The sequence below is a fragment of the Rhinopithecus bieti genome, unplaced genomic scaffold (assembly GCF_001698545.2).
Source record: "Rhinopithecus bieti isolate Rb0 unplaced genomic scaffold, ASM169854v2 scaffold_19482, whole genome shotgun sequence".
NCBI lineage: Eukaryota > Metazoa > Chordata > Mammalia > Primates > Cercopithecidae > Rhinopithecus > Rhinopithecus bieti.
The window spans coordinates 2,760,203-2,832,291 of NW_016809768.1; the positions used below are offsets into that span (position 1 = coordinate 2,760,203).

The window sequence follows — 72,089 nt, forward strand, 5'->3', positions numbered from 1 at the left end:
CAGGCCCTTCATCCAGTGGTGCTGGATCTGGTTTGCATCAGCTCATGAGAGTCAACTGTGAAAATTTCAGGAATATTATGAGCCAGTTGTTAAGTATAGCCAGAATTAAAAATTAAATTATGTAAATTTATAATAAAACAAATTATATTAAAAGCAGAGGTGATAAATGCACAAAATTCATTTTCTAATTATTTCACTACATTTTATTATTATTGACGCCTAGTGATGGATGTTGCCTAGCCCCATGGTAGCAATGTTGTGTGACCATGCTTCTCTTCTCAGCTACACGTTTACTGCTGTCAGGTTGCTACCCTGATACCAGTCATGGTGGGAGCATTTACACCATGGCAATTGTCAAATGCTACAAACCAGGGCTTAATTTACTGTTTTGTTGATTATCTAGACCAGGGGTCCCCAATCCCTGGGCCACAGACTGGTACCCGTCTGTGTGGGTGGGAGAGTCAGCAAAGCTTCATCTGTATTTACAGCAGCTCCCCATTGCTCTCATTACAGCCTGAGCTCCACCTTCTGTCAGATCAGCAGCGGCATTAGATTCTCATAGGAGCAGGAACCCTATTGTGAACTGCATTTTCGAAGGATCTAGGTTATGTGCTCCTTATGATAATCTAATGCCCGATGATCTGAGGTGGAACAGTTTCATCCTGAAACCATTTCCCCATGGCCTGGCTGTGGAAAAATTGTCTTCCATGAAACTGGTCCCTGGTGCCAAAAAGGTTGGGGACTGCTGGTCTAGACTAATAAATTAATGGAGTTAATGCTAATAGTGAAGATTAAATGAGAAAGTGTGGCGTGTCCATAGTCATTATAAGTATCACAAACAATTGAGGAAATATTTTTGCAGTGTTTAAAAGTATTATCTGACTCAGCAGAAAGGGTGCTCAGACTATTGACAAACAAGTTAGGTTTCAGAACACAGCTTCATTGCTTTCTTTTTGTCTGATGCTTTAACAGGAGGGAAAATGTCAACCAACATTTTGCTTTTTTTTTTTTTGAGATAGAGTCTCACTCTGTCACCCAGGCTAGAGTGCAGTGGTGTGATCTTGGCTTACTGCAACCTCTACCTCCTGGGTTCAAGTGAGTCTCATGCCTCGGCCTCCTGAGTAGCTGAGATTACAGGTATGTGCCACCATGCCTGGTTAATTTTTTTGTTGTTGTTTGTATTTTTTTTTAGCAGAGATGAGATCTCACCAGGTTGGCCAGGCTGGTCTTGAACTCCTGGCCTCAAGTGATCCACCTGCCTCGGCCTCCCAAATTGCTGGGATTATAGGTGTGAGCCACCGTGCCCAGCCAACCAACATTTGTCTCAAAACTACACTTGTTTGTGAATTGAACCATAGGTTGGCTATGGATACAAGAGTTCACCAGAAATTGAGACAGCATCTTGTCAATCAATTGACTTTTATTTAATACTCTTTATTATAAATTCTATATTATATATTCTATAATATGTATTCTAAATTTTATATTATATATAGAATTCTAATATAAATTCTAAATTCTATATTATAAATTCTATAATAAAGAGTCTCATATATTTGATGATTTGTAAACTGTGTGACACATTTCTTGTATTAGTAAAGTTTTTAATAACTATATGCATGTGTGTATATATGCATACTGTTTTGGGAGACTGATTGTTAAATGTTTACTGCACCTCAGTGCTCTTGCCCACCCATGGGACAGCCCATGGGCTGAGGAGAGCCCAGCAGGGGCTGTGGGGAGGTAGCAGGGAGTGTGGAAGGTGCTGAGTGGGACCAGCTCTCCTGCAAGGGGGGTTGATGTGCAGAGAAGCCTTGGAACCCTAAGAGAGTGGGACTCATGTTCCCGCCCCTAGGAAGTGTAAAAGAAAAATAAATGCCTGGATCCCCAAATCTCTAAGCCAAAGGGAAAAGTCAAGCTGGGAGCTGCATCAGGCAAACCTGTCTCCCATTCTGTTCCTAAAGAAGGTAGCTACAAAGATCAAGAAGCTACAACCTCCCTCACAATTTGCCCACAAGGAAATTCCTTGTGGAAAAAGGACTGACGGAACTCAAAGTCATCCCTCTCCTCATGGGAGACAAAGACGTATCTAGATTGCTTCCTCGGCCCTGTTGCTTGACTAAGCCAGACTAGAGCATAAGTGACTATTCCTATAAATTGGGTATCCATTTTGGGAAGCTGAGGCAGGTGAATCACGATGTCAGGAGATCGAGCCTGGCCAACATGGTGAAACCCTGTCTCTACTAAAGTACAAAAATTTAGCCGGGCATGGTGGTGTGCACCTATAGTCCCAGCTACTTGAGACTGAGGCAGGAGAATCACTTGAACCCAGGAGGTGGAGGTTGCAGTAAGCCAAGATCGTGCCACTGCACTCCAGCCTGGCGACAGAGCAACTCTCCGTCTCAAAGTAAATAAATAAATAAATAAATAAATAAATAAATAGAAAAAGAAAAAAGAAAAAAATTGGGTATTCAGTGAGAGGCTAATCAGAACCTCAAAAGAATGCAACCATTTGTCCCATTTGTCTCTTATCTACCTATGACCTGGAAGCCCATTCCCCGCTTTGAGTAGTCCTGCCTTTCCAGACCAAACCAGTGTACATCTTACATATATTGACTGATGTCTCATGTCTCCCTAAAACGTATAAAATCAAGCTGTGCTCCGATCGCCTTGGGCACATGTCATCAGGAAGGACTTCTTGAGCTGTGCCCCAGGCACGTCCTTTACCTTGGCAAAATAAACTTTCTAAATTGATTGAGACCTGTCTCAGATAAACGTTTTGGTTTATGGAAGGCACTGACAGTTATGGTGACGGGCAGAGCTGCAGAGACAATCATCCACGGGACGCCAGCCCGGCAGCTGGGTGGAGAGTGCTGCTTCCTCCTCCCCACAGCAGCACTTCTGAGAAAGGAGAGAAGGCCTGTCATCCTCTCCTCCAATCCAAACAGAGCCTGAGCTCAAACATTTGCTCCAGGGAGGAAAGGGAATGTAAATCATCCTGGAAATGAGGCTTTAAACTGGATTGAGTTTTTATACTTAAAGCAACTGGAAAGTTTTGGATTCTATTCAAGATATCATCAAGGAATGAAAAGGAAGATTCAACAATATATAGTTCCAAGTGGTGATTTTTTAAAATTCCGGATTTCCCTCTCATAGAACTAACTACTGAAAAGCATGGTTGGACTGGCCTTGAATAACTGTTAGGTTTTTTTTTTTTTTTTTCGCTCTTTTTGCCTGGGCTGGAGTGCAATGGCGTGATCTCGGCTCATTGCAACCTCTGCCTCCCAGGTTCAAACAATTCTCCTGCCTCAGCTTCCCAAGTAGCTGAGATTATAGGCATCCACCAACATGCCCGGCTAATGTTGTATTTTTAGTAGGTTTCTCCAGGTTGGTCAGGCTGCTCTTGAACTCCTGACCTCAGGTGATCCACTCTCCTCGGCCTCCCAAAGTGCTGGAATTACAGGCATGAGCCACTGAGCCCGGTCACAACTGTTAGATTTTTATTGTAGGTGAAGTGACAGCTTTTCCTCTTTTCTTTGCCCAAACCTCAGAGTCAAATTAGTGACCAACTTCATCAACTCACTATGTGGTATTTTGGGGCAATCTGTATTCTCTTCCTGTACATATTTTACAATCACTCTAACTTCCTCAAGTACTTTTTCTTATCTTTTGTGTCATGAGTAGTTTGTAAATCATGTCATGTCGTTTTTAGGAAGAGGATAATTGGAAATAAATGAAGAATTACACTCACTAAAGTAAGATGTAATTTCTGGGAATCGAGATGACAGAACAAAAGTTCATGACCATGAGACATGGTAGATGTGAAAACTGAGTTATTGACGTTTGAAGGATCTGTTACAGCTAGATGCTCAGACTGTGCAGATAAGGTGAGTCTTTGGTTTATCATTTCATTTCTTTTTAACTTCAGAGAAGGAGCACTGAGTTAATAACACTTCTCTGGTCATGACCCATTTTTGTTAGGGATTCATGAAAAGTGCCTGTTTTACTATACTTTTATCCCCATTTCAAATTCCCCATTCCTCTCCTTTAACAGGTAATGATTTAAATGAATTTAACATTTATTTTATTGTTCATATGCATTTCTGAAAAAATGTCCAGTTTTGTTTCGAGTGCATTTTTAAAGTTGGACATTGCTTCACATTTGGATATTCTTTTATTTTATTGCATTTTCTCTCCTGAAATGTCTGTTTCTTTTTTCTTTTTGCACTTTAGTTGTTGATATTTTTTCAAATTGATTTGTTGGAGTTATTTTAAATGTATATTCTAGATACTACTCCATCGTCTACATGTGGAATGCAAGTATCTTGTTCCAGTCTGTTGCTATAAAAATCTTGAGTGTCGTTTAATAAATTTTTATGGAGTGATAAGCACCAGGTTGAGAAGTAGAACATTACCCACCCCAGCAGCCCCCTCGTGGATCCCCCGAATTGCTCTGTCCTGTTTTGTTCCCAAATGTAACTGCAATCCTGATCTCCAATATCAAAAGATGAATTTGCCTGTTTTGACATTTCATATAACTGAAATAATACAATACGCATTATTTGGTGGCTGGCTTCTTTTGGTCAACAACGTATTTCTGAGAGCCATGCATCTTGATGCTCTTAGGTTAGTTGTCATTGTTGTATACAAACAAAAAACAACCCCTTTAAAAAGCGGGCAAAGGACATGACTGGACACTTCTCAAAAGAAGACATTTATGTGGCCAACAAACATAAGAAAAAAGCTTAGCATCACTGATCATTAGAGAAATGCAAATCAAAACCACAAAAAGATACCATCTCACACCAGTCAGAATGGCAATTACCAAAAAGTCAAGAAACAACAGATGCTGGTGAGGCTGTGGAGAAATAGGAACGCTTTTACACAGTTGGTAGGAATGTAAATTAGTAAATTAGTTCAACCATTGTGGAAGACAGTGTGGCGATTCCTCAAAGATCTAGAACCAGAAATACCATTTGACCCAGCAATCCCATTACTGGATATATACCCAAAGGAATATATATCATTCTATTACAAAGATACATGCTTCCATATGTTCACTGCAGCACTATTCACAATAGCAAAGACATGAAATCAATCCAAATGACTATCAATGATAGACTGGATAAAGAAATATGGTACATATACACCATGGAGTACAACGCAGCCATAGGAAGGAACAGGATCATGTCCTTTGCAGAGACATGGATGGAGCTGGAAGCCATTATCCTCAGCAACTAACACAGGAACAGAAAACCAAACACTGCATGTTCTCACTTATAAATGGGGGCTGAACAGTGAGGCCTTTCAAAGTGCTGGGATTACAGGCGTGAGCCACCATGCCTGGCCTCTGCTAGATTTTTAAATACATTCCTGGAATAAACACGACTGGGCCATGATACGTTATCCTTCTGAAAACTACTAGATTTGATCTGAACACACTTTTTAAAGCATTTGTACATCTATATACTTGAGTGAGATTGATCTGTAATATTCCTTCTTTGTTATGCCCTTGTCCGATTTTGGTATCAAAGTTATGCTGGATTTGTCTATGAATTAAAAAGTGTTTCCCTTTTTCTGTTTTCTGGAAGAATTTGTAGACGAACAGTACTATTTCTTCCTTAAATAATTTGGAAGAATTCACTGGTGAACCCATGTGGGAATACAGTTTTCTTTGTAGATAATTTTAAAATTATGGATTAAATTTTTTAGGTAAATAGAAAGTTTATATTTTTCTACTTTGTATGGATTTGGTTGGTTTTAAGTTTTTTTCCCCTGGAAGTTTTCATTTTTTTTCTAAATTTTAAATGTATTGGCGTAAAGTTATTTTACAATATTCTTTAAAGGTATTTTAAATGTCTGAAGAACCTGTAATGATGTCCTCCACTTTATGACGTGTGCGTGTGTGCACATGTGTGTTTGTGCCCTTTCTCCCTTCCTCTCTCCCCTCTCTCTCTCCTTTCTGAAACAGCATTGGTCAAGGTTTATCAGTTTTATCAGTAAACTAACTTCGGCTTTATCAATTCTCTATTGCCCATTTAACTTTCTATTTGGCTGTTTACACTTTTTAAAATTGCTTCCTTCTTTCTACTTTCTTGGGACTTAGTTTGTTCGCCTTAAAACTTTTCCAGGTGTGTTGTCAGCACTGATTTTAACCCTTACTTTTATTTTTAAAGTTTTTTGAAAATTTAAATAGTTTTGAGGGTACAAGTGGTTTTTGGTTGCATGGATAAGTTCTTTAGTAGTGATTTCTGAGATTTTGGTACACCCATCACCCAAGCAGTGTACACTGTTCCCAATATGTAGTCTTTTATCTCTCACCCTTCTCCTGTCCCTTTCCCCTGGGTCCCCAAAGTCCATTATATCATTCTTCTGCCTTTGTGTCCTCATATGAAACCTTATTTTCCAATACACGCAATTAAGGCTATTAATTTCCTGCTAAGCACATCTTCAGTTGTATCCCATAAGTTTCATCTGTAGTGTTTTCATCACCATTCAATTTAAAATATTTTCCGATTTCAATTTTAATTTCTTTTTTTTTTTTTTTTTTGAGATGGAGTCTTGCTCTGTTGCCCAGGCTGGAGTGCAGTGGCCAGATCTCTGCTCACTGCAAGCTCCGCCTCCTGGGTTTACGCCATTCTCCTGCCTCATCCTCCCGAGTAGCTGGGACTACAGGCATCTGCCACCCCGCCTGGCTAGTTTTTTGTATTTTTTTAGTAGAGACGATGTTTCACCATGTTAGCCAGGATGGTCTCGATCTCCTGACCTCGTGATCCGCCCGTCTTGGCCTCCCAAAGTGCTGAGATTACAGGCTTGAGCCACCAAGCCCAGCCAATTTATTTATTTATTTTTTTAACTGGTGGGTTATTTAGAATTCTATGGCTTATTTAACAAAATTAGAATAACTTAGTTTTGTTTTCATAACTGTTTTCTAGACTAAATTCACTGTGGACAGAAAACTCATTAATTCATGTATTATATGAGTTAATTCATTTAAAAATTTGAACTTGGACCAGCTAATTGTCAATTTTGGAAAATGTTCTACATGAACTCAAAAAGAGTATATATTCTACAGTTGCTGGGAGGAATTAGATACCATTTGTTATGAATACTGTTCAAATCAATATCTATAGATTAAGGAAGGATGTGTCTGATCGTTCTATTAGGTACGAAGCAACGTGTTTTAGTGTTCTAATCTGATTGTGTACATCTCCTTTTAGTCTGTCAATTTTTTCTTTTTAGTCTGTCAATTTGGAATCTATGCTATTTAGTAATGCAAATTTAGAATTCTTACATCTTCCTAATGGACCACACTTTCCTCATTGTGAAACATCCCCACATTTCTCGAGTAATGCTTCTTGTATTATGGTTTATTTTGTCTGGCATTAGGGTAACTATGCCAGCTTGCTTGCTTATTTATTTATTTATTTGTCTATTTATTTATTTATTTATTTATTTATTTATTTATTTATTTTGAGAGACAGAGTCTCACTCTGTGGCCAAGGCTAGAATGCAGTGGCACCTCAGCCTCCTAAGTGGCTGGCATTACAGGTGTGTACCACCACACCCAACTAATGTTTTGAAAATATTTTTTGTAGAGACAGAGTCTCGCTATGTTGCCCAGGCTGATCTCAAACTCCTGGCCTCAAGCACTCCTCCTGCTTTAGCCTCCCAGAGTGTTGGGATTATAGGCATGAGCCACTGCACTTGCCCCAGCTTACTTTTGATTGGTGCTTGGTTGGTGTATCTTTTCCCATCCTTTTAATTTAAATATTTCTCTATTTTTTTTTTTATTAAATGTGTTTCCTGTAAGAAACATGTAGTTTAGATTTGCTATTTTATCCCGTTTGACAGTACTGTCTTTAAAAAAATCAGTAGATTTTATTCTTTGGGGAAGTTTTAGGTTTATGGAAGAATTGAGTGGGAAGAACATAGAGTTCTTCTGTAGCCCCTCAGTGCCCCCATCCTCTCTCGTTAACATCTTGCGTTAGTGTAGTGTATTTGTTATAATCGATGAGCTAATATAAATGCATTATTATTAACTAACATCTATAGGCTACAATAGAGCTCACTCTTTGTGTGGTAAATTCCAAGAGTCTTGACAAACGCATAATGACATGTATCCCCTATTACAGTATCATACAGAATAGTTTCACTGCCTTAAAAATCCTGCATGCTCTGCCTATTCACCCCTCCTTTTCTCTTCAACATCTTTGTACTATTTAATTTTTTAATTGTAGTTTTTAGTTTGACTACAGGCAGTAAATTGCTAATATGTTTTATTTTAACTACCTCTTACTATTGGATTTCTATTTGTTCCACATGTTCCATGATCCTTTTTCTTTCCTTTTTTTGATTATTTAAGTATTTTAAAAATTTTCTTTCTCTCCTCTATTAGTTTGTGACTTACACACTCTTGTACTGCAGTTACCCTAGAGATTTCTACACACATCCTTAACTTTTTAGTGTCTAATATAAATGAATATTTTTAATGCTTCTGAAACAATGTGAGGACCATGGAATACTCCAAGTTTATTTACTACTTTCACCACTACATCCTACTGTTGTCCTATATTTTATTCTATACCTATTTCAAAACCACAAGACATTATTTTTTCTTATGTAGTCAATATTCATTTGTGTTTACCCACCTATTCACCCTTTTTATTGCTCTACATTCCCTCCTGCATTTATGAATTCTGTATGAGAGCATTACTTCTGCCTTAAGAATGAAGGCAGCCAGATATTAAGACAAACTTCCTTCAAATAAGCAAAAATAAGACTGCTAACTTCTCAGCAGAAAACAAGACTGCTTCTAACGGGTCCAAAAAAGCCAAAAGACAATGGAACACCTTGAAAGTCTGAATAACTGCCAACTAGAATTCTGTACACACAGCTGAAGGGCAGATTAGATACTGTGAAGAGAGAATGAGCAGATTGGAAGACAGATCAGAAGAAAATATCCAGACTAAGCTTGTAGATGTTAAAGGGTCAAAAATATGAAAAAAAGTTTAAGAGACAGAAGGGATAGGTATAAAGGTCCCTGTGGAAGTGGAGCCTCTTGAAATAGAATAAATATCTCTTAAAAGTGAAGACAAATAAGATTTGTCTTCCAGATTAACAGAATCTGACAGAAAAGATTATAGGTAGACCTGCACTAAGGGAAAGCCAAATGGTATCCTTAAGCTTTTAATAATGTTATCTCCTAACAAAGAGCTGTATTTATTTATTTGCTTCTGGAAAGCATCATATCACATCAACGGGTCAAGGTGTTCAGATGGCTGAATGCTGGATGGCAGTCCTTTTGTGAGCTAGCCTACTGTCTCTTCACTTTTCTTGCTAGGGAGCAGTCTTCAGGGTCCCATTTGAGAGCCTCGTGTGTTCACAAGGGCCCCTTCCCATGACTGGGCCCAGAACCCAATTTTGGTGCCCCCGCACAGCAGGGACACTGAAGAGGAGGGCCTTCGGTCTTTCCTTTCGGAAAAGGACAAATGCAACACAAATGCTGGGCTCACCTCTCTTGGTTTTATTCATCTTCTAGATCCTTCTTCATACAAATGTTGTCTGTATGGTTTTCAACTTTTAAAGTTTTTCTTAGTGGAAATGTTGGGCCTGAAATGACCTAATCAGAATATGTCGGAAAGTGAATTCTCTGAATCCATTTTTAATACAGTTGTCCCTCAGTATCCTCAGGGGATTGGTTCCAGGACGCCCTGCACATACCAAAATCTGAGGATGCTCAAGTCCTTGATATAAAATGGTGAAGTATTTGCATACAACCTACACACAGCCTTCTATGTACTTTAAATCAAGCTTGTTCAACTCGCAGCTCACAGTCTGAATGCAGGCCAGGACAGCTTTTAATGAGACCCAGCACAAATCTGTAAACTTTCTTAAAACATTATGAGATTTTTGGGCCCAGCGCGGTGGCTCACGCCTGTAATTTCAGCACTTTGGGAGGCCGAGGCGGGCGGATCACAAGGTCAGGAGTTCGAGACCAGCCTGACCAACATGGTGAAACCCTTCTCTACTAAAATACAAAATTAGCTGGGTGTGGTGGCACGTGCCTCTAATCCCAGCTACTCAGGAGGCTGAGGCAGGAGAATCTCTTGAACCTGGGATGTGGTGGTTGCAGTGAGCCAAGATTGCTCCACTGCACTCCAGCCTGGGTGACAGAGCGAGACTCCATCTCAAAAAAAAAAAAAAAAAAAAAAAAAAACAAATTATGAGAATTTTGCGATTTTAATTTGTTTGGCTCATCCACTATCATTAGTATATTTTATGTAAGGCACAAGACAATTCTTCCAGTGTGACCCAGGGAATCCAAAATATTAGACTCCCCTGCTTTAAATCATCTCTAGATTACTTATAATGCCTAACACATGTAAATGGTATGTAAATAGTTGTTATGTTTTGCTGTTTACAGAATAATGACAAGAAAAAAATCTGAATATGTTCAATGCAGTCACCTTTTTTTACTGAATATTTTCAATCTGCAGTTATTTGAATCCACAGATGTGGAATCCATGGATAAGGAGGGCCGACTCTATATGAATGGTATCATGATGCATATTCATATATATCTCATTTGGTTTCTCATTTTTCACTAGCATCCATGTTTATTTGTAAGATTCATTCATATTAGTAAATATTCTTGTCATTCTTTTCTTTTGTCCCCTTCATTGATGCAGGAAATGTCAGGAAACACACACACACACACACACACACACACACGAGTGCTTCCGGCAGCCTGCCCCCAAAAATACTGCCATAATGAATATCTTTGTGCATGCTTCCTTTTACATCTGTGCTGTATCTCTTTGTGGTCTCCACCCAGGAACAGAATTTTTCTCCCTCAGGTGGTGTGCTATTATGTAATTTGTCAGTAATGCCAGATCATTCGAAATGGCTGGTGTACTCTGTCCTCTCTCCAGGACATCAGAGGGCCTGTGACCACGTATTTTCGACTTTTCGTTTATGCTCATCTTCAGTTGTAGAGTGGTTTCTTATAGTTGTTTGAATTTGCATTTTCCTGATGCAAACTGATGAATTTGAATAATCATCATATGTTTTTAGCTTTTTGAGTTTTCTCGTTGTCATGTCCTTGTTGATATTTTGCCATTTTGTTGTTTATTGATACATTTTCCTAGAAGGTCTGTAAGAATCCCTTGTATATTACACAGGTGTGTTCCTTGTCAGTTTTTGACATTGTAATTTTTATCTAATAATTTTGTCCATCGTGCCCTTCCTTGAATACCAATCTTGAATTTCAATGTATTCAAATTGGTCAGTTTTGCCATACAACGTGTGCTCTTAGAGTTTTGTTCCAGAAGCATTTTTCCAACCCAAATCACAAAAATATCATGCTGCATTTTCTCCTATTAACTTTATAATTTTACCTGTCCCATTTGGTTTTTAATCTAAATACAGTCCACTCTCAAATGTGGTTTGGTATAGGCACCCAACGTAACTTTCCTTTAGATAGTGAGCCAGTTTTCCCAAGATCATCTGATGAATTTGTCCATTGTCCATAGATATGTGTCATTCACATGCACTAAATTCTCATAGCATTTCCTCTTCCTGAGCTGCTTATCTGTCTCCCTCATCCAGATGTCCATTCTGCAGCAAATGCCACGTTCCTGTGATCTTGAAGTATGTCTTAATATCTGTTGAGGCAAATCCCCTGTTTCTTCTTTGTAAGATTGACTTAAATGTTGGACTTTTATTTCTCTAGGTAATTTTAAAGTAAGTTAATGAGTTTCTTAAAAAAGATCTGAAATTTTGATTGGAATTGCATTGAATTTATATATAGTTTGGTGATAAAAGATATCTTTATAACATTACATCATCTCAGCCAAAAGTAGAACATCTCTCCATTTATTTATATCCTCTTCTGTTTCCTTCACCATAATTTTGACGTTTCACAACACAAACATTGTATATTATTGGTTAAGCTAATTTTATAATACTTACGAATGCATTGCTCCTGTGAATGGACTACTGCTTTTAAAAAAACATTTTTTCTTCTTGTTGATGAATAACAGATAGAGAAATGCTATTGGTTTTTGAAGGTTAATCAAGTAATCAGAAATCAAATGGCCAATCTTTTTAACTCTAATACTTTGTGGAGCCAAGTTTTCTAAGTAGATAATCATTCAGTGATGACGGTTTTATCTATTCCTCTTTCATTCTCGTACTCTTTGTTTGTTTTCTTTCTTTGTTCTTTTGACCAGAGCCTCTGACAACATCTTCAGCAGAACCAGTAAATAAGAACCAGTAAATAAGACTCTTGTCTTATTATCTTAGCAAAAAATGTTTCCAAAGTTTCTTCATTAGGAATAAGATTGGCTGCAAGTGTTTAGGCATAAAGTATGATCAAATTAAGGGAGTTCAGTTCTTCTCCCAGTTTGTTAAGAATTTTTTCGTTAGTACTGTTGAGCACTACTAAATACTTCTGTATCAATTGAGATAATCACATGCTTTTTTCTTCTGTAATCTATCATTGCTCAGGGTTACTGTCAGAAGTTAATTCCCTGACTATATGGAGTGGCTGAGTATGGGAGAATTTTTCTTCAGGAAAGATTTAGAAAAAGAATTTTGTTAACTATCCCAAACTTTTAATTTTTACCACCAGGTTTGCAACTTTAAACTGGCGCTTAGAAGAGGACTCTTCAACAGGGGTCCCCAGCTTCCGGGCCATGGACTGGTTCTGGTCAATGGCCTGTTAGGAACAACTACACAGCAGGAGGTGAGCAGTGGGAGATCTAGCAAATCTTCATCTGTATTTACAGCCGCTCCCCATTGCTCACATTACTGCCTGAGCTCTGCCTTCATTCTGATCAGCGGCGACATTAGATTCTCATAGGAGCAAGAACCCTATTGTGAACTCCACATGCAAGGGGTCTAGGTTGCATGCTCCTTATGAGAATCTAATGCCTCATGATCTATCTCCCATCACCCCCAGATGGGACCATCCAGCTGCAGGAAAACAAGCTAAGGGCTCCCACTGATTCTACATTATGGTGAATTGTATAATTCTTTCACTATATATTACAATGTAATAATAACAGAAATAAAGTACACAGTAACTGTAATGTACCTGAATCATTCTGGAACCATCTCCCCCTCCTCCGTGCCAGGTCCATGGAAAATTTGTCTTCCATGAAACTGGTCCTTGGTTCTTAAAAGGTTAGGGACCTTACTCTTCAAGATTAGTTTATAGTCCAACCTGAATAAAATGCTCTTGGAGTCCCTTTGTCATTAAAAAAAAAAAAAAGAAAGAAAGAAAGTGCTGCATTGGCCAGCAAGGTGGTTCATGCCTGTGATCCCTGAGCTTCAGGAGGCTAAGGCAGGAGGATCGCTTGAGCACAGGAGTTCAAAGTTACAGTGAACCCATGATTGCACCACTGCACTCCAGCCTGAGCAACAGAGCAAACCCTATCTGGAAAAAAAAAAAAATGCAGTATTCTATCTGAGAGCAGTTCAGCAATTATACTTACTGTTGGTATGAAAAAAGAGGTGCAGAGAAAAACACAATGTGAGATATAATTAGAAGTGCCTGTGCAAAATGTCAGCTCAGCTTCCCCTCCTCCTGCTAGTGCTTCCAAAAATGTGATTCCTGGAATCTTTGAGTTTATTTCTAGTTTATCTGAATGCGTTTTATGAGCCGTTTCCCAAAATATCCATTGGATCTCCTTTGGTCATCGTAATCAGCTCATAAATTGAGCTCATCATTTGTAGGGCTGGAAGACGTTGGTGCTTCTCAGCCACGAGGGCCATCATGTGGGATTCCTCTCTTCCAGCCACTGAAACCACAGCTGAGACGCTGGCTGGGACAACTCAGCTGCAACCAAAACCATCCCAGTAGGAGGCTGAAGTAAGTCTGTGGCTCCTGAGATATTTTCCATCTCTTACAAGGCTGGATTTAATCTAAAGCTTAATAAACAAAACAAAACAAACTCTCCGCTTAGCTTTTAGTAAATAGATGCCATTTCTTGTTGTCACTTGTCTATTGTCACAGCTAAGCGAGTAGTTCTTGGGATGACATCATACTTAACCGTGCTTTCATTTTAAATTACCCTTTGTTGTAAAGCCTCATCAACACTGAGCCGCATTATTACATAAACTGAAGGCTGATGGTCGCCCCATTTGTCTTGTGGAAAATGAGTGTGTTCTGTGACCGTGGGAACAGCCCGTTCTTGGGAGAGGTATCTGTCACTTCTGGTGAGGATTGGTCTCTGTCTTAATTATAAAGGGAAGGGTCTCCCCCTCCACCCTGTTTGGCAGACAGCCTTTTCTCTCACATTTGTTGCTGCTGTGGGTTCTGTGGTTTTAAGAGAGCAGAAAAATTCAGCTCTTCTGGTTTCCTCTTTTTCTGAAAACCCAGCATTAACTTCTCATGGACTGGCATTTTGTAAAATTTGCCTCTGAAAAGCAGTCCGTGTTGTGAAATGCTCATATACACGGCTGGAAATATCCTTCTGTAACGGATGCTGTCAGGCAGCAGGAGAGGCTGCTGTTTGTTCTGTGGACAGCATCATTTCTTTGCTGCCTCCTTCTCCCCAGTGGGTGTGCAGACAGCATATCTGGGGACCTGAGGGAGCTTCTCCCTGAGGCCTGGGCTTTAAAGGCCCAGTGGGCAGGCTTGGGGTCTGCACAGCTCCAACTAGCTGGCAGCTTGGACAAATCGTCTCATTTTTCAGGACCTTGACTTCATCCGTGACAAGAATTTCAGGCTAGGTGATCTCCAAGGTGCCTTTCAGGTCTCAATTTTTTATTTCATTTCCTTCTCATCACCATTGCTTTTATTTATGGAGGGGTACACTGAGCTCCAGAGGAAGTGTGCTCTCTCTAAGTTTCTCTTATCATTTCCAAAGCACAACGTCAATGCTTTAAGAAGTGGAGTTTAAGTCAGAGCAGTGTGTCCTGTCTGAAACCTTCTCTCTGGAGCCTACACTGAGAAGATTCCTGAAAATTCCATATGATCATTGTTTTTTTTTTTTTTTTTTTTTTTTTTGAGACAGGGTCTGGCTCTGTCACCTAGGCTGGAGTGCAGTGGCATGATCACAGCTTACTGCAGCGTCGATCTTCTGGGCTCAAGCAATCCTCCCACCTCAGCCTGTCAAGTAGCTGGGACTACAGGTGTGCACCACCACACCCAGCTAATTTTTGTATTTTTTGTAGAGCTGGGGTTTGCCATGTTGCCCAGGCTGGTCTCGAATAAGACTGCCTGCCTCGGCCTCCCAAAGTGTTGGGATTACAGACATGAGCCACCATGCGCAGCCCATAAAATCATTCTCCAGTGTGGCAGAATAACATTTGAGACTTGAATTGCTGTTTTTCCTCCCCTGTATTTCCTTAATCCTTCTGCCTGTTCAAGCCGAGAGCCACCAGTGTGGAATGTTCAGGCCTTCCAGAAGGTTCAGAGGGGAGTTTCCTAATGCAGGTTTCCAAACACACAACTGGTTATGGAAATTGGATGTAGGTGTTGAAGGGCATGAAATGACACTGTGTGCCTCTGGGGAAAGAAGGAGAGAGAACTGGTCAGACCAAAGGCAATCCCAATAGACTGGGGAGGAGGGAATGAGTTTTACTGGGGAGGAGGGAATGAGTTTTCTGGGCTCTACCAGCCGTGAGGTCTTGACTGGGCTCCTTGTCAGTGACCTCGATGTGGCTGATTTCAGAGGGCATGTGATTAGGAGACCCCAGGGTTGAGGGTGCCCAGCCAGAGTCTGGCAGGGAAGAGACCATGGGCCTGGGACGAGGATGAGCTGCTGACTGCTCCAACCTCACCCTGCCCTGGTACTGCCCTTTCCCTCTTTGCCTGGCTTCAGTGCCATTACTTTTAGGAAATAAAAGTGATTTTTCTTGCAGACCTGAATATGGGGCTTGCAATTTGCTCCCCCCACGGTAGTTTCTAGTAGGGTTTTTCCAGCCTGGAGTGTTAGCACATGTTGTTTTAGCAAAGGCCGTGGAAAATTCTAGGATATCAGTGCAGCGGTAGACACAGGCACCCCGTGGTGAGGTGCAGGGTACAGGAAACAGTGGGAGACACCCAGACAGGGAGGGGTGGAGGGGAGATGCAGTGAGAGGTGACCGTGAGGACAGGCAGCACCTGCAGATGCCCTTGATGGGATGCACAGAGGGAGTTCCTGCAAGCGCCCTCCCTCCCAGCAGCCTGGAAGAAATTCTCACAGCAGGCCGGGGACAGAGGAGGTGGGCATGACGACTAGGGCAGAGAGACAGCAAGGACGCTGTCCTTCACGTGCAGGAGGAGGGATCGCTGGTCTCAGTTGAAGCCACTGCTCTATGGCTCACTCAAGGCTGGGGTAGAACAGGTTGCAGAGGCGGAGTGAGGGGTGTGGACTGGGAAGCCAGATGGCCGGATTCTGATGGCACCTCCACCTTGCAGAGACAAGTGACTTAATGTCCCCTTAACTCAGTCTCCTTGCCTCTGAAAAGAAGGTAACAGCTCTGTCTGGGTCCATGTGAATGGGGTGCAGTGTGAGGGCTACATCAGCTCAGTGGACTTTAAACAACCCCTCAATAGAAATGGCCTAGGTGGTTGCCAGGTGCTGGGGTGGGGGGATGGGGAGCAACTGCCTAATGGGACAGAGTTTCCTTTCAGGGTGATGAAAATGTTTTGGAATTAGACAGAGTGGTTGTACAACACTGCAACTGTGCTAAACGTCATGGAATTGCTCACCTTTCAATGGCTAACTTTGTCATGTGAAACTCACCCTAATTTTAAAAAATGTTAAATATTTTGAAAAAACAAAAAAAATAAAGAACCCTCAAAGCAGTGGCTTAACTTGAAAAAGCCAAAACCCTAGGTAAGGATGGTTTATGTCAGAAAAAAAAAAAAACCAAAAGAACTGTGTTACCACTTGCTACAGGTTGAATCTTGTCCCCCTAAAAGAGTCTGAGGTCCCACTCTCAGAATGTGTGAATGTGAACTTATTTGAAAATAGGCTCTTTGCAGAAGAACAAGTTCAGATGGTCATTAGGTCATTGGGGTGTGCCCTAATCCAATATAACTGTTGGCCTTAAGAACAGGGGAAATTTGGACACAGAGACAGAAATAGAGGGAAGAGGATGTGAAGACATAAAAGACAGAGAAAGGCCCACGGACACCAGATTCTCCCACGCAGCCCTTAGGAAGAACAAACCCTGTCCGATGTTGCCTTCTGACCTCCAGAACTATGAGATGAAAAATTTCTGTTGTTTGAGTCACCTAGCTTGTGAGACTTTGTTAGGGCAGCTCCAGGAAACCAAGACAGTATGAGTGGTCTCTTGATGCCCAGGTTGGCTGCCATGGGTGACCTGATACTCCCTAGTCGACTCCACCTCCAGGAGGATGCGGAGGTGGTATTCATGCCCCTGCCATTTGAGTGTGAACTGAACCTAGTGACTGCTGCTGGCCAATAGGATGTGGTGAAGATGATGGGATTAGATCACCTCACGGGGTAGCACCCTTGACATTGATCTGCTGCCAGACTCTTGTCTCTTCAGCTCACACGCCTTGATGGAGCACACGGCTGTGTTGCAGAGGCTGGATAGGAGCTGATGGTGGCCTTCAGACAGCAGCCATGGGCACATGCTGCAAAACATTCCCAGGCCAAGACTTCAGAGGTAGGCCAGGGAGTGCACAAGCCACAGGCACCACATAGGGACAGGCAGAACACGGGTAACACACCAACAATCACACCAACAACCACACGAACTGGGAAGCAGGCTCTTCCCCAGTCCACTGTGAGCTGTGAAACACCTGGCTGACACCTCGCGAGAGACCATGACGTCGAGGAGCCAGTACAGCTATGCCAAGGTTTCTGATTCACAGAAGCCACAAGATATATGCGTGTTGTTTTCAAACACAAAGTTAGACGGCAATTTGTTATGCAGCAATAGGTAACCAACACATGCTCCTTATGTCCTATTGATGTAAAATGTCAGGTTTCTGGATTCTTGTCCTGATGGCCTGTAGTTGCTAGGTAGAATAATAAGAAGCCTTTGTCAGGGCCAGGGCCAGACTCAGAATGTCTGGGGGTGGGGCTTAGGCAGGGGCAGGAACCCAGAGGAGGACTGGCAGGAGAGACCCTGCCCTGGGGCTGTGCTCACCTGACATAAGAGCAGACTGAGGAATCCTTCACAGTCCGTGTCCATGAATGGGGATTTACCTTGCATCTCCCATTTCCTAGACAGAATTCCCTTATTCAAGAGAATTCAACTCAGAGAATAATGTTCAACCATCCAGAAATGCATCACTACAAGAGAGGGCATTTTTTCCATCCATGATATCTTCTGCTTCATTTGTTTTATGACTTTTACTGAAAGTTCCTAAAGTTTGCCACAAAAATCAACTCACCAACACCCTGTGGATTTTGTTTCCTTTTCTACTGAGATCCTAACGCATCAGATGGCCAGGTTTTTGATAAGAAGTAAAAGAATGGACCCCATGCAGGTGACCTAGCTTCTGCTTCTTCTAGGATGCTAATAGTAGAAATTAAATATTAAATAGGAGTATAAGGGGAAGGTGTTAATTATCCATGTATTTCTGGTCTTGCAGATATTTTCAGTAAAAGCCCGGTTTCATTTGCTTTTGGTTTTTGTCGATCAAGGTAGCTGTGAATTGCTCTTGCGTTGCTGAGAGTTTCGGGATGTGCCAACTTCACCGACCTGTGAAGCCAGTTCACATTACATTATGCTACTGCCAAAATCAGGAGGCCTTCAAGCCCCCACCTGCCTATTCATTCATTTATTTATTCAAAAATATGCATTGGGTAGAGGAGACAGATACAATGGCACACACAATCAGCCAGGTTTGTGGCCTCATGAACCTACGGTTTAGTTGGGAAGACTGACATCAATCACATATCAGACCACACTACAGTGTGACCCAAGCACAGCTCCAGGTGCTGCAGGGAAAGCTACAATAAGGGGACAGATCTGGTACTGAACACCAAAGGTTGAGAGGAATTAAGCCATCAGAATGCAGGGGGAAGAGCATTTCTGGCAGAGAGGGAGGCAAGAAGGAACGACGCAAGCATACGAGGACAGAAGGAAGCTGCTTCTCCAGAGGACAAGGGAAGCGTGTCTGGACAAAGGCTAGGATGAAGGAGGACTTTCATAGGAAATTTTGTACAGATTTCTGGTTAGACTTAACACATCCATTGAGTCATCCTTATTCCTGAAATATCACTAAACAACAAAAAGGTGTTTTGTTTGCTTGTTTTTCTAAAAAGCATAAACGCTCAAGGATATAATGAAAGAAGAGAGAACAGCAATAAAACTGTATAAGCAGGTGAACCTAAACAGGGAAAGCAGAGAAGCAATCGGATACATGCCTCAGCCCCTATAAGCTCCATGACAAGGTTTTATGCAGGTGGTTCAGACACCCAGGCCCCAGGCTTATTCCCCACTTGACTCCCAACACCTCCTGCAGGAAGGAGACTAGGAGAACCTTCTAGACAAGAAGGTTCTGACTCTGGTCAGTCAGAGATGAACACTCAGCATGTTCACCTTAGGGTACAAACACTTAGAGAGCATTAAGAGTACAACATGGGGCCGGGCGTGGTGGCTCATGCCTGTAATCCCAGCACTTTGGGAGGCCAAGGCGGCCAGATCACCTGAGGTCGGGAGTTTGAGACCAGTTTGACCAACATGGAGAAACCACGTTTCTACTAAAAATACAAAAAAATTAGCCGGGCTTGGTGGTGCATGCCTGTAATTCCAGTACTGGGGAGGCTGAGGCAGGAGAATTGCTTGAACCTGGGAGGCGGAGGTTGCAGTGAGCCGAGATCATGGCGTTGTACTCCAACCTGGGCAACAAGAGCGAAACTCTGTCTCAAAAAAAAAAAAAAAGAGTACAACTTGGGAGTGTCCCCAGAGATGCAGCCTGGGCCATCACCTGCAGTGGAGACTAATCCTTCCAGTGGCCACACAGCCAGCAGCCCCCCACGCACAGAGCTTAGAGCTTGCAGTCTGCTTTTCAAGGCCTGGCGCTTAGATGGAAACCGATTGCCAAGGATTATCAGACAGTCAGGGGGAGCAGCTGCCTGGCATCTGGGAGCTCTAAACAAAGGCAGCTCCTGGCACCACCCCAAGCAACTCTGACTTCATAGTCTTGGGATGGGGCCTGGAGAATGTGTTCGTTTCTTTCTTTGTGTGTTTTGTTTTTATTGTTGATGAGTTGCTTTTAAACTCTCCACATGATTCAATGTTCAGGTGGGACTGAGAACAGCTGATATAATCCATTGAAAGAGTTTGGAATTAGAGATCAAAACACCTGTGTTCAAGTCATCCTCCACCAGTTAGCAGCCATTGATAGCTACAGCTTTGCACACACAGATGAGAGCATTAGGATCATCCCAGAGCTTGCAGAAAGGCAGAGCTCCGCCTCCAGCAGATCTGATACAGCAGTGTCAGGGGAGGCCCCAGAATCTGCACCTCTAACAAGTTACCAAATGGTGCTGATGCTGCTGGTGCAGGGGTCACACTGTGAGAACCCCTGCCTCAGTGCTAAGTGTGCTGGGCGTAGATGCAGACCCAGATGCTCAACTCCTGATTTTTCCTTTCACTGGCTGTGCAGTATCAGGAATATTACCTAAATTCCCCCATCTTCACTTCCCACATCTATAAAATCTGCATCCTAATGCACCCACTCAAGGTGCTCTTGTGGGATGAGAGGAGAGGACCCAGGAGAGCTGAGAGCTCCATACTGGACACGGAGCATGGCTTTGTGTTGTTACTGGACATTTCTCTCAACCTCACCTTCAATAGAGCTCAAATTAAATAAGGTGAATACAGCTCTGAAACTTCAGAAGGTGCAAACGGAAGCCCAGCGTACACATGACACTACTTTGAAAACGACAAAGTGCCACACCAGTGTGAACCACCCCGATACTGTTACTATCACCGAGGAACTGGAGTAATCTCAGCGTTCTGCTTCATTCACTTGCTTTTTTTTTCTTTTTTGAGACGGAGTCTCGCTCTGCCACCAGGTTAGAGTGTAGTGGCATGATCTTGACTCACTACAGCCTCCGCCTCCCTTGTTCAAGCGATTCTCCTGCCTCAGCCTCTCGAGTAGCTGGGACTACAGGTGCCCACCACCACGCCCAGCTAATATTTTGTATTTTTAGTAGAGACGGAGTTTCACCGTGTTAGACAGGATGGTCTCGATCTCCTGACCTCGTGATCTGCCCACCTCAGCCTCCCAAAGTGCTGGGATTACAGGTGTGAGCCACTGCACCCAGCCTAGTTACTACTTTTTAAACTGAGTAGCCTGAAACTAACAACACTGCCTACAACAGCGCACCGAGCCTGTTTTCCTTTCCACGCATCCTTCCTGTCCTCATCTTTATGCATACATGTTTTACACGGTTGCAAGCATAACATGAATGCAGGTTGTGTTCTTTTCATTTAACTTTGTATTTTTAGTTTGCTCAAAGTTGGCATGATTTAAATTCAGTGACAGTATAAAAGTTCTACAGTTAATGCAACTTTTCGATTTCAGCATTACTACGTTGTTGGCAGTTTCTACGTTGTTGGCAGTTTTAACCGCTATAAATCTCGGTGCATTCCCATATTTATGGATACACCTTTGTTTTCATCAATCATGGTTGTGTAATAAAATGAACAGGCAAAAACAGACCCTGACCTTGAATCCTAGCTTTGCCACTTCCTGGCTGTGACTGTGGATGAGTCTTTCCACCTTCCTGTGATTCATTTCTCCATCTGTAAAATGGAAACAATGACGCTATCTCCCTTAGAGCATTGTTGTGAGGGTGAAAGGTATGAACATATCAGTGCTTAGAACATTCCCCAGCACATGGGAGAATATATGAAGATTGTCAACCTAAATAACAAACAGAGAGACTGTCTAATAAAAGAGATGTTTTATTTGAGAATAGAGCATTACTATACGCAATGCCATAGTAAACTACGTGTGTGTTCAGGAAGGTAAAGAGGCGAAGGTTTTCACAGGAAAAAAATGCGGAGGATTATGTAATTATTTTGAAATAATTATCCTTGGTGACAAAGATCCATAACAAGGGTGATGCCATTCCAAGGCTGGACAGGCAGTGGCTGGGCAGATACGCTTGCAGAAGTATTTTTTGAGAGAGGTTGTGACAGTCCTTGTGCAACGTGGTGGTTTTTGTTGTTTTTTATGTTATCAGGCACACAAGTATGAGAACCTTCTCTTCACGGCCTTCCCTGTCTCTACTTCTCAGGGTGATCTTAACGTTAGTGACTCCATTTTAATTCTGACAACTTTCACACTATTAAATAAAATATTCTTGTTTATCTTTGCATCTGTTAGTTAATAACGAAGTAGTACTGTATGGGTTAAAATAGTTTCTCTTTTCCACAAATCTGTTGAGTTTAATTTTTTCTAATCAATTTCTGTAAGTTCTTGATGGACTCTGATATTTTCTGGTAGTATTTGTCATAGCCTGTCCTCATTTATATATTTTAAACATTTTTAATTACCAAATATTTTGAATATCCTTTTTTGTGATTTTTTATGACATCAAAGCTCATAAATTAATCTTGTATTTAAATTCTAATCATCAATTCCATTTTTTCAGGCATACTTTATTATTATAATTTTATTTCAATATATAGTGTTTTATTTTCCCAATACTTTACTATTAAATTATTTGATTTGTTTGGTAAGTATTAGTTCAGGGAGCACTTGAAAATGTTGGAGAAGATAAAATTTCTCTACTTTAAATATAAACAACTAGTATTACAATGTATCATATTGAGGTCATAAATATGGACTGGAACATTTCTACTTTAAAATTTATTGAGCATTTCCTTATGACCTTGGAAAAAATATAATCACTTCCCATAAATATTATTTTGCATCTTGCAAAACAGCTAACACTTTTATGCTGCCTCATAGTTTACAAAGCTCTTTTGTATCCCTCATGATCCCCAGACAGCAATTTGAGTGGTTGCTGTTGTCTGAATTTAGACGGCAGTGAGTCACAATCTCATGTAATGATTGTATTTCTGTCTATTTCTCTCATATGTCTAATAAATTCTTCTTTACATATTTTGCTGCCACGATCCTCAGTGCATGGAAAAAGAAAATTATTGGGCAGCTATTTATACCCGTTATTGTGTGAGTGCCTTCACACACAATCCATTTAATTCCACGACCTTGTGGGGTCACTAATGGTATTTCTGCTTTTAGGGATGAAGAAAACGGTCCAGAGAGGTGCTGGTGTCCCCAGACCAGCTGGTAGGTCACTGGTGTTGTTGTTGTTGTTGTTGTTGTTGTTGTTGTTGTTTTGAGATGGAGTCTTGCTCGTGTTGCCCAGGCTGAAGTGCAATGGTGCGATCTGGGCTCACTGAAACCTCTGCCTCCCAGCTTCAAGCGATTCTCCTGCCTCAGCATCCCAAATAGCTGGGACTACAGGCATCCGCCACCATGCCTGGCTAATTTTTGTATTTTTAGTAGAGATGGAGTTTTACCATGTTGGCTAGGCTGGTCTTGAACTTCCGATCTCAGGTGATCTGCCCACCTCGGCCTCCCAAAGTGCTGGGGTTACAGGTGAGCAGGTCGCTGTTAAGAGTTCAAATTCACACCTAATTCTCAACTCCAGGCTCTGTGGACACCATAGTGCCCTAGTACACATCTGAAGGTGACCTTTCCTGATTAATTCTACACAAAATAACAAGGTTTCTCACAGTACTGTACAACTTCTTAATTTCGATTTCGTCTTCTATTAATATTAGATGTCTGCCTCCTTTTTGCTTTCCACTGTTTTATTCCCATCATCTTTAAGCATTGTGTTGTGGGTCTTGTTGGAGTTCTTTGTGTGTGTGTGTGTGGTTTTTTTTTTTTGGCTTTTAATGTAATCTTATCAAAACATTTTGGTTTTAGTAGTGAAATCGAGACTATTTAGATGAATTGCTACACACTTTCTTTTTGTTTTAATATATCAAAGTGTGCATTAGAAAATTTTGTAAATTCTTTACAAAATCTCATTGCAGAGATTTTGGAAAATGCCGTACATTGCAATGACCCCTGTAGCCAGAAAGAATCATTCTTAACGTTTTCGTTTCACAGAAAATTGATGCGCTAAGTTTTATGTCATTTTTTCACTTAACATTGCCTGTTGAGAATGTTTTCATGCCGTTGAAAACATGGATTTTCATACAAGAGATGCATTGTAATTTTTCAATCATCTTCACCCTGTACACTGTCTATGTTGCTTCCAATTTCTGCTTTTATAAATGAAGCTGAAATAAACAGTGTTGAAGTTACAGCTTTGACTGTATCTCAGGTTGAGTCCCATCGATGGATTCCTGGAAGCAGAATTAGGCAAAGATTATGAATAATCTCAAGATCCTTGTGGCATATTACCTCATCACTTTTCATTAAAAATCCCCTGGTTTATAATCTCATTCTCTGGGCATGAGGAAGCCCTCTTTCCCGCAGTAGTCCCACACTCTCTACCCACCCGACACACAAGTCTAGAAAAGTCCTGCTAATCCTCTGCTGCTGTAGATGAAATGGCACAGACTTTCAAGCCAGGGAGACACAGAATCCAGGCTGCACTCCGGCTCTAGGCCTTAAAGTTGGCAAGTCACACAACCTCTAGGCGCCTCAGTGTTTCCCTCGCATGACAGACACGTTTAACAATCGTACAACCAATGCTATCCCCCTCCCTGGGGAAGGCCAGATGGTGGGGAGATTTCAGACATGTCTGGTTGCAGTTACCTACCCAGATCTCATTGACTCCCTGCAGAATGGACTCACCCAGGCTCCACAGACACCTGGAGAACACAACCAGGCTTTTGGGGGATCCATGACTCCCCTGCAAAAGCTTAAAACTGGCCTTTGTAAAACAGAGTTTGTATTATAGGATAAAAATACTGTTTCTCTCCAAATAGCTGTGAGATGGTGTGAGACAATACTGTGCTTAGCAAAACAGATACAGTGACCACAGGAATCACAGGAACATTCTGGGGAGAGGGGCTGAGTCCACCCAGGCACTGGCCGTGCACCAGCCACATGAGAAGTACCCTCCGCAGACCTGCCTCTCCCCCGTCATCCTGCACCAGTTAGTACCACACGGGAGACATAAGGAAAGAGGCCCAGGGAGGTGAGGACCGCTCAGTCAGGATGTGGAGGGTGAGACTAGATCCCAGGCTGGATCCGAGGCGGGTCCAGCAGTGACAGCATTGTTATCTCATGGTGATATCCAGACCAAGTTCCACTGCGGAGGGAACAGGGCATCCTCTCTCTCCTGAATTTGCTGCTGCCAAGGTAGCCACCCTACACTGCCTTGAGTGGCGAGAAGCTGGCTGTAGAAACCTGAAAACCGCCCTCCTGCTCTGAGTCAGGGCAGCTCCACCACCTGCTCTGGCTGATTTGAGCAGAGTTGATGAAAAGAGTTCAGTGTAGAAAAGGGAGGCCAGGCAGCACCAGTGCCACCACCACAGTCAGCACTCGCAGGAGGTGCAGCCCCCAGCCCAGCTGCCCCCACCCTATAGACCCTGCTGAGCTATGCCTCCAGTATCAGCGTGCTCTAAAGTACGTAGGGGGATACAGAGTCTCCCTTTACTCTCAATTCAGAAACGAGAAAGAGAGAGAATTGTGAAAGCAAATTGGGTGCATCTCTGTCTCCTATTGAGCATTCAGTGGTGTCATGCTAATAGTTTTGAAATGGCCATGTCAAGAGCATTTACACCGCAGAAAGTGGCAACCACTGCACTTCCTCTCCCCTACAGCTGGCTTGTTAAACATTTTCCGTGACACTGGGATGGTCCCTCCTCCAGGCCTGCTGAAATCACCCTGGTGGTCAAGTTCAACTAGACCCCCTCAGCTAATTCCTTCCCCTTCCCCAGCATCTCTTTGAGTTTAGCTTGGTCCTGCCCATAAGTCCATAAATGACTTGCTTGTCTCCGCCTTAAGAATATAGATCAGTTAGTATTTGATTTATCATGATACCTATCCAGATCAATTTTTAAAAGACTCTAGTTTTCTAAATATCTTCCAATTTGTCCATATACCACAACTACCACATTAGACACAATGAGCAGCGCTGCAGGGGTTAACAATGATAACAGATAAAACACTTAGTATTTTAGACAGCGTTTTGGAAAACACTTTACAGTGAAAAAGGACAACATAATAGTTTTTACAGTCCTCACAGCCCAGAGAGCAGATCCGTAAGTCACAAAATGTAAAAAATAGGGGGGAATAATACACAGATCTTTGGGATTAAGGACCATTTTACTGCTCATTAGTGCCAGATTGTGGTTTCTAGTCTGAATTACTTAACATTTAGAGCAGAAAGAAAGGAGGAACAGTTCTAAGTGGGACCATCCAAGGGGAATCTTGGCTGAGGCTCCCGCACCCACCCCAGTCCCCTACAAAATGCTTTCTTTTTTTCTCTGTAGGCTTGATTGTCCCATGGGAGCTGATTGCATAAGGAAGAATATTTTCCTATAATTGTCAGCAGAACATTTCATAAAATAGCCTCTAGCTAGGTTTTTAATAGACAGTGGCCGGTTCTTTGGGAGTATTTGAGCATTCTCACGCCTTTGAGAGAGTCCTCACTGTGTTTGTCAATGCGTAAGTACACCGGAAAGATGCAGATAGCCAAGGGAAAACAGAAGTCTTCCATCCTGTGAACAACAACGTCTGTGCATTTCCCAGTGGTAAAAGCCGATTGGCTACTGAATTTCCCCTTGATTACTATTGAACACATAATTGCTATACAATTAAAATGTAATTATACTGTCAAAGGATAATTCTACAGTTACTCTAGCATAGTGATTTACAAAACTGAAAACATTTTTGAAAGAATTCTGAAAGTTCCTTTCCACATCACATTGCTAAATAGTTTACTAATTAGTGCCTTTCTGGGCATCTCTCCAAGAGCTTCTTAGCTGCCACACTTTTAAGGTCAACTGTACAAATATTAGCTTATCATCTACTCAGGGCTTCTGAAAACATGATATTAGTTATCAGGAGTGATCTAATTATTGCTTTGTTTGGAGAATAGCTAATAAATTATTTGTGCTTCTGAAACATCCCACATTCCCGGAGCTCAAAACCTTATCATAATTCCTTCGGATAAAGAATTACCAACTCTTGCTTGAGACTCTGAAGAAGGAAAAAATAAGAAGGAAGGAAAGAAGGGAGAGGAAAAGAAAGAGAAAAAGAGGGAGAGAAGAAAAGAGATGAAATGAAAGCAGGGTTTGCTTTCGAGGTTCCGTGGAGGGTTCCAGGACGTGGGTGTCGTGGGACCCTCTGTTTCTCCCCCTCCATTTATTCCTCTGCTGCTTCCTGGGTTCCCTTTCTCTCACCATAGTCTTTTGTCTCCTCCTCCCATTCTTTCTTTAAGCTTCTTCCTTCCTCTCATCTTTGCCTCCTATGAACCCTCACGGAGAAAGGTTAGTTCTTCCACCAGGCTCAACTTCAGGTCTCTGCTACAAACCTGAAATCAGATAATTTTAGAAAACTGAGTACTATATGTTTGGTTGTGTGTAATTAAAGCTTTGCTTCACTCATAAGATCTGGTTTTGTTTGTTTTCTTGTATATGCCAGAGGCAGTGCCATCTGAGAGCCCAGTTTTCTTTCTTAATGATCATTTACTAAATGTTAGTTATCTGCACTTTTGTGCCACAGGGAAAAGGAAATGATTAGTTTTGTAATTCTTGCTGTGGAAAATTCTTTGCAGCAATGGAATCAGCTAAGCCTGGACTGTTTGTTGTATCCTCAAATGTTCCTCATCTCCAAATGGATATTTGAAGTCTTCATAGGCTGGGCGCAGTGGCTCACGCCTATAATCCCAGCACTTTGGGAAGCCAAGGCAGGTGGATCACTTGAGGTCAAGTAGTTCGAGATCAACCTGGCTAACATGATGAAACCTCTTCTCTACCAAAAAATACAAAAATTAGCTGGGCATGATGGTGGGTGCCTGTAATCCCAGCTACTTGGGTGGCTGAGGCAAGAGAATTGCTTGAACCCGGTAGGCAGAGGTTGGAGTGAGCAGAGATGGCACCAGTGCACTCCAGCCTGGGCAACAGAGTGAGACTCTGTCTCAAAATAATAATAGTAATAAATAAATAAAAATAAAAAATCTTCATTGAATTTGAGGTTTGGGCATGCAAGTCATGTGGAACTCATAGTCTTTGTCAAGATTCTTAAATTATGAGCAACAGAAATGAAGGCTAAGTCGACTAAGGAAAAAGTAGAAGGTTCTTAAGTTATAAGGATTAGAAGTAAATCAAATAGATTAAGGAAAAGGTGGGGTTATACGACATATGGGTTCTGGAGTATCTCCAGGAGCCAAGAATGGGAGTGAGTTGGATACAGGATGAGGAAGGCTTGGAGGACTCGCCATGGCTCTTCTCTGGGCCATCGGCCTCATTTGCTTTCTCTTCGTAGACAGCCTTCCTTTGCTTCCTTGGGCACCTGGATAGGGCACAGACACTCGCCCTCAGCTCTGCAAGGCACATTGCCAGCTGCCTGCTGGTTGCCCACATGGAATTTCACTTCATACTCCCGAGATGGAAACTGGTCTAGGTTGGGTCCAGTGTCCAACCCCAGAGCCACCCAGAGATACTGCCAGGGGATCAAGTCAGGTACAGCAGAGACCACCTTCACCTGCTGTCAACCACAGCATCACACTGACAACACCTTGCTAGAGTGTGGGAGAGCAGAAACCACCTCACCTCAATCCTTCCTTCCCAGCTTCGTGGCCCTGCACACGTCTCTCTCCTCACCTCAGTTTCCTTGAGAGCAAATCTGTGCTGTTAATTTCAGAGACGGATGGAAATTGTATATGTAAATGTAAACACTCTAAAACAAATAGGAAATGGCTTTGTTTTACTAATCTGAAAGCACCGATAAACTTCCTGAAGGAGTACATTGATTGTCACCTGCAGTTGGCTTGTGGGGATGTCATATTAAATGCAAGCCCAGAACCAGTGGGATCTGCTGGTTGTCCCCAATGAGGACTCAGGGCCAGAAATGCCTACGGGGGTCTTCTAGTACAACCTACAAATAAAAATGCTAAAATAAAGTACAGTGCTTTCCATTTCAAATAGGCTACAGTGAGAATGTTCAACACTGGGTGGTAACTGAGATAGTCAAACTGGACTTCTCATGGTGAGAAAAGGGAGTTCCATATTGACCAGCATCACTGTGACTCTTTTAATGAGTCTTCAGAACCTTGCAAAAAATTATCTGCACCGTATAAAAAAGAAGAGGTTGTAAATAGAAACATTTCATATTTTTTAATTTTTATGTATTTATTTATTTTGAGACAGAGCCTCACTCTGTTGCCCAGGCTGGAGTGCAGTGGTACAATCACAGCTCACTGCAGCCTTGACCTTGCTGGGCTGAGGTGATCCTCCCACCTCAGCCTCCTGAATAACTGGGCTACAGGCATGCGCACTCACGCCTGGCTAATTTTTGTATTTTTCTGTGGAGATGAGGTTTCACTATGTTTCCCGAGCTGGTCTCAAACTCCTGGGCTCAAGCAAACCACCCACTTCAGCCTCCGAAAGTGCTGGGATTAAAGGCATGAACCACTGTGCCTGGCCTCATATTTTTTAGAGATGCAAAAATAATAATATCATTTATAATCATCACAATTCTCATTGCTTATGCTATGTGGCAAGCACTATGCTACATGCTTTATGGATGTTATCTTGAAATGAATTCTGTGACATAGGGTTGCAATCTTTATTTTGCAGTGGGGAATCCTGAAGTTCAAGAAAGCTGCATGACTCTGGAAGAGCTCACGTGAGTCCTGGGTAGCCAGGACCAGCAGATGAAACTGTCACTCAGGGACACACTGTGGGACAGAACGTAGCAGCTGCGATTTGTGCATTTTCTTAAGATGACCCTACATGTAAGAGGAAAGAGAGGGCTAAACATCTTAAAACAAGCAAACAAAAAAACCAAAAAAGTTGGACCTTGGAAGGCAGTATTTCAGCTCATATAGTGGGAGCTGAAAATATACTTGATTTACTGAGTTTGCAAGAAGAAAACAGAAAAGGACAGCAGAGGTCAGTGTGGATTTTGGAGGGAGGGCTTTGCCAGTGCTGAAAACAGTGATTTGCACTCAGATGGGACAGAAGGTTCTTCCCAGCATGTTCTTCACAAAAGCAGTGAGAAGCAAGGAGGCTTCACTGAGATCTGTCAGCCAGGAGACAGGAAACTCCAGGGATGAGAAGGTTAGAGTCTTTCCAGCCATGGCTGAAGGACTTGTGAGTTGGGGTAGGAGCCCGAGGGGTTGGGGGCACCATCCACCAGAGCTCCTGAGTACAGAGGCTGCTCAAGCTTAACAGGAGAGGGCTGAAAGCAACTTGAGGATGCCTGGTTTGGCCAATGAGATTGGCCTGAGATTCACTTTGGGAAGAGCTTTAGCTGCCCAAGGACAAGGTGCCCTTGACATGGCCAGCCTGGACAATATGGTGAAACCCTGTCTCTACAACAAATACAAAAATCAGCTGCGCGTGGTGGCGTGTGCCTGTAGTCCCAGCTACTCGGGAGGCTGAGGTGAGAGGATCACCTGAGCCCTGGGAGGTTGAGCCTGCAGTGAGCTGCAGCTGCACCACTGCACTCCAGCCTGGGCCACAGAGGGAGAACCTGTCACTTTGTTCCTGACAGAGTTCCTAAAACCCTTGTCGATGGGGGCACCAGGAGAATCTTTTGTTCTAATGTTTGGCTTTTACCCTGGTTCCTGACACAGAGCTCCTAATCCTTTGGAATTTCCTGAGTGACAGAAGCATCTTTTGTCCTAATGAAGTGTCCTTGATGGGCTCCTGGACAGTGTCAGGATTGGGGGGCTCCCTGTGAGGTGAACCACCATGCAATTAGAGGATTGGAGCTTTCAAACCTGCTCCCTTACCCCTGGCATCTGGGGAGAGGTGAGGGACTGAGGTTGAGTTGATCACCAACGGCTGATGATTTAATCCATCACGCCTGCATAACAAAGTCTACATATAGACCCAAAACTGGGTTCAGAGAGCTTCTGTATAGCTGAACGTGGGAAGGCGCCTGGAGGGGGGTGCCTTGGAAACTCCCTGCCCTCTCTCACACGCTGCCATGCCCACCTCTTCCATCCGACGGTTCATCTGTGCTCTTTGTAATACCCTTTATACTAAATGCGTAAACATAAGGAAGGTGTTTCCCTGAGATCTGTGGAGCACTCTAGCAGATTAACTGAACCTGAGGAGGGTGTCGTGGAAACCCCCAGTTTATACCTTGTCAGTCCAAAGCACAGGTGACAACCTACTACCCGTGGTTGGCATCTGGAGTGGGGGTCAGTCTCGTGAGACTGAGCCCTCCAACTGTGGGACCTGATGCTGTCTCCAGGTAGATCATGTCAGAACCGAATTGGATTAGAGGACACCCAGCTGGTGTCTGCTGGACAATGGGTTGCTGGTGGGGACAAATCCCTACAGTGCCTTTTGGTGACCACAGAGTAAGTATTCTGTGTTGAGTCTAAGAATAGGAAAATGTTTGTGTTTTCATCAGACCTGCCTTGAATTCTTTTCTCACCTCTCCCTCTTCTCCCCTGCTTTTCACCTGGCTAATCCCTTTTGGTCCTTAAAATCTTGGGTTATTTTCTCCAGGAAGCATTTGCAGCCCTCTGGGCCAGCCTCTGCACACCCACTTGCAGGCTTCCTGCTATCACTTGTCGCATTACATTGGCATGTATTTATGGGCTGTTCTCGGCCTTGGAGCATATGCTCCTCAGGGGAATGTGTCTCACTTCTTATTGCATCTCTAGCAACTAGGAGAGTACCTGGTGCAAAGTAGTTGCTCAGTGAGTTTGTTGAACTGTACCAAATAGCCTTGGCAGGAATAGAAGCATTGCTAGGAGTAGCTGTCATGACACACATTGGGAAGAAGACTCTGTGAAAAGGATGCACTCCTGAGCTGTGGAATAATTCAAATCTGCCTGATCCAAGAGTGACCTGGGCAGAGGAATCCATGCACGGCTGTCCACCAGCTCACACAGCACCACCTTGCCACAATGGCAAAGATGTGATTTCAAAGTCCTGCAGCTCACCAGCCTTGAAAGTAGGTGATTATTGACGTTGGGACTTTAAGGTGTTGTATTATTCCAAATATTTGCATATAGTTAAGTTGTATTAATTTAAAAATAGATATAATTTCAAATTTGCATAATTTGAATTCACAAACAGTATTTATCATTGAATCATAAGCAACACACAGAGGTGGTCTGATCACCCCTGAAACTAGAGCTGAAGGGAGCTGGGCCAGCAGAGGAGCAGGAAGGCAGAAGCAGGTAGAGCACCTGACATGGCTGGGCTGACTCAGTAGGCGATGCACCCCAGCGAGGGGGAGGGCACTGAACTGACAGTGATGACAGCAGCTGATTTCTTTGATTTTTCTAGGCACAGTAAGGCCCTGAATGTGTTATTCAGTTTAATCCTCACAGTACCATGCAGTATAGGTTCTGTTACCGATGAAGAAACTGGGATACAGAGGGAAGTGGAGGCGTCTTGCCCAAGATTGCACTGTGAGGATAGTCAGTGTCTCGAGCCAGTGCTCTGACTGTAGATTTGCATGCTTTACTCCTCCATCTCTGCCCTGGTCCCCGTACTCCTCTCTAACTCATGAATTGATGTTGTTACTTCTTAAGAAAACCTTATGCAGAGTCAGCTGAATTCAACAAACCCTTCTCGGGCACCCACTGTGTTAGGGAGCAGTTCCTCCCTGCACTCAAGGCATTCACTGTACAGAAATTTGAGTTGCCCAAAGTTGACCTTGCTGGACTGTGGCCACTTTCGAGAGACTCTAAAGCCCAGAGTGAAACAAATAAAAAGTAAACAAGAACTTCAGTGGTCTAGAAATTGCTCGCGGTGAACAGTCCAAACCCACCTACAGCTGGAGCCTGACAGGGATGGCCACAGACACGGCACTGGAACAAAGACCGTCCGTGGCCTAGGCATGCTGCTGTGTTAGACGATTCCGCCACCCTGTAATTATACTAGCTTACTGGCAGTGGCTTTTATGACCGGGCTAGGCAGTTTGCCCCCTGTCCACAAATGTCTACTCACTGAAGAGTAGTGGTTCTAAAAGAGAGATGTTGGTTTTATGCTGTGGCAGGGAAACAAGACACTACAGTGTTTCAGCTTTTCCTGGTTCCTCTCTGAAACAGTTCACCAGGCTGGCATCAGCTAGAGACTGTTAATAACATGATATGCGATTCTGGTCAACCTCATTCTCTGGAGGGAAATTTGCAGTGAAATTTCTGTGATTATGATCAGAGCTCCCCAGTGTTCATGGCAAATACCAAAAGGAAGGCAGACTTGCCACAGGACCGTCTCGTCTCCATCCACAGAACTCAGTGTTCTCTGGTTTCTCGAATGCAAACCAAACCAAAACAAAATAATAGATTTTCCTTTAAGATTGAACATAGATGGGTATACTTGAAAACTGACACTCCATGAATTTAAGGAGGCAGGACCTTAAACTAAGTTGGTCCTAGATTAGGATAAGGGTTGTTATGGGTTTGGGGGACAGTAGATTTCTCTGAAATGAAATGAAAGTTGGTTGAACTTTCATTTATGAAATGAAATTTTCATTTCGTATGTTAGAACTGTATGGACCATACTAGCAGCAACCACAGGTATCCTGAAAACGTGTGCAGCAAGCCCTTGGGGGACTGACGATGACAAATGAATGGAACTTCAGAATATAATACTGGTTTTTAAGTCCATTTGCATCCACTTAACTTCGAGTTCTGTTCTTATCAAGTGTAAATGAGAAGAACAATACCAACCTACTTTGCAGTGTCTTTATACTGAGATGATTGGGAAGAAACTCAGCCAAGATCATACATGCACAAGGATGGAATATAGAATGTTTTAAAAATATCATCAATATGACAAAAGATTAATATTTCTACACACAGCTCTTAAAGATAAATAAGAAAGAAAACCCAAGAGAAAAATGGGCAGTGAGTATGAACAAGCAATTAATGGAGGAAATACAAATGGCTATTAAATTTAGGAAAATGTTTAAACTTACTATCAATGAAAGAAATGCAATTAAAGTGGGGAAATATTTTTTCTGCCAAATTGGAAACATGAAATTGAGGTTGTCTGGTGTAGTGAGGGTAGGGGGAGATAGATACGGTTGCACACTAAATGTGTAGACTGAGATAAGTGTTTCAAATATCCTTTTAAATTTTTTTTTTTCTTTGAGACGGAGTCTCGCTCTATTGTCCAGGCTGGAGCGCAGTGGCATGATCTGAGCTCACTGCAAGCTCCACCTCCCGGGTTCACGCCATCCTTCTGCCTCAGCCTCCTGAGTAGCTGGGACTACAGGCACCCGCCACTACACCCGGCTAATTTTTTGTATTTTTTAGTACAGACAGGGTTTCACCGTGTTAGCCAGGATGATCTCGATCTCCCGACCTCATGATCTGCCTGCCTCGGCCTCCTAAAGTGCTGGGATTACAGGCGTGAGCCACTGTACCCAGCCCTTTTAAAATTATACATCAACATTTTAAGTTTATCATCCTTTCATAGGAGAATTCCACTTCCAGGAGTTTGTGGCTATGGAATCGTAGCTCAAGTGCGTGAAAGTGTATGTATAAAGATACTTTAAAAAAGGTTTTGCTGGAAAAGTGATATCAAAAGGGAAAAAAATCCCTTTAATTACCTCTCCAAATTGAAACGTGTTTAAATTTCTTTCCTACTGTGCTGGACAAAACTTTGTGTGGCATGGCAAAATGTTTATTTTGCAATTTGACTTGACCTCTTTAGAAACTATCCCAACTGCGGTTGAGTTTTTAATCTTTACAGTAAACTTTTTTGGAAGAAAAAGGGCAAATCTTGCCAAGAGTAGAAACTCATGTCTGGGTACAAATTAGACCATGCTTATGTTGTTATGGTGACCCTGTCATTTAAAAAAATGTAAACTAATCTCTTGAGCTCCATGAAAGGACTGGATTACATTCAGGAAAAGACATTGGCTGAGTTTCTGAGTCATCAGTGAAATTACTGAGCAAATTGATATCTGGGCACCATGTGTAGTTTGGTCAAATTTGATGGTTAAAGAGATTACACAAGAGTCAGAGGTTGTGCCCTGGCCTGTTCTAGAAATAAGAAAAAGCAAATGCAGCTCTTTAGCCCTTATTTTTACACTCCATAGAAATGCTATGCTGTAAGTTAAGTCATAAACCTTTTGATGCACAAACAACATAGCATTGAAATATGTATAACTGCAAATTGTTAGAATTGCTAGGAGAAATTATCAAGACACAGTAACAATGCAAGACATTAATGCACCGATTCAGAATTTGACAGAAACAAGAAAGAAAGAAAAAAGGATATGAACGCTGCAATTAACATGTTTATTTTAATAGATACAAGGAATTTTGTACCCTACTAATAGATACTAATAGAGGTTTATCCCCCTCAGATAACCAGGGAATATTTATAAAATTTGGCTATATGTAGGCTAAAGGAAAACTTGATTACTTACCTCAAAGTAGAAATTACACATCTCATTATTTAATCATTTGTATTAAATCTAAAAATAGGCTGCAAACAAATAATGAGACATAAATTGTAAGTATCCTGCGCCATTTTGAAAGCACTCTTTCAAAACAGTTTTGAGTCAAAAAGTAAATCAATTTATTGTTAAAGTAAATTTACAAATGGGTTGGAAATTAATAATAATGAGAAAAATACAAATCAAACATACAAATCAAAACTATAAATAGTGTTGTCAATTCAAATCCAAAACTTTAAAAGCCTTTACTATTAGAGAAGAAATATTTTTAAGGATTAACGAGAAATATTCAATTCAAGAAGTACCTAAAACAAAATAAGCAAAAGCAGGTATTAATCATGATAGAAGAATACAATAAATTAGAAATAAAATACATGGAAATAATAGATAGAAGATCCAGTTTTTTGAAAAGGTTAACAAAATAGAGTTGTTTTGGGGAAATGTCACCAAGGGAAAAAAAGAAACAAATTAAAACATATAACATTTGGAATTAGAAAGACGGTATCACCACAGATAGACGGCAAACTAAAACTTTTCAAATAAACAATTTTTTTTTCTTTTTATGAGACAAGGTCTCACTCCCATCACCCAGGCAGGAGTGCAGTGATATGATCACAGCTCACTGCAGCTTCAACTTCCTAGGCTGAGGTGATTCTCCTACCTCAATCTCCTGAGTAGCTGGGACTACAGGCAAGAGCCACTGAGTCCAGCTAATTTTTGTATTTTTTGTAGATATGGGGTTTTGCCATGTTGCCCAGGGTGGTCTCAAACTCCTGGGCTCAAGAGATAAGTGATCCTCCCGCCCTGGCCTCCCGAAGTGCTGGGATTACAGGCGTGAGCCACTATGCTTGGCCAAGAATAAGTTTTTTATAGTGGTAGTATTCTCTTTTTTTTTTTGTAGCTCATACTTTATTTTTATTTTTAAATTATACTTTAAGTTGTAGGGTACATGTGCACAACGTGCAGGTTTGTTACGTAGGTGTACATGTGCCGTGTTGGTGTGCTGCACAATAGTGGTAGTATACTTAATAGCAAAAAAACAAAAAAAAACCCAAGTACATATTCATCAATAGATAAGTCAAATGTATGACATCCAATCTGTGGAATAGATGGTGCTGCTTAAAAGTATGAGATAGGCCTTTATGTACTAACATGGAAAAATTAGAATTACATATGTAGAACGCTTTAACTTGTGGGCAAAAGGATGGCTATGTTTTTCATCTTTGCTTCCATGTACATTTAAAAGCTCTAGAAGAAAACATCAAAAATGTTTGATAACACTGGATAGATGCTTGGGTATAGTGCACAGTAGGAACTAATTAGATGGAATCAGAGAAAAGGGAGATTTTTTTTTTTTTCTGTATATATACCTGTATACTTTTGCCCTTAGAAAATTGTGAATGTATGACCTATTCAGTAAGTTAAATAAGTAAAATAGAAATGTTGTGAATAGAATTTAAGCAGATTATGGCCAAGCATGGTGGCTCACACCTGTAATCCCAGCACTTTGGGAGGCTGAGGCGGGTGGATCACCCGAGGTCAGGAGTTTGAGACCAGCCTGGTCAACATGGTGAGACCCCCGTCTCTACTACAAATACAAATATTAGCCAGGCGTGGTGGTGGGCGCTTGTGATCCCAGGTACTTGGGAGACAGAGGCAGAAGAATCTCTTGAACCTGGAAGGCGGAGGTTGCAGTGAACTGAGATCACACCACTGCACTCCAGCCTGTGCGACAGAGTGAGACTGTCTCAAAACAAAACAAACAAACAAATAAACAATTCAAGAAAATGAGGAATCTGGATGTGGTGATGTCTTTTCATACAGGCTGCTGAAATGGGTGAAAGGAGCGGTGTCAAAGCTTAGCATGCCTGTCATCTCAGCATCCTCCAGTTACATCTTTCTAACCCAATGCATCTGTGTGGGGACAACACCATGCAAGTTTGCCCTTGGAAGCTTTTTCAAAACCATCCTTTCTTCTTTAGCTGACCCTGCCCCTGCTCTGGGCTGGGCTGTCACAGCCCTCTGACCAAGTCTCCTGCCTCAGTGGCTTGGCCCTGGTCTGCCTCTCCTGGCACCTGCATCCTCTTAAGACCACCAGCTCTGCATGTGGAGGGCTGGGGTTGCTACTGCTCCTGCTGCATGCCAGCCTCTTGGTTCTGAGTTCACCTTACCTTCCTGAGCCATGTCCCTCACCTGGAAAACGGGAATCATCCTAATAGCACTTCCCTTACTGCTCCCCTGAGGGTTGAATGAAATAATGAAGGAAACATGCTCAGCAGCAGACATACCCTGCCCTTGATAAGCCTTCACTCCTGTCACTGCTGGATCTCACTGTGGCTGGCACAGAGGTGTCACTCAGCGCTGCCTTCAACCAGAGGTGGTCGCCTGGAGCCTCCACCTGTCAGCTCCTTCAGAGTCCACTCTCGGCTTTCGAATCCAGGTCCTACTCTTTTCAGGGAGGTCCCAGACTGTGTAGGCTGGGACTGGGGTGGGGAGTTGCGGTAAAAGGGCCTAGCCCTGTCTACCAGTGTGGGCCTCCCTCAATGGGAAGCCCTTTGTGGGGGCAGGGGAGCTCTGTGCCATCTCTTTTTCCTTCTCAGATGTCATCACTGACATGTTCCTGGGTCTAAGTCTGTTCCCTGAAGAACCCAGCAGGCCAGCTTGTCAGTTCACTTTACCAGACCCCGTCTGCCTGAGGGCTAAAAGCCTTGACCTCCGTGTTACGGCCATGGTCTTAAAGGCCATCCTCTCATTTCTTCACCCTGTAAGTTTTGCTCATCCTTCAAGAAAAACCTGTTTGCTTGCTAGTTTTCCCCAAGACCCTGAAGTGATGTGCCCCTCCAAGCCCCAGGTCACTCTGTGCATTCCCAGGGTTGCCTGGGCGACAGGCAAAGCTGGCACCATCATAGGCAATGGGGCACCCAACCCACTCCTCAAATCTGTGGTGTAAAATCTGTGGCAATAATTTGCCTTAATTTTCCCTATGCACTCTACATTCTCACTAAATATTACGGAATTGTTGAACTTAAATTAGAAGTTTCGTGAGAAAGATTTTCCTCCCCTTCTTTTAATAGAATTATCCATTTAAGAGAATCATACATTTAACAGATGCAATACGTTCTCCCCATGTGATCCTAATAAGTGGAACCACCCAGGCCCTTTAAACGTTCAATTATGTTGGGGGTTGAAGGGGCATGTGTTTTCTTTTTACACAGTATTTTGACTTTTAAAAAAAAAATCTGAAATGAATCCGAATTCCTCCACACAAATACTGGTAAATGTATTCACAGGGCCATCATTCACAGCTCCAGCGGGAAGCTTGGGAATTATAACCTTACATCAGTGTCCAGGCTGTCATTTCCAGGCTAATTAACAGCCGGCTGCTGAGAGGACACTCAGACGACCGCTTGGTGAACACAGGGCAAAGGAGATCCAGTGGGAGAAGCTGATCAATGGGCTCTGAGCTCAGGGACCCATCTGGACTCTGGGGCGTGGCCTCAGCTTGATGAGGTATACAGCGTGCCTCTGATTGAATCTCCTTGCACTTACTCTGAACTCAGGAGGATCAGAAAGGTGTGAGTCGGTAGGACCAACACTCAGCTCCCCCCCAGCCTGGCTCTGAGACCCTCTGTGAACCCCAGTGTCCTTGCCTGGGACAGATAGATTCGCTGATCTCCACTTTATTGGGCCCTTCCGAAAAGTAAATGAGACAATGGCAAGGAGTATTTAGTGGAGGCTGAATTGGAAGCACAGGACTGGGGGATTGGATGCATTTTAAATGAGATCTAGTCGGATCTCCTGAGACTGTAAGTGAGGGAGCTGGAGCACAGATAGGGGAAGAGATTTCCTTGCTGGTTCCTGGAAGAGTGAGTCTCAGGACCCAAGTCTCCAAGCAATCCATCCTGAGCATCCCGTCAGCTCTGCCTCGCTGATGAAACGTCTAGCGATGATATTAAAACCCAACATGTGTTGGCTTTATCCCGTGCCAAGTCCTTTTCACTCATTATCCTCAATCCACAAACAACCCTGTGAAGCTGGTGGTATTACTTCCCTTTTATGGATGAGGACACCTCGGTTCAGAGTTGGGCAACTTGCTCAAGATTATGCAGCTAATTGCTGGCGGTAGAGGATTGGAACACCATTGGCATCCACAATGATGCTGGCGTCTGTTACCCAATCAGGCCTCCCCCTGGAAGAATCCACACTGCCTGCCAATCCTCAGTAGTAATGGGAGTTTTACTTCACTCTCCAAACAGGTATCACTTGTTGTAATAGAGTTCATGCATATAGAGGAAAACAAATGTATTATGTGTTTAAACCATGCATTTAAAAATGAATGTTATTAAATGTTTCTTTTTCAAAGACATTTTTGTTTTATGTTGATAGTTTTCCCAGCTTTGTGACCCATGACAGAAAAGAGAAGAAGATGGGTGCGCGTGCACGCGCACGCGCACGTGTGCGCACACACACACAATTTCTCCTCGTTCCTCTCCCCTTTAAAAAAAACTAACTGGTTCCTTCCCCAAAATATTTATACTTTAATTAAAGTGGCCTAAGGCAAAACTAATTTTCATGAGAGATTACTCTTCACTGATCTCCAATTATAGGCAGTTGCTATAGTTACACCTGAATTAAGGAAGATACATGATATAATAACTTCACAATGTAGAACTTCTCCTGGAAATGTGTTGCATACTTCCACCATCTATTGGGTAAGCTGAAAGGCTTTTCAAGGCTCCCTCTTCCATATTAGCTTCAAGAAAGGCTTAATGGAAGGGAAAGGAAGGAAAGGGTCAAAGGGAAGATCAAGAGGTTTTTACAGTGGTGGTGTGCCTCTGTGCCGTCACTGTGTGTTTTGTGAAGACATTGAGTAAAGCAGTGACTCTTTAACAAAATCTATGAATTAGGCCCCTTAGTTAGTGTCAACCTAAACTTCTGCCAGGGCTGAAGTGGTGGGGGATGGTTCCTACTAGGTAGAACTTGAAAGCTCTGTGAGAGACATGTGTATAGTATATATTTACTTAATAGTTTCAAGTGCGGACAAGACCACGAATAATGTTTATTTTCATAAAGAAAACTGTTAAAAGGATGACAACGACAAAATTGCATGTGGCAATGACTTGTATTTTTTTTTTTTTTTTAGTTCCCAAATGGCCTTGTTTAGTATGGAGAATGTTGAAAACCACACATCAACTATTGGCAGGTAAACACCAAAAAAGTTTTCTTGGGTATTGAAAAATGTTGACTACAAGACAGAATCAAAGACATGGCTAATTTTCTTCTTTTTAACTTAGTTCATAATTGTATTATTAAATAAATAGCCAACAATAGACACATTTGGAGCATATATGTTTTTAATTCCAATTCTATATGTGTCTTGGGAAATTCTTTGGGGGTTTTTGCTAAAATCATATAGACCATGAGTCTGGAACTTGTACTAACCCCTCCCCCATAAGTTCTTCCTTCACACACAGAAAATGCAGGCAGAGGCAGGAGAAGAAGGACCTAGCGTGGGATGAGCCCTGCTGTGGCTCAGCTTCCTGTTGGGTCATCTTCAGAAGACCCTGCAAGGCAGGCTTCACGGGACTTTCTTAGGGATTAGGAAGTCAGGCCTCATAGAGGCAAGCAATTTGCCCGGAGCCTCAGTGTCAGGATTCAACCCGAGACAATGCCCAGCCTCTCCATCGAGCCTCCGACTCCCCAGTGGATGCCTTTCCCCTTACTGAGCAGAGAGTGAAGATGACTTTGAGTTCATTCACCTCAAGGTGGCACATTCTTATTCTATTGTCACAGTGATGCAAACAACACAAGTATTTCGGGAGAAAAAAGAATAGTCTAGGAACCTGGCCACAGGGTTAGGCTGATCAACCAGGCTTTTAAATTTTAGTTTCCTTTATTTTTGCAGCATTTTTCCCATGTGTGGACCCAACTTCTTCATTGTTACGTGATACTCAGATTTTATCTTTCCTTTGCAGGATTAAAATATTAGTATCATTATTATTACTAGCTACAGATCATTTTGAGATATATTTGAACTCTTCTGTCCCTTCCTCACTAAAGTGTTATTTTAGAGAAAGCCCTGGTTACACCTGCCTCCCACCCCACGGTGAGAGTTCTGTCAATATTAATTGGTAATCGATGGTGAGGAGTCTGGACTCCCCCCTTCCACCCTGGAGCATGTGTTTTTGATCTTCATGACCTGTTGCCCAGGTGAACAATGACTAATCTTACTAACAAAGCATAAATCTCATTTTCCGATTTGCCGCATCTCTCCAACCAAACTCAATCCTTTGGGGAGAAAAGATGCACCTGTGTCCTTGAACTATCAACCCAATTACAGGATTATGCTTCCCAGAGTCCCTAAAGCCCTTGCCCGGTCAGCTGCCTTGCAGGTGAACTCAACAGGATGAAGCCTTCCCCGTGGTCCTTGACCTCCCTGCTACCCCAGGGTGAGCTTGGCTGGGCTGAGAAAGAATATTATCCTCATGCTTCGTGGGTCCTATTTCATGGCTGGGGACCAAGCAGGACCAAGCACCAATTTAGAGACAAGTTCCTGTTGGGCAATTTTTACATTTGCAAACCAAAGAAGTGGAGCTCTAAAGCAAGCTTGGGGTGGCTTTCATTTCGTCTGCTCTTCCATTGGCAGCCAATGGCATTTCCAACAAAAGTATGTCACCTTGCCCTGCTCATCTGCCTGTCTCTTTTCTTGGCTCTTTGTCCTCTCAGGCTCCCTGATACCCAGCCTCTTCAGTCTGCCTTCTCACGCCCTGAATAATCTGTTCCTCTTCTGCCCACTTACCTCCAAGCACAGACCCAATGAAAACTCCCTTAATGTGGATTTATGCAGGAAGTAATGGATGCACCTCACAATAGCAGCTGGGGGAAACAGCAGCACTCCTTCCAGTCTCCATGGGGGATGTGCATCCTCCCCTGGACAGCCTCTCCTCTGATAGCTCCATGATGAAAGTATTGAGCAAGGAACATAGCCTTTCCTGTGTCCCAGGTGAAGTTTCAGGGGCTTCAGCTCTGCTGTGTAACAGACTCCTGACAGCTCCTGCTATACTCGAGAGTGTACGAGGTTTATGTAGGATAGTCCTGGGCAACCCCAAACACATGCTCACTCTACCTCTAGTCATGATTCCTGCTGAAGTCTTGAGAAAACTGAGCAGAGAGAAGATACATGCATTTTCCAAGGTCACCCACCTAGTGAGGGGAGGAGGTAGCCTTGAACCTGGGTGGTTTGGCATCAGCATGGGCGTTCTATGCTGTAGCACAGGGCTCCTCAAGCCCCAGGCCCCAGACCAGTACCACACAGCAGGAGGTGAGCTGTGGACAAGTGAGTGAAGCTCCATCTGTATTTACAGCCACCCACCCCCATTGCTCGAATGACTGCTTGAGCTCTGCCTCCTATCAGATCAATGGCAGATGGCATTAGATTCTCATAAAAGTGCCAACACTGTGGTCAACTGCGCATGCAAGGGATCTAGGTTGCATGCTCTTTATAAGAATCTAATGCCTGATGATCTGTCACTGTCTCCCACCACCCCTAGATGGGACTGTCTAGTTGCAGGAAAACAAGCTCAGGGCTCCCACTGATTCCACATTATGGTGAATTGTATAATTATTTCCTTATAAATTGCAATGTAATAATTACAGAAATAAAGTGGACAACAAATATAATGGGCTTGAATCACCCCCACACCACAAAACTATCCCCTCTCCTACCTCCCTGGTCTGTGGAAAAATTGTCTTCCATGAAATCAGTCACTGGTATCAAAAAGGCTGGGGACCACTGCTATTAGCACCTTCTACTGCCTACTCCTCTTTCCTGTTTCAGTGCCAGAAAAACAGGATCAGAAGCCTGGTACTTCTGAAAGGGCTGTGTTAAAATCAGGGCTGGGCAAGTGAGCAGGAATTAGAGGGACCCCCCTGGAGCTCCTTGGAGCCAGCTCAACGCAGACCAGAGAAGTGGCCATGTGTCTTGAGGGTCATCCTTGCCTCCTTGCCCCAACCTCCCAGGACCAGCTCCTGACAACCAGACTCTTCTGCTCAAGAGCACCCACCTCCGAAGGCAAAGGCACTCACCAGACAACTGAATGCTCCCTGCAAGGAGGGTCTGTCATTTAACAGCGGCCAGGGAAGGAGTGGCCCATTGCAAGGATGCAATGCATGTTGAAATGTCATGGACTTTGGGAAAGCAATTGTATCTAAGGCCTTGTCTCAAGTCATGAGGTCACTTACAGCCTCAGAGATGAGACAGGAAGGGAAAGGGCTTCGGCAGGTGGCCTCAGGCTTGTGTTACAAGCAGCAGATGGCCCCAGAGGTGGCATAGTGGGGCCTACCCACGCCAAGAGGCATGATAAAGGGAGGGTTGGTGCTGAATTTGGGTCAGAGCATTGTGTAAGGGGCAGCTATCACCTGAACCAAGGCAGGGAACTCCTCAACATGAGAATTTTGGATACTAACCAGCAGGGGAACTGCAAGGGCACAAGAGAGCCAATGTCACCACACAGACCTCCTAAAGCAGCTGTTTAGGGTGGACACACAGTCACCCCTGCCCACGTTTCATGGGTTACAGCAAGTCATGTGGCCAAGCCCAGTTCAGTGGGGAGGGAGGCACACCTTGCCCAAAGGAAGCCATATGGCAGGGGAGGGACAGAAGAGTTGTGAACCAACACTACAATCGGCGCCCGTCTCGAACCTTTGAGGGACATTTGCCTGCTACCCTTAAGCTCAATTTCTGGGTCCAGCCCAGTCTAAAACCTCTGGGAGGAGCAAATTAAGAAGGGACGGTTCTTACCAATGGAGTTGTCTGTCCCATGTGTGCTGGGCAAGGCACAGAAGAGGCTTGGGGACAGAGGTTCTTCAAACTTCCAAGTCAGGTGAGGTGGACGTTGAGATAGGCACTGGTTTTGCAAGGCTGGTAAAGTGGGATCAGGGACATGTACAAAGTCCCCTCCATGATATCAGCCAGGGGGTTCAGCTTCTCCTGCTATAGGCCACAGAGACAATGAACTTCAGAGCACCTGCATGTAAGGAAATTAAATGATTTGTGAGAGTGTTTTTAGAATGAAGAAGAGCTATGAGTACTACAGGTTAAATGAAAGCAAAATAATGAGGAAAGCAGGAATTGTTAATAAGCAGCCAATAATATTTAATTATTCCAAACAATGTGGAAGGTAGGTACTACTATTCCTATTGTTCAGAAAAGGGAGGCAGGACTTGGAGAAAACTTATGACTTGCTCAAAAAAAGCTTATGCTTTGTCCCATTAGGGCAAAGACTCACTTTTGTGGATAAAAAGTATTGCCATGGGTAAATAGTTCCTCTGTTCTGCAGATATGATGGCATCGTACCTGCTAGATGACAATGGAAGCACATGTGGGAAGCAGAATCACCAGGAATGCACTCCTAGAAAGAATCTAAAGGACGTGTTCGAAACCAAAATGGGGGTTGGGGCAGAGCCTAGAATGAGTCTTGAGCTCTCAACCCCTAGTCTGGGAATTGGTCTTCACTGGTGCCTTCACTGTAGTTGGTTTCAGCTGTTAGTTCTCAACTAGGGGCATAGCTCATGCTTCTGAAAAACGGAAAGTCCCAGCTAGTGCTCTCCTCCGTAGCAAGGCTGTTTTGATAGCTGTGATATCTTCAGATGACCTCGGTGGGTTGGAGGTTACAGGAGATAATTCCTTTCTACTTGCACGGACACTGTCAGTCCTTAATCCAGGTATTTTCAGATGTATAGTCACTTTTCTCTGCAGACAGCCTTCTGTGATCACCAGGGGAAAATACAAATCCATTACTCTAATTTGCATAATCTGCCCTTTGATCTGCTGAATTGTTTTCCCCTTAGAAAAATGCTACTCTGCCTGATTTTTTATTCTTAACCTTTTCCACAGTGAAAATGTTTTCCAGGCTTCAGAAATTTCTTAAGTGGATATGACATAAATTTAAAAAGAGCTCCTTTAACATCACCAGCTTAAGTGCCAGACTGGCCATGTGGCTGGGCTTTTCCTGGGGCTTCCTGGCAGCTGTAACAGAAAAGGCTTGATAGACCACTTAGTAAATGAAGCTGGTAAATCAAATATTCACTCTAAGAACTGTCCCGAAGTACTTAGTACCAATTTTACTAGTATTCTGCAATGTACTCAGCACACAGAGAGATGGGACAACTGATTAGCTGGAACTGGGGGGCAGGGACCATCCCTCCATTTAATTTCTTTTCTAGTCCTAGACCAGCACAACACAGAACCCACAATACTCAAATAGGCAGATGATAATACATTTTAAAAGTGGACCTTTCAAACCAACTTCACAAAAGTCACTTTTGAAGCCCTTAGCGACATTTGAAATGGGTATTGGATTATTTCAAAGAATTGTTAATTATGTTAGGTGTTAATAGCATCATAATTATATAAGAAAATCCCCATTTTTTAAAACAGCAAAGCATACTGAAGAAGGTCAGGATGAAATGATCTGGTATCTAGAATTTGCTTTACAATATTTCAGAAATAAGGAAGGACAGGAGGAAGGAAAGAGGGAAGGAAGGAACGGAGAAAGAGGGAGGGAAGGAAGGAAGACAAGAAAACAAATAAATGAATTATGGCAATTTCCTGATAATATTTGGAATCTGGGTGATGGGTGCATGGGGCCATTGCAGACATGCTTTTGTGGTGTTTGGTAATTTTCATAATAAAACAAGCAGGCCTTCAATACGCCTAAGCTACAACAATAAAGCAAAACATCTATGTTTCAAGAATGAGGCAAGCAGAGAACAACAAGGAGCAAGGACCTAGAAGTATGTGAAACATAAAAAGATCATTGTTACAACAACTAAGAAGAAAATCTTCACCTGAAAGGGATGTACTTTACGGAACAAAGGAAAATCTTATAAAGGGATGGTTTTCTATTCTTAAAGAGACAAAAAAAAGTATGTCATTTGTTAAACAGAAATATGATGGTAGAAGGGGAGAATAAAACATTTAATAAACCAAAGAGCATCATTGTTGGAAGAAATTAAAATCAAAAAATGGCCCTTCAGCAAGTTAAGCAAATGATATAAAAAATAAAATAGAGAAAACACTCAAAAAGTTGAAATTTCTTAAGAAATAAGAAGAACGTGAATGAAGATGACATTTTTGCTTATCAGAATTGATACTAGCCAGTGTTGGTCACCAAAGTACAAGAAATAAACGCTTTAGTTTGGGGTCTATAAATTGGCATAGTGTTTTTGAGGATCCATTTAGCATTATCTGCTAACATTTTAAAGATACACGCTCTTTGGCCTTGTAATTCTACCTGTAGCAAAATATCCTATAGAAATGCTTGCACACATGCAGAATGATACATTCACAGAAATATACAACGCAGCTCTGCAAGTGTGAAAAACTAGTAATCACTTAAATGTCCATCTGTTGGGAGGAGGTTGAATATTCTATAATATGTGCATTTGACAATGACTACTACATGTCAAGGAAAATAATCACAAATATGTCAGGCCTGACAGGAGAAGAAAGAATTTCACTTTTACAATTTTCTATTTTTTGACTTTTAATAAAAAGCATGAATAAATATGTTATTTGTGTAATTTTATTAAAGGTAACACAAAAACATTTAAAAAATCAACAGACATGGAAAATAGAGTCTGGAAATACCATCCTTGGTAATGGGATCGGAATTGGTAATCAAAGGTATAATGCAATTGACTATGACTAAATATGAAAACAGCTCACCATATTCAAGGCAAAACAAACAGAAAATTTCTCAAGACATTCTGGTGGAATGTTCGAGCTTTAAGATGAAAAAGAAAACCCATTATTAGACAGAAATCTGGTTACTTTAATTCAATAAGGATTTGAAGCCATTTCCTTTATACAGTGTTCACTGTTCTAAACACTGCAGATGAACAAGATGAAGACTGTTGATAGGAAAAATATGGTAAACAAGGAAACAAATAAACAAAAAAAGTCATATGTTGTAATGCAAAAAACTAAAATATGGCAGTGAAACAGAAAAGAATGGTCTTTACTATAATAATGACTAAACATGTCTTTAAGTCTATAAATGTTGAAGATAAGTACTTGAGAGTGAGAAAGTTGTCATTGAAAAGAATTATGGGTAAACAATGAAAATCAATAAAAAGATATCCTTAGAGATATAAATACACATATTGATGTCTCACAGAAAAGCTGTGAAATATCCCAGGTAAAAACGTTTTGGAAAAAAATTATGTTGAAAAGATAATAGAAAGAATATAATTTTTTAAAAAGCTTCTCAAGTTAGACAAGTAAATAATGAGAAATTGGCCAGCAAAAGACAGATAACCCAATGGGAAAATGATCAAAAGACTTGAACAGGCACTTCACAAAAGAGGAAATCCAAATGTCCAATAAACATACAAAAGGTACTTGACTTCCCTAGTCATTAAAGTGAAAATTAAAGCCACAATGTGGTATAACTGTACCCCTCTGCTCTCCTCTCCAATTTCTCTTCTTCCAGTCTGAGGGGGTAAAAGAAGGTAGGCTAGGGAGGAGGTAGAATCATACTTCCTTAGACCCAGATGTACTCTCTCTTTTTAGATTTTGCTTTTGTTCCTAACTAGTCTTAGAGTGAAGTCATCTCTTACATGGCATTTTCTGGATTTTTAATAGACAGGCTATTTTATTTTATTATTTTATTTTGAGATGGAGTCTTGCTCTGTCACCCAGGCTGGAGTGCAGTGGCCCCATCTTGGCTCACTACAAGCTCCGCCTCCCAGGTTCACGCCATTCTCCTGCCTCAGCCTCCTGACTAGCTGGGACTACAGGTGCCCGCCACCACACCCAGCTAATTATTTGTATTTTTAGTAGAGACGGATTTTCACCGGATTAGCCAGGAAGGTCTTGATCTCCTGACCTCGTGATCCGTCCATCTCAGCCTCCCAAAGTGCTGGGATTACAGGCGTGAGCCACTGCACCCAACCTAGACATAGCCTTTTAACAATACTTCTCAATTTTTGTTTCCTTACTGGTGAACTGGTTTGTCTCTCTTTGTACCCAGCCCAGTATTCTAGCCAGTTGTGTGGTGTGCTGGTGAGGGATTAATAACTAGATGTCTAAAATGTATGCATGTAGACATAAGTTCATTGTAAATTTACCGCTATAAAAATATGCAGCGAATATTTACAAATAATGCCAAATCCTATAATACTCATTATTATAAATTTCTTATACCAATTTATTCTCACAGAATAGTTTATTGATTTTTTTTTTTCTGCCAAACTTTTATGTAATATCTGTAGTCAACCTATGGTTCCGATTCTTGAATGAGAGTAGTTCTGACATAAATGCTGGTTGATATTTTCATTCATATTCACAAGTAAAAAAGAAATGAAACAACAATGAAGCTTCACTAGCTTGTTCATGATGTGAGTGACTTCTTTGCTGAATTGCTGAGTTTTCTGATAATGAAAGAATATATCTTCAAGTTTTTGGGCTATTCACAACATGATAGTTACAGACATAACATGCTTTCATGTTTAACCTGCATTGAGTATTAACATTTCCTCTATCATATCTTTAAGACTAAACAATCAACAAAACAATAAGTCAAGTCCTGGTTCATAGCATTTGCCAGTGTCCACGGTGTAAGTACTCCCTCCATGGCCAATTCCAAGCTACCGATGTGACCTGACAGATCACAGCCCTGGAAAGAGGTTCCCAGTGATCACTGTCAAGCAGTGTTTGTTTCCACCATCAAGAGACAATGAATGTAGACAACAAGAGCACTACTAATAGTAAAAAGTAGCAAGATCATTAGGAAGTGATGAGGTTTAAGTATTTATTGCTGTTGCTTTTAATAAAATGAATCTAATTGTGAATTTTTATGATTTGCTTTTTAATAATGCCTTAACAACCAGTTTGCAAAACCCCTGAAAATCTAACAATTGGCTCTTGGATCTTTCATTGTGCTCTTGATCGCCCCACATAGTGGCAGGAGAAGGAGAAAATAATTAGTCAGATATGTGTCACAATTGAGGCTGGAGTTCAAGAGGTATGGAGGACGTACATTAAGAGAAAGATTGAGGGTAAAGCAAAAACACAGGGGCTTCTGTGTCACTCCCCACTGAGGACTTGGGGAGGAGAATGCCTGGTCCTGCAGAAGATCCAAGACCAATACTCCTAGGATGCCCCTGGCTCCTTCTGGGTGTGGAAGGCAGTAAGAAATTCCTGCCCATGCCTGTGGGGACACTCAGGGGGCATGGAAGTTTGACCAGGAGGTTTCCAGGAGTGGCCAGGGTAGGGAAAAGGACCCCATAGGCAGATACAGGCCAAACACCTAAGCTAAAGCGAATGGGCAGCATTGTCAGACTCAGGAAAAATGCACCAGGGAGGCTGAGATAGCACCGGTTGGTTGGCAGAGGGAGCTACTGGGCCATGACCCAGCTGAGAACAGCCAGAGATGTGGGCAGCAGTGGCAGAGACAGAGCCAGACCAGGGCCACCAGACCATGCACGCCAGGGGCAACTCTAGGCCTGAGGCTGCCCTTTCCCATGGAGCTGCAGTATCATTTTCATCCTTTACTCTCAGAAACCACCCAGACGGGAGCAGGGAGGGAGGGGACATCAAAGACCAAGTGATGGGAAAGAGCCCAAGGTACCCCCGAGACTGCCCAGAGGATGGGTCGAGGCATTTACTAGGTGATACAAAAATGTAATTTCTTCCCTGCTACTCAACTCCTACTGAGTGCAAAATCTGCAAAGGAAATCTGGTCTCCTTATTTTTCTTTTACTCTAGTAAATGTCAGTTTGTAATGCCACAATAGAATCTTCACTGGGGACTTGGAAATCCTATATAAAAACCAAGTATTTATTCCCAGTTGCATCTGGATTTAAAGAGCACCTCATTCTAGAAGGATTTCTGGTGAGGGTTTGAGGCAGTGTTTGTGGTGGGAGCCATGAAGGCCGGGCTGGATGTGTGGCAGGGTGAGCTGTGCCAGGCACTGACAGCTCAGGGGTCCCCTTCCCTGGGGGGCTCTTAGTGCTGGGGATGCAGGTCCCCCCTACAGGGAATTGCACGTGTGATGCAGGGAAGAACGGATGGTCAGCTGGGGCTGACTTGAGAGAGTCAAAGCTCTGTTGGACAGAATACAAACAAACAACCATGGGTGCACGTCTGCAGGCTGACCAAGGATGGCCGCAACACCCACTGAGGTTTGAGGTTTCTCTGCTCCTCCCCACTGTATTTCTCAGCAGTGCCATTAACGAACTCATTGACTGAGTACCCTGGGGACTTCCTTCTCTCTCCTTTCATCGCCACAGTGGCCCTGGGGCCCACAAATCCAGGGCAGAATAGCTTCAATTTTCCACTTTCTTAGAGTTGCCAGGGGCTTCACACTCCCTAACTTGCTTGCTCCACTCTTGCTTCCATCCTGAGAAAACTCACATTTCCCCAGGGCCGCATGTGCAGGCGGTGGGAAGTGCCCGTTTTCCATCCAGAAATTATTGACTTGCTTTGAGAATTCTTCAAAGGAAACTTTCTCACACTTGATAATTTAATGAGTTTGCTTATTTACTCCAGGGCTTTATAGGAGGTGCAAACCCTTCTCATCAAAATCACATGTGGACTTAGAGTATGGCTATATTCGGATTTTCAGTCAGTTTTTTTTTTTTTTTTTTTTAATTCTAAGCATGGTTTTGTAGACAGCTTTATAGGTGGCACCAGCCGCATCACCCACGTTTTTCACTCTGTCCTTGATCAGGCTGGGGTGTTGTACCTCTTGTCTTGTGAGAAATGCTGGGCACCCAAGACTCAGGCAGAGCATGGTGGAGCTTCCTGGGAGAGAAACAAGAGACTCGGAAATTCCCAGGCCAAGATATCACATCTGCTCGGCGTTCCCCTTCAGCTGGAATTCTCGGGAATGGCTGTGGGCTTTGTTAGAATAGCCATGGCTAAGGGTGCTTTGCAGATCTCGTGAGCTGAGATTGATTTTCTGAAACTGTGCCGGGGCAGAGGCTCCAGCGTGTGTTTCCTGGGGTCTCTGGCGACACCCCGGTGAGTGCTCTCCTCCTCCAGCCGTGCCCACCCGGGGGTGGTGTGTTCGTCCACTTCTTACACAATGCTGTGTGTTGCTGTCTTGGTTGCCACCTTCCCAGCCAATGTTCCAGCCAGGTGGACCCTCATGGAAAAGGCACCAGTGGTCTCAGACTGGCATTGCTCCCTGTCCCACCTCAATGTTGCAAATGTTCCCTGCCCAAATGCCTGCTGTGCAGTAGGAAAACCTATGTGACACCCCGCTCATGTGAACAAGAAAGAAATGATTTCCTCCTTTTGTCCCTTTCTTGGAAGTAGAACCAGAATTGGTCCCATTTTGACTTTGCTGTACAAGTGACTTAGGGTCCCATGGGTGAGTTGGACCTCTCGACGAAGATCTCACTGTGAGGAAAAGTGTTTTTTCTTCTTACCCTTGTTCCAGATTGATTCACAGGCTTTCATGATAGAATTAGAGTCATTTTAGTGGAAGCGTCTTTGAAGACACCTGGGTTGATGGCGGATTGATAGGAATTGTGGGTATCTCTGAGTAAAAGTGTATTTCCTTACTGGGGTCCCGCTTAAGAAGTTATACATGTTCAGGGACTATGGGCATTAACTAATGAGGGAGGAGCAATGCCTGTGCGATCCAGCCAGCTGCAAACCAATCTGCAGGGTATTGAGTTACAGTTAGGACTAGAATGCCAAACCATAGCGGATGTGTAGAGAGACCTACGATGGGTCATTCCCAGGGAGTGAGGAGCTAGCTCAAATACAGGATGACAGGGAAGGAATAGAGCACAGAGCAGGAAAAGGCTTTTCAAGATACATACCTGGCATAGAACTCATCTGCAGCAAATATAAAGAACTCTCACACACCAGTAAGAAAAAGGGAAAACCCAGCAGAGAGTGGGTAGAAGATGTGACTGAGTGTTTCACAAAGGGGATATTCAAATGGCCCATGTACGAGAAGATGCTCACCTTGATGCGTTGTCAAGGAAACGCCACAGAAAACCACAGGAGATGCTGCAACACATCCACCAGAATGGCTCAAACAAGGACGACAGGCAAGACTCAGTATTGATGAGGATTTGGAGGTGTTAAACCTCTCACACAGTGCCACTGGGGGTGTAAATGGCACCACCAGTTTGGAAACTGAATGTCCACACACCCCTTTGTATCTTATTCCCCAGCAATTCCACTCTCAGGTAGGTATCCAGCAGAAATGCATATGAATGTTCACCCAAGACATATGCACAGAAATGTTCATAGTGGCCATAGTCATATCAGTAACAAAGTGGAACCAGTCCAAGAGTCCATCAAGAAAAGATAAATACAGTAAAATCTCATACAGTCATAGAAATGGACAAATCAGAACAATTCACCACAACAACACAAATGAAGCTTGCAGATACAATTTTAGACATCAGAAGCCAGACACCAAAGATATACTATATGATTCTACTTATGTTAAGTTCAAAAATAGGCAAAACTGGTCTATGGTGTTCAGAGTCTGAATAATGGGAGAAGGGGGCTAGTTAACAAAAGTGGACATGAGAGGGGTAATTCTGGGTTGCTGGCAAGGTTCTGTTTCTTCTTTTAATTGATCTAAAATATTTTAAAATATTTATGATGTACCTGTATTTGTTCTATGCATAGAATGTGTAATGATCAAGTCAGAGTATCTGGGGCATCCATCACCTTGAGTATTAATCATTTCTATGTGTCGATAACATTTCAAGTTCTCTTTTCCTTTTTTTTTTTTTTTTTTTAAGACAGAGTCTTGCACTGTCACCTGGGCTGGAGTGCAGTGGAACGATCTCAGCTCCTCTGCGTCCCAGGTCCAAGCGATTCTCTTGTCTCAGCCTCCCGAGTAGCTGGGATTACAGATCCCCACCACCACACGTGGCTAATTTTTTGTATTTTTAGTAGAGACAGGGTTTCACTATGCTGGCCAGGCTGGTCTCGAACTCCTGACCTTGTGACCTGCCCGCCTCGGCCTCCCATAGTGCTGGGATTACAGGCGTGAGCCACCGCACCCGGCCTCAAGTTCTCTCTTCTAACTACTTTGAAATACATTATACGGTTGCTATTGTCACTCTATTCTGCTATCAAATATTGGGACTTATTTTTTTCTCTCTAACTGTATGTTTGTACCCACAAATCAACCTCTCTTTATCCCCTCTCCCTCTCACCCTCTTCCCAGCCTCTCATATCTGGCATCGTATTCTCCACACCCCGCTCCTTTTTTCCTGTAATGAGCCAGATAATATAGCATTCTATTCTCAATCTTCATGAAATCACAGTTTTTTTGTTTTGTTTTGCTTTTTTTTTTTTTTTTTTTTTTTTTTTTTTTTTTTTTTTTTTGCTTCTGTATATGAGCGAGAACATGAAGCATCTGTCTTTTTGTGTGTGGCTTATTTCACTTAACAATAACTTCCAGTTTCATCCATGTTGCTGCAAAAGACATGATTTCATTCTTTTTTTATGGCTGAAAAGTATTCCGTTGTGTGTATATACCGCATTTTCTTTATCCCTTTGTCCATCAATGGACACTTAGGTTGAGTCCATGTCTTTGCTACTGTGAATAGCGCTGCAATAAACGTTTGATGCAGCTATGTCCTTGATATACAGATTTCTTTTGCTTTGGATAAATACCCAGCTGCTTCTTCATCTAAGTGACACTCTGTTGATGATCTGTGAGTTGGTTGCATGAGTGTGTTTACTTTATGAGATCCATTTATCTGTTTGCTTATTATTTGTGCATCTTTCTGCATGTGTGTTATACTTTAATGAAACTGTATTTAATGAAATTTTACTTATAAATGGAGAGGGGCTTGTTAGTTCTTAGGGGGTTAATCATTCATAAGTCCTAAATCTCCTATGAATTAAGACCTCCTAAGAAATAAGACACAGGAGCTGTAGAGATTGAGTTTTAAAGCCAACAAGAGATTTTGTTCATCTGTTGTTTGTTGTCTGAGAGGCAAATTTACATTGGAGAGTTCAGTTTGGATTTATGGCTCCAACTGGACTTCTTGTCGGCCTCTATCCCAAGCCAGTCCTTGGGCTGACTCACATGGAGGAGGATTGAGGTCTGCAGAGTAAGAAGAGTCAGACTGTTGGCTGGATCACCACTGGGTGTTCTGCCTGACAGAGGGAGAAGGGCATCCTGACCCACACCTGACCCTAGTGTGCTTGCTGCAGAGTGGGGAGCTGAGGTCAGCCACAGTGGCCTGTTCCCCTCTCGAGTCTCACCAGTCAGAGAAGTCTTTGGGACAAGTGAGTGAATTGGGATGAGGAGTGAATTGGCCAGGAGAGGTTCTTCCAGGTAAAGGCAGAAACACTTCCAAAGGCTGTCCTAGAGACTCATGCATCTGAAGGAAGGTGGACAGAGGGCAGGTCAAAGAAAGCTCTTCTTGATTTCACTCCTGCCAAGCGTTAGTGCCATATGTCCAAAAGCAGATCCTCCAGCCCTACACTGGTTTGGAAAAAATCTCTTAGTGGTATAGTGGTAGCTTAGCTTCAGGGTCCCAGATCTTCACCCTCTTTCTGTAATAGATCATACAGCCAAAACTTGTTCCGTGTGATTCCTTGGTGCCTCCCGGTGGAATACGTGGAGGACAATCTATCTTGGGTTGATTTAGAGGTTTGTCACATGACTTGCTTTCTTGGCCCCTAGAAAGTCAGCAGACAAGAAGCTAACAGTCCTCACTCGCACCCATGTGGTTTAGCTTGGCTTCTTGCCCTTCTGCCATCAAAGTGACATGCCCTGCTAGCTGCTGTCCTGAGAGGAATGAGGGGATTCAGTGAGTGGACCTAAGCCATGCCCACAGACTGGAGCCAAGCCCAGTCAATCCCAGCTGAGCCCAGCAGGGCCACGACCTGCACACGACTCTGTGAATGAAAAAGAAAGCCTGAGGTTCTGGTTCTGTTTGTTACGCAGCATTTTTGCAGCAATAGCTGTCTGATGCAAAGACAAAAAGCCAAACACAGATGTTTCCTGTATCAAAGAGTGACGTCTGAAATATACCCATTATCTTGCAAAACTTAGGAAGTTATAATGATACCCTGGTCACCAGGGCTTAGATTTGGGTTCCTTTTTGCACATTTTGAATATAGAAAGGCTTGTAATTTTCACTTCTCTTTGAGCCTCATGCCCTGGCACCTGGGTGCTGTGCTGAAGGTGGGCTGGTTAGCAATGGCACCTGGGGCCATGCTGCAGCTACCACCACCACTTGCCCCTGCCAGTGAAATCTAACAGCTAGAGGTTATTTTGTCTCTCCTTCTCAGAATCTATTTTGGCCCGAGACTCCCGCTCAGCAGATTCCTGAACAGCAGCTGCTGTTGATGATTGTGAGATGCCCAGTGGCCTGGTGGGACCAAGGTTTCTGCCGTCTGCTCTTCTCCAAACTTGCCTGTGCTCAGCGTGGACTCTGCAGACCTGGAGGTCCAGTGCAGGGGTGGGCTGGGCCTGGAGTTTTCTCTTCTAGTTCCAGCATCATCCTGAAACTTCTCTAGCTGCTGCCCCAGGTCTCCTGGTGCCCATGTCACCCGTGTCCCACATGTAAATCTCAGGTAAGGATAATTTTGGTCTTTAGATTTTCCTGAATGTCATTCAACTTTATTCCTCCATTTCCCTCTCCAAAATGGCTCTTCACATGCTCCATTTGTTCCTTAATACAATCTATGTCCCATGGAGAAAGCTGTGCTCCCATTTTTGATTCCCAAAATCCAGAATCATAACGACACATTTCTGGATTTCAGAGCAAATGGGGGAAGCCACATAATGACTGGATAAGTCCCCCTTAACTTTAGATGAAGGTCAGACAAGATGAAGAGGAAAATACTAAAATATCTCCTAGTATAGATACTGCCCTGGCTATGGAACCAGGGAGAACTCCCAGAAGCATCTGCTTGCCCACCTGCTCTGCCTAGCTGGGCTACAGAGACTCTCTTTCTGGTTTTCTAGTCCCTGCTGTGGCCCAGGTGGAGCTGGGGAAGTCAGGCCAAGGTGAGACCTGGGTAAGAGCCTCACTGGAGTCCTCGCCTGTCACTAAGGAGCCCCAGCACCATCCCTCTGACACCACCAAGGTCAAGGGACTGAGCTTCCTAAAGCAGTAATGCTGAAAGCCACTGCCCTGGCCCAGCCCCAGGCTTCTCTCTCCACCTGTGAATTCTGACCAGCACATGTCAATCCTTTCCAGCCACCTCTCCAATTTAGTTCACTGTCAAATCCCAAACCAGTTGGCGGGCAGACAGAGGATTCAGACATATGGACATAGTAAGTCAGTCTTTCTCCTGCTAAAGCTGGCCGGGAGACCTGAACTTTACCTGGGGCCACGGACTGGCTTCCAAACCCCTTGGCCGTTGTCAGAAGTGCAGGACAATGACGCCAGTGAGGGTTGGGAGTGGCTGAGCAAACTCGCTTACCCAGGGCTTCCAGAAGGCAGGTGGGACCTGAGCCCACCATCCTTAGCACAGGGCAGCAGGGACACAGAAGAAGACCCCCTCCCTTCTTTACAGGCACGACATGAGGACGGAAAGGAGAGCACCCCGGGGGCTGAGTGGCCCACGCAGGCTCCTTCCTCCTCTCGGTCTCACCCTGCAGAGAGGCACACGACAGTGGGGTGGAGAGAAAGGGGCAGGCCTCTCCCCTCTGTGGGAAATTGAGGACTAGGAATGGACCTACGGGGTCAGTTGGTTTACACACATTTCATACCGTATTTCCATACGGCACATACAGGGTTTGAATAGGGCGTTTCCCCCTACGTTCCTGTCCTTCCTGGAACCTCTCAGAATGTGGCTTTCTTTGAAAATAGCATCATGGCTTGATGTATTTGGCTCAGATTAGGTCATTCTGGAGTAGGGTGGGCCCTGATCCAATGGGACTGGTGTCCTTATAAGAGAAGGAGAGATGCCTGGAGGAGCACAGGGCGGACACCATGCCAGGCGGAGGTGGAGGTGGGGGTGCCGCATCTCCTAGTCAAGGAGCTCTGGGGACTCCCTGCAGCTCCAGAAGCCTGGAGAATGGAACACGTTCTTCCCTGGAACCCCCAAAGAGAGCGTGGCACTGCCAGCCTCTCGATTGCAGGCTCCTGGGTGCTCCATCTGTGGGACAATCAGTTTGTTGTTTGAAACCATCCGGTTTCCGGTGTTTTGTTACAGCAGCCCTGGGGAATGAAGACACCTCAACAGCTCAGTGGTTTCGGCCCAGCTCACGGGAGTCGAGTGCACGCCCACTCAGGAAAACACTGGGAAAGAACAAGGAGATAGAGGAGGAGGCAGAGGCGGAGGAAAGAGGTGACTTGCCCAGCCAGTTACTCCTGAGTGCCCTGCTGGTCTCTAAAAGCAGAACATGCTGCTCTGGGAGACAGAATGGAGAGGCTGCAGACACTTGTGCACGTAGAGATGTGAACGGTGTGACAGGAGAGTCACGGCTGTTCTCCGCTGGACACTGCTGACACTTGCTGGCTCGATGAGGTGTGCACGTCACCTCTCCCCTGTGAGCCCCAGACTCCTTGTCTACAGGATGAAGGCAGTAACAGCCCACAGTGTAAGCTGATTGTGGGAATTAAATGAGATGCTCAGGTAACATGCTTCGCAGTGTTCTGCTCACACAAGCATTCAGGTCATGGAAGATGATTGTGGAGCTACCACTGGGTATGAAGTGAGATGCTGGGGAAACAGCAGATACGGCACACAACTTATACCAGAGAAACTTATATATAAGGACATATTATTCGATAAAAGTGGCATTTTGAAGCAATAAACAAGGGAGGAATTGTTCAACCAACTGTTGGGGAAAAATTAGCTGATGATTTGGAATTTTAAAATGATGTATGCCAAACTTTAAACCCGATGTTAAAATACATTCTAGAACTATTCAAAATTAAATATAAAATCCAAACCAAATCAACTTACTTGTTGATATTGCAATGTAGAAAAGGAAGAAAAATAAAGTTCAACTGCATTAAATCTGCATAAAAACAGAAGAAAAAACTATACATTGAGGAAAATATCTTAGAAATGATTTACACACAACTAGTAAACACGTGAAAGTGTCATATAAATCAGTTAAATAAACTAAAATACCTGTAGGTGTGTCGGCACCACACTATCCATGAAGACTTTTGTGGTGACCATGGAAATGGGCCTCTCAGCTCTTCAGCCATGGGGACAATCATTGACCAAGGGCCCTCAGTCAGCACATTATTTGGTCACCAAATCTGTCACCAAGTCTGTCACTGGTTTGCAGTGAGGCCACACTTGTTGCAAGCTGTTCCCAGGTGGAGACGGAGGGCGGCAGGGATGCTAAGTGTCTCCTAAAACAAAATTAAGTCTTTAAGAATTAAAGTTTGTTTTGCTCAGCAGTCTTCCTAAGGGCTGTGGTCGAGGCCCACTTCCCTGGGCGGGCCTCTCAGAGTGGTTCTGTCAGCCGCTGCCGCTGCCAAGGCAGCATTTTGGCTCACAGTTGATGTACAGAGGGTGAAAGTTCAGTCTGTGCAAAATCACATCAAGGTTTGGGTGCAAGAAGACACCTGGTCATAGATTCCAGAGGCAAAATGACAAAGCCTTTAGACGTTACTTGACGTGCAGGAAAAGGCATCATTCAGCTTTTGAGGAAGAGGGTGATCTGGGTGAGAGACCTGGGGGGCTGTGTGCCCTGTCCTGTTTTGTCTTCAAAGCATCTTTCCAGGGAGCTGCACATTGTCCCAGAGTCAGGGGCTTTGTGAAGTGACACTTGCCTTTGTGAAGGCAAGCAGAAATGAGCAAAGGTGGCTTCTTACGTTTACTGCTTTGTCTCACTGGAGGCAGACCATGCCCGGGGGACGTGGGACTCCTCTGATTGACAACATTAACCCCAGGACTTCCCGACAGGCTCGCTGGACTCCACCAGACTGCACTGCAGCTGAGGGTGCTGTTTCTCAAGCCCTCCTCCTTCCCTCCTTCCCTACCTCCTCCGCGTGGGTCACACCTTCATTGCCTTCCGGCAGCCCCCCAGTTTTCCCAGCACCCTCCCAGCATCCTCGTGGGGCAGAGCCTTCATGAATTTCTTGCAGGGCTGAACCCAGCTTGGCGTCTGTCTCTCAAAAGACTGAAACTCACAAATTTTTAACAAACCACTACTGGTTTAACAACAATGAGAAAAATATTTTCAACCCCTATAATATTCAAATATCCCATTCAAGTTGCAATCACTATCATGATGAAAGTTTCACTGGTTTGTTTGTTTTTTAACTAGACTACCCCTGGCTGGACTTTTTCAAGGAGTTAAACATGCTCCTATGTTGCTGGGGGAAACCCAAAGTTGCTCAGATGTTGTGAGAAAAAATTAGCAACTGTACCAAGAACCTTAAAATGATCACATTTTGACTCTGGCGTTTCATGTTGAGAAAACTCTCCTAAGCCATATAAATACTTATAAATAGGCACTAAAAATAGCCAAATTTTTTATTGGTTTTGGAAAAAATAAGCAGTCATTTAACTTAATGTTGGCAACAAAGCGGAAAGGGTTCTGATATGATGGGGTGTGTGGCAGCTCTGGAGGCTGCTACATGAACCTCCTTTCAAGGAAGACCCTGGCGTGGAGGACATAACTTACTCCTCTATCTGAATGTAGGTTTATGCCCATTAACCACCCTGTTGTCGCCCACCCGTCGCCCCTGACCCTGCCCCTGCCCCTGCCCCTGCCCCCAGCCTCTGGAAACCATCAGTCTACTCTCTACCTCCTTGAGATGAACTGTTTTAGCTTCCATATATGAAAGAGAATACATTATATGCATGTAACAAAATAATGCACATATCCCATAAATACACACAAATACTATGTATCAGTTTTTAAAAAGATGCAGTGAGCACTCATTTTTTTAAAAAGAGCCTGCTCAAGGGGTGGTGAGATGGCAACTTCCAGCCTTTAGCAACTTCCGGTCAACGCCAGGTTTTGGACTGAGGCCAGGCTCACCGCGGGTACTGGGCCCTGGGCCCGTCCACCCGGTGTGGATCCCCTCCTTGCCAGTAGTCCTTGCTCGGCCCTGCGTCTTCATCAGATCTGCAGTGTCCATGTGGTCAGGAGTCTGCCCCTAGCCAGTGCTATCTCCTAACCCCATCCTTTGGCAGATGTCAGGTCTCCATGACACCTGAAAGTCTCTTCCTACTCAGCCTTGCTTCCTCCCTCTTTTATGTTCCACAGGACACGTCTATCGGGTAACCAGTTCGAGAACTCCCCCTTGGCTTGGCCAGAACTCTCTTGGAACTGGGCTGCAGTCTGAGACAATTCCCACCTGCTCCTCTTTCCTTCTGTCTTCTTCCCTGGGGGGTCAGACCTGCGCTGGTCTAAGGCACTCCCTCTACCTCTGGCTCCCATTCCTTTATCCCCTAGTCAGTCTCAGGCTGTCTGGGCATCAGCCTCTAGTGGACCCAGGCTAACACACCAAACTTCCAAAGACTGGACCCTGAGGCTGTTGCCTCCCTGGCCTGCAAGTCAGGACTCTTTGGGTCTCAACAGTCTGGTTTTCAAAAGCGTGCTTTGTTGCCAGGGAAACTGCAAGAGTGCCATCGAAGTACCAGCTCCAGCTGCCTGCAGAGCACTGTGGACCCCTTCCACCCAGGGATCAGTGGGTGAAAGAGAACTTACCATCTTGGCGGAGGTCATGGGCTCTGGTCTTTGGAAGGGTCAAGACTGCTTTGAACACAGTAGGGTCAGGAGGGATCCATGAGGAACTCAGGTGATGCACTTGTGTGAACTTCTTAGTGTTTTCTTGATCCATTGGGATGACAAATGGAGGCACGCAGCAGCCCCAGCCTGAGAAGGGATGCGATCCCGAACTCTTCCGCCTGGGATGGGGGCCTGGGTCACACCAACAGGTAAGCCCCCTAGACTTGCCAAGTGGATGGTGCAGGGTGAGGTGAATTTACAACAGATAGTGGAGGAGGGTGAAAAGGAGTACCACTGGCACCCTCCTTCTGCTCACAAAGAGAAGCCCACTGGCGCCCTGCAGGTGCAGCTCCAGCACACGTATGGAGAAGCAGAGGGCCAGGGAGCAAGGGATGGGCTGCAGCGTCCATGAGAAAGCACAGCAGACATCTCCCTGCAAGAGAAAACTTGCCGTTCAGCTGCAAGGGTGCAGTGGGCTTCAGCCAGTAGCACCTCCAGCCCCCTCCACACTCCTTCCAGGCTGCCCCCAGACACTGACTGAGCACAGCTGGGCACTGGAGCCTGGTAGTTTCTACCCAGTGCAGGAACTCCTCCCTGTGTGGTTGGCCAAGACCTTGTCAGAGCTGCATTGCATCTGCAGGCGCTCCCTGTCCAATCCACCTCTCTCTCATCGCTCACAGAGGCCAATTCCCAGCAATCCAGCAATCCTCTGGAGTCCTAACTCCATCTCAGCATCTGCCCCTTGGAAGACCCAACTGGTGCATTAAGCACAATAAATGAGGAAATGAATAAAGAGATTTCTTCAAACACCAAGTGTGAGGATGGCCCGTCTGGAAACACCGACTCCAAGAAATGGAGTTAGGACTCCAGAAATGGAGTCGGTGTTTCCAAGTAGGAAACTTAAGGTTTCACTTAAACAGGCAGTTGTTTTTTTTTTTTTTTTTTTTGAGCAGGATTACATTTTTCATACAAAGTTGGTGTATATTAACAGTTGCAGCAATTTGATTGGTTAGGCAGTGTTTCTTTTGGGGAACAGTACATTTAACATTTTTGACAGAGGAAGTACTAGTCATGGGCTTTCCGTTATCTAGTCTAAGCAAAGCAGGGCAACAAAAGGGGAAGTTAATCTATCACAGGGCTCATTAATTAAGAAGGCAGGAGGTTTTCATCCCTGGAGTCATTCAGCTCTCTCTAGTCATTGTACAGAACAAGAAAAATAAAAAAGCAAGGGAATCTCTGATCTGAAAAACAGATGTGATAACTGTCTGTGACTCAGATCACAGTCGCATCTCTTTCAAGGCTTAAAGTGTTTGAGGGGTTTCAACAGCTTTTAAATTGTATTTATTTTCACACTTATGAAGCAGACTTTATTCTTCCCATTTTACAGACTGGAAAGCTAAGTCTCAGGAAGGTTGAACAATTCATCCAAGGTCACAGAGCTGGAAAGTAGTAGAGATTTGGATTCAGACGTACTTGACTTCTGATCTAACTTTCTTGAGCACCGTGTTGCCCAAATGTCCACCCACACACCACCTCCACCATCCCGGTCACATCTGCCCACATCTGCCTACTGTGAGTCTTTAGTTCAGGGTCAGGTACCTCTTTCTGGAAAGGGCCGTATTGTAAGTATTTGACATCGTGTCCCACATGGTCTCTGTAATACATTTATCTCTTTATTTTTTACTCTTTTAAAAAGAAAAAATATTCTTAGCTATGGGTTATACAGAAACAGGCTTCAGTCAGCCTCGGCCTGAGCCACAGTTTGCCAACCCCTGATTTAGCTTATTTTTTCTATATACAGACTTCGTAAATGAATTATATGTATTTCTTTTCTTTCTTATTTAGCTTTATTCTAAGCAGTAGTATCTGTAAAGTCCCAGGATGGGTATGCCAGTTGTACATGTTTTTAATACACATTTCAATAAATACATGCCAGTTCTTTTTTTTTTTTTTTTTTTTTTTTTTGAGATGGAGTCTCACTCTGTTGCCCAGGCTGGAGTGCAATGGTGCAATCTTGGCTCACTGCAACCTCTGCCTCCTGAGTTCAAGTGATTCTCCTGCCTCAGCTTCCTGAGTAGCTGGGATTACAGGCACAGCCACCATGCCCGGCTAATTTTTGTGTTTTTAGTAGAGACAGGGTTTCACTATGTTGGTCAGGCTGGTCTCAAACTTCTGACTTCGTGATTCACCCACCTCGGCCTCCCAAAGTGCTGGGATTACAGATGTGAGCCACCATGCCTGGCCAATACATGCCAGTTCTTATGGAAATATTGGTTCTATATCCCCATGCTTTGGACAGCAGTACATTTGACTACTATGCTGTCTACCTGATATGAGTGGTCATCCCACAGGGTGGGTAGAGGCTGGGGAAAAAGGTTTTTCTAAAAAAAAAATTTTTTTTATCAGGCAGAGTCTTATGATTGATATGTATCTTGGTTGCAAATGTAAACCTTTCAGAGAGGCTGACAGCTGTCGGCCTAACTCGTGTGTGGTTGTTTGGTACCAGGCAGAGTCAAACTTCTGAATGATGACTGGTGGCTTGACCATCAAAGGACCTGGCACCACAAACTGGTCACCATTGTTCTAGAGCCAAGGCAATCAAAACACAGCATTGAGTCCTTCCTTCAGTCACCAAGCATCCACCAGGGCTCACCATGTCCTAGTCACTTGCTAAGTGCTGGGGATAGGATGATAACAGTTGCAATTGTGACCTTTGCCTGGGGAAGCCAGTGGTCCTTTGGGAGACAAACAGTAATTGCTAAACCATAAGTAATGCACAACAGCAATTACTCCCTACTCAGTGGAACAGGCATGGCACCACATGCAAGCATGAGGTGGGGGTTTGATTTAGAGAAGTAAGGGAACTTTCTTTGGGAGTTGATAGCTGTCCTGAGATTTGGCAGGTGAGCAAGATTCACCTGAGGAAAGAGGGAGAAAAGGGGGTCTGGGCAGGATGAACAGACTATGCAAAGGCCCTGTGGTGAGAGAGCAGTAGGTAGGGGCAGAGAGGGTGCAACAGAATGGTAGGATGCAGCCAGGAAGGCCAATGGGCCAAACTGTGCACGGCCAGAGGCCATGTCTAAAGCATGTGTCTTTAGCCTGCAGGTGGGATGCTGTGCAGTGATTCATGCAGGTAGCTCCTGGGAGGATAGCTGCATTTCCCAAAGATCCCTCCCGTGGCAGGGGGAGACTCCTTTGGGTTAAGCATGAGGGAGTGTAGGTGGATGAGATGGTGAAACACTGCAGTCGTCCAGGCAAGATTTGATGGAAGGCTGGAGAGGGCTGCAGCAGTGGTGGTGCACGGAGGTGAACTTGTTAGACACTGGGAAGGGGGAAAATTGGTAGAACTAGATGAGAGGCAGACAGATGGTTCCAGGGAGAAAGGAAAGGTCACTGATTACCCCTAGGTGCATGCTGGGGCATTCACTGAGAGGGAGAACAATTGGAAAAACATTTAAACACAACTTTAAGCTTTTCTTATAGAAAGAGCCAAGCATCAAACATCTCAGCTTTCCTAATTTGCTTTCCTTGTCTTGCTTCAGCCATGGCTCTAACTTTGACCTCTGATGAGAACCTCATCCAGGTCCAGATCCCAGAGCTACCCTTGAAAGCCATGCTCTTCTAGACCATATGTGTGCTGCCCAGACAAGGTTTTCATAACTTGCCTGCAGATCTCTGCTGAGGTCCAGAGTGCAGTCTGCTCGCTGATGCTCAACTCTGAACCCAAATACACAGCCACAGAACTTTTAGCTACCACTTCAGAGACCTGGATTCACATTCACCAAGCTCCTCAACTAACATTTCAATATGAAGAAGGGTAAATTTTGCACATTGTGGATGTCTTTATGAAAGAAGGCATGCTAAATGTTGTATCCACAGGTATTAATTAAAAGAGCTGCACCTTTAAGAACTGATTTATCTCTTGGCAGAGGTCCTCAATAATCAAACATCAGCAGAGGAATGGTGGGAGCAGGCATATGAGTGTTACAATCAGTAGCAACACTGCACACACCCACACATGCACACACACACATGCACACACATGCATGCTGTTCTGTATAGTAGCCTATGTGATGATCAGACAGAGCATATCCTGTTGTCAAGGATGATTGCCTGAGCCCAGACAACAATGCTTTTGTTCCTGATAACTGGTGTCTGTGTGTGTGGTTCTGTTCCCATGATGAAACAATGGCCCAGAACGATAATGACACAATGCCAGAGTGTTTCTAATATTTTCAAATGATCTAGGGTGCCTTTGCTTTGTACACATGAGATGAAAGACAGGAACGTAGTAACAGAACTTTAATTTCTATGTCGAGGGACTCAATGTTGGGTGTCTGTGTCTTATTGACACCCTGTGTGTCTTACTGGCACCCTTTGAATGTAGGTGCATTGTCTTGTGTGGTTCTCATCCCTCACTGGCCCACTAGAAAAGCATTTTGGCTTCATGGAAAGAGTGTGAGCTATAGAGCCTGTACACTGATCCAAGCTCCCTATCCATGGCCTGGTGGCCTTGGGCAAAATCCTCATGCTCTTTGAGTATGACAGTGTCTCCGTCTGTCACATGGGCTCATGCCACCCATCTTACAGTTGGTTGAATTAGAAATGCAGCTGGGTGCAGTGCCACTTCCAGTGGTCTCATCATGATTGATTGGTTTGGGAATCAGAAACCATCTTGCAAAAGGAAAGGAAATGGGAAGGTAACGTGTGTCTGCACACCTGCACACAGGTATGCGTAAGTGTCTTCATGAGTGTTGTATTGGAGATGTATTATATTAAAGTGTCAAGAATGGAAAGTTCAGCCAGGCACTGTGGCTCACGCCTTTAATCCCAGCACTTTGGGAGGCCAAGGCAGGTGAATCACCTGAGGTCAGAAGTTCGAGACCAGCCTGGCCAACATGGTGAAACCCTGTTTCTACTGATAATACAAAAATTAGCCGGGCATGGTGGCAGACGCCTATAATTCCAGCTACTCAGGAGGCCGAGGCAGGAGAATCGCTTGAACCCGGGAGGTGGAGGTTGCAGTGAGCTGAGATCACACCACTATACTCCAGCCTGGATGACTAAGCAAGACTCCATCTCAAAAAAAAAAAAAAAAAAAAAAAAAAGGGAAGTTTTCCAGAAATGGCTATTTGTTCCCAGAATGAGTGTTTTAGAATAAGTACAAATATATTGGTACAAAGTGGCTCTGCTGGTTTTAGTAACATTTTAGAGGAGCAGCCGAGGATGAGCTGAGTTGTAGATGATTCTCCCCCACTCTCTTTAGAAGGTGCTTTTTCCCTGAAGGACCGTGCTGGACTTGCCTAGCCCATGGGCAGCAGTCAATTGTCCTGCCCTTGGAGCACATTTCTCCTTCCCTTCCATTTTGTGCACATTTCCGCCAGCTCCCTGGAGAACTTGGGAAAGACACAAATGGTGCAAGTCAGAAGTCACCAGTTCGGCATGCCTGGAAACCACGTTATGTAATCCATGCTTCTCTTTCATCATCGCTTGAAATACAGAAGATGCCCAAGTGGTATCTTGAAAGTGAACAAATCTAGAACAAATTGCAATGAAGGAGCAAATCATGAAAGTGAACAAATTCCACCTCCACAGACTGGACTTTTGAGGATGAAAGCGCATTGGAGCAGCTTTGAAATGAAAGAACAAGCAGAATGAACACAGCTGTGTCTAATCCACTGGATTAAAGCTGAAAAGAAATCATGTTTATAAAATAGTCTTGCCGGCATGGGCTGCTTGTGTCTCAGCATGCAGGGTCTGTTGGTTGGTGCCTGCTGCCAGGTTCCTCCCACGACCCAGCTCGCAGGGAGGCTGGGCTGGCCGGCGGAATCCCCCCTGGATAGAGTTGCGGTAAGTCCCGGCCAGAGCGCTGGAGCGGGGTGGGGATGGAGATGTGCCACCCAGACAGCGGAGGGGTTCCAGGAACCCGCCTAGTCTCTATTTTCCATAAGGAAGAACCAAGCATGCAAACATTCTCATGGAGCTGACACGAGCCTCAGGGGGATAAGAATTCTTGCTTTGTTTTTTAAACACCTTTATTGAGACATAAATCACGTGCCTACAATTGACTTGTTTAAAGCATACAATTCAATGGTTTCGATATGCTGCATTATTAATTTTGGAAACTTGTGGTGGTATATACATAGAGTCACACATACATATATGTGTGCGAGGCTGTTTTACACAGGGTGGTCAGGCAGGGGCGACATTTGAGCACAAGAGCAGGAAGGAGGGAATGGGCCTTGCAGTCCTCCCTGAGGGAGAAGACATGGGGGACTGACATGGGAGCTAGCTTGGGACAGAGAGTGGGCTCACGTGGCCAAAGCAAGGAAGCCGTTGTGGGGTGAGGTGGGGAGGAGGCAGAGGCTGGGTCTTGAGGGTTCCCCAGGGTCGAGTGGTGGGGTTTGGTTCTATTCTACATGTGATGGGAAATAGCAGTTGTTGGATTTGTGTAGCAACATGGTGCCCATGGGAACCCACTCTAGGGCTGAGCAGAGAATCGGCTGCTGCCAGCCATGGAGGTTCCTGCATCAACTGGGCTCAATGGGGAGACTGGGAGAGGAGCAGCTGAGAGGGAGGTCAGACTCTCCAAGAGAGGAGAGGAGAGGAGGAGGAGAAAAGGGGCAAAAGGAAAACGAGTAGAAGTTGGGAAGAGGAGAGATGTCAAATTCTCCAGGAAAATGGGAGAAAAAGGAGAAAAAGGCAAAAGGAAAAATGAGTAGAAACTGGGATCCACACCTCCACATCAGTCAAGGGTGTAGCATTCTTATGATGGCCTCTGACTTTATCCTAATAGTATGAGAGGCTTCTAATCAGAAGAAAATACAGATTGAGCATGCTTCCTCTGAAAATCCAAAGTCCAAAATCCAAAACTTTGTGAGCACCAACATAATGCCACAAGAGGAAAATTTCACACCTGGCCTCGTGACAGGTCACAGTCAAAATGAAATCAAATGCACAAAATGATTAAAATATGCCATAAATTTACCTTCAGGGTATGTGTGTAAGGTGTATATAAAACATAAGTGAATTTCATGTTTAGACTCGAGTCCCATCCCTAAGATATCGCATTGTGTATATGCAAATATTCCAAAATCCAAAACAGTTCAAAATCAGAAACACTCTGGTCCCAGGTATTTCAGATAAGGGACACTCAGCCTGTACAGCATTGGGCTGCACTCTGTTTATTCAGAGTTGAGACATTCGGCCTGATTCTCTTCTGCTGTCCTTTATAACTCACTACATAGATCTCAGTCTGTGAAGTGGAGTCTAGGAGAGAACTGTCCCCCACTCCAAACGCACACCTCACCCCCAGCTTCCCCAGGCAGAACTCAAGGCGGGGTTTACACTCCATTCCCACAATTCTCACAGGTGTGAAGGATTCAGCATTAGCCTCCATTTCCCTGCAGTATGCTCAGAGCTCTCCAGAGACCTGGAGATAAAAAATATCCCAAAAAGGAAGAGTTCTTCATGGGACATCACATTATAACTGAAGCCACAACCAACTCTGAGCAGGCAGGTGACCCTCCCACCACCTCTGGTGAGTCACTGGCAGACCCCAGAAGCAAAGCGTGTGATGCCCAGGTGGCAACGTGGCTCCCACTGTCTCCTGTGCTTCTCTTCTTAAGAAAACACCGGTGGTCTAATTTCAGATCTGCGTTAGTTGCTTCTTGCACCGCTGTAAATACCTGAGACAGGGTAATTCATAAAGAAAGGAGGTTATATTGGCTTACAGCTCTGCAGGCTGTACAGAAAGCATAGCAGCTTCTGTTTCTGCTTCTTGGGAGGCCTCAGGAAACTAACAATCATGGTGGAAGGTGAAGGGTAAACAGGAACATCTCACAAGGCTGGAGCGGAAGGAGGAGAGGGGGGCAGGGAAATTGCCACACATTTTTAAAAGACCAGCTCTTACATGAACTCACTCACTATCATGAGAACAGCACCAAGGGAGAAATCTGCCTCTGTGATCCAATCCCCTCCCACCAGGTCCCACCTCCAACATTAGGGATTACAATTTGACATGAGATTTGGGCAGGGACACAGATCCAAACCATATCGAGGTCTTTCTCCTGTTCACTCCATGAACTATGTCATTCTCATGTCAGGTTCCCTAGGGCTGCTTGTCTAGGTTGTCACCTGGACCACCTTGGACACCTGGGCACCTCACGTCAAGTCCCAGGCTCTGTTTCACTTTGTCATGTGTCAATGGACACCTGGCTCTGCATGGCAGGTTTAGCCCAGATGCTCCCCAGTACAGAAATACTGGATTCTGGAGGACACCCCTGCACAAAGACCCGAGTCACTGGGACCAGCTACAAAGATTGCAAAGCTTATGGCAAAATGGAAACACTTTTTAGGATTGGTTTCTGAAATGTTTTAAGGATTTCAAGATGGTGATGCATAACTTTGAACCAAGTGTGAGGCCTCCTACGTGCAGAGCCTTGTGTGTCTGCACGGGTCACATTTCCATGGCACTGGCCCTGAGAGCCACGTAGCATAGTTGGAAAACAACTCTACTCCACTAAGGCAGACCAAGATCAAGGCAGATTGAGTTCCCATCAAGGAATGGAAAAGGCTGGGTCAGCCCCAACTGTGGATACCCAGCTTTGGGAGAAGCACTTGTGTTAAATGGAGATCCTAACCTCTCATTATATTCGCTTCTGGTGTTAATATTTAACTCTGTATCATGTGCACATGTCCTTTTTTCGAAAGAGAGAGAGAAAAAAGGATGAACTAATTGCTTGCGATGTTGACACCTTATTTTTGTCTTCATTTCCAGGTCTGATTATCTACAGTGACTTAGACGGCCAATTAGTTGATGAAATGAATTTGCATCCAGAGTTCAGTGCTCCATCTCTGTAGTCTTAGCAGCCAAGAATGGTAAGGAGAGAAATTTGTTGTAAAATATTCATGCTAATCCAGAACTTGGGATTTTGTTAAGGCTAAATCAGAACTTTTTACTCTGAAAATGCTCAGCCACACCTTGCTGCTTCTCAGTGACAATTTTGACCATCACTGCCTCCCCAAGGCAAAGTCATTCTCCCAAAGGGGGTTTAGATTTTGATCAGAAGGAGTTGGAGGCTGCAAGCCATCCAAATCTCCAAGCCTGCTTCTCCCAAGTGGCCAGCTCCCAGTGCTGTGGTCCCTGCATCCTGGCAGCTACCAGTTGGGCATCCCCACACCTTCCTGGTGGCAGGTGCCTGCTAACAGGCCAGCACTTTCACAGCACCATTCACTCAGATGTATCCACCTGGACAGACACAAGGTTGAAATGGGCCTGGCAGAGGTGGCAGGCACGCCTCAGAGCAGAAAGCTTGCACCCAAAGGTACAGTGAGCATCTGGCTTTATCCCTGCTGGCTGTGAAATCCTGGCTGGTGGCAGCTTGCTCTAATCAAGCCCCACACAATCCTTTGAGCATCGTGAGTGCTCAGTAGGGATGTATGTGGGCCAGGATGAATAGCTCAGTTAATTTAAAATATTGGACCAGGTCAAGGCCCATGTGTGCTGCTCTGACCCCACAGAACACAGTATGCTGGGAACCCTTGGACAGGGCTGTCAAACCTTACATGTATCTTTCTTCAGAATAAAACACTGTTGTCTTCTCACGAGTAAGCTCCTTAAGTATGGATTAATTTTTAGTCATGAATTAATTTTGGCTTTTAAAGGGTTTTTAAAAGGGGTTACTTGAAATATCAATGAAATATCTTTCAAAACCCTTTGTGAGCTTGCTTAGCAATGACTATCATAGCGGTGATGACAGGAAGCCTCTTCTTATTAAAGATGCACATGAAAGGATGCCGTATTTTAATGATCCTTTGAAACGTTTGCCATGCCACTGCATTGCTGTCTGTCCTCTGTGCTTTGATTCACAGGTTCAGGCAAGAGCATCATGGAAACCATGTCCTCCATCCCAGTTCACACACAGTGATGATCTCATGTTTCACCCCAGGCCAGGGTAGTGAGAGCGAGGATGCTGTTCAGCCATGGTGCCCTTCCCTAGACACCAGCAGCCTTCAGGGAGATGCCTGTGTTCCTGAGATGCTTGGCTCCGAAGGGCTTCAGGGAAGAACCAGGACAGCGGTGGCACAGGGGTAAGAGGGAGAGGAAGAGGAAGAGGAAGGAGGAAGAGGAGGAGGAGGAAGAAGAGGTGGAGAAGAAGAGGAGGTGAAGTCAGAGATTCACTTCAGTTTTTGGCTGTCCCTGCCCTGAACATGAGTCAGTCCTAAAGCCAAGGGGTGGGGAACCCACTGACATCTGAGTCAGTTCACCCAGATGATGGTAAGAGTGTTGCTGCCACTCAGGGAGCCTTACACAAATGTGTATGAAATCCACGTTGATGTATAGCAGGAGGGAATGAACCTGGCTCTGTGCCCAGGAGAACCAGAGCACATGGCCAAGGCAGAGTATTTTCAAGGCCCCACATAGGGCAGGGGAGAACCGTGCTTCTGATATCCCATTCCTTTGTCTGGCATTTGCTTAAAACAAACACATGGAGGAGCAGATCAGGGAGCTCCGAAGGGGATGGAGAAGAATGAGTAGAAAGTAGCACCTGGTTTTCTGCATATGGCTAGCCTGCTTTCCCAACACCGCTTATTAAATAGGGAATCCTTTCCCCATTGCTTGTTTTTGTCAGGTTTGTCAAAGATCAGATGGTTGTAGATGTGTGGCATTATTTCTGAGGCCTCTGTTCTGTTCCATTGGTCTCTATATCTGTTTTGGTACCAGTACCATGCTGTTTTGGTTACTGTAGCCTTGTAGTATAGTTTGAAGTCAGGTAGCTTGAAGCCTCCAGCTTTGTTCTTTTTGATTAGGATTGTCTTGGCTCTACAGGTCTTTTTTGGTTCCATATGAAATTTAAAGTAGCTTTTGCTAATTGTGTGAAGAAAATCAATTGTAG

At 43.8% G+C, this 72,089-nt stretch overlaps 2 long non-coding RNA genes across 2 annotated transcripts; one reads left to right on the top strand and one right to left on the bottom strand.

Moving 5' to 3' along the window:
• Positions 1-23,498: 23,498 nt before the first annotated feature.
• LOC108540960 (uncharacterized) lies at positions 23,499-58,696 on the bottom strand. Its single transcript, XR_001888815.1, has 4 exons — positions 58,629-58,696; positions 44,334-44,559; positions 27,331-27,461; positions 23,499-24,318 (listed from the first exon to the last, which is right to left on the bottom strand). It is a non-coding gene; the product is annotated as an uncharacterized LOC108540960 (long non-coding RNA).
• An 8,060-nt stretch (positions 58,697-66,756) lies between these two features.
• Positions 66,757-71,744, top strand: LOC108540966 (uncharacterized). Its single transcript, XR_001888816.1, has 3 exons — positions 66,757-67,041; positions 69,971-70,071; positions 71,065-71,744. It is a non-coding gene; the product is annotated as an uncharacterized LOC108540966 (long non-coding RNA).
• The last annotated feature ends 345 nt before the right edge of the window (positions 71,745-72,089 follow it).